Source organism: Palaemon carinicauda, chromosome 35 (genome assembly GCF_036898095.1).
Source record: "Palaemon carinicauda isolate YSFRI2023 chromosome 35, ASM3689809v2, whole genome shotgun sequence".
Lineage (NCBI taxonomy): Eukaryota > Metazoa > Arthropoda > Malacostraca > Decapoda > Palaemonidae > Palaemon > Palaemon carinicauda.
In genome coordinates this window covers 76,449,668-76,521,756 of record NC_090759.1, presented here as the reverse complement: position 1 = coordinate 76,521,756, position 72,089 = coordinate 76,449,668, and the positions used below count along the sequence as shown (strand labels likewise).

Sequence of the window (72,089 nt, the reverse complement as noted above, 5' to 3'; positions counted from 1 at the left end):
GAAATAAAGCACTGACTTTTGCATAAGCCAACAGGGAAGTCCTAGTCCAGGCGCAACCCATGGGTGATGTTCAAATTTATAAAGGTCAAAGGTCAAGGTCATATTGGTGCTACCAACACACAAACAGTCAAAAGTCCTTCAACCTCAGTGTCAGGTAACTGCCAAGGCCATTGAATGGTTAAGCTAAATTAAAGGTCAAACGTTACTTGAAAGTCGAAGTCACATCAATTCATGATTCTAGGACATATGGCGCTCTAGGTCACCTTGGCGGAGGTATGTCCTCTACGAGGACCATGTCCGCGTTCAGGACTTGCTCACTTGTTTTAATGATGTTACTCTTCTTAAAATATTTAATTTTTCCCTTTTTCCTTTCCTCACAGGGCTATTTTCCCTGTTGGAGCCCCTGGGCTTATAGCATCCTGCGTTTCCAACTAGGGTTGTAGCTTAGCATTTAATAATGATAATAATAATAATAATAATAATAAAAATGTAGCTCCTGAGGGTGGCTATAGTTTATTAATAGTAAATGGAGCGTATCTGTTTTCTGGCTTTGATTCTAAGCCGATCAAATGTTGGTTTGAGATATGCCTTACCCTGTGCAAGGGTTTTGGTGATTGCCGATCTACCGGACTGGGGTTCGAGTCTCTCTCAAACTCGATAGTTTCTTTAGTGTCTGCAACCTCACCATCCTTGTGAGGTAAGGATGGGGGTGGAGTTTGGGGAAGCCTTTAGTTCTACCTGTTGAGTCATCAGCAGCCTTTGCCTGGCCTTCCCTGGTCCTAGCTTGGGTGGAGAGGGACTTGGGCACTGATCATATGTATATATGGTCACTCTCTATGGCATTGTCCTGCTTGATAGGGTAATGTCACTGCCCCTTGCCTTTGCCATTCATGAGCGGCCTTTAAACCTTAAAACCTTTAAGGGTTGTGGTGACTGGCGATCTACCGGACTGGGGTTCGAGTCTCTCTCAAACTCGATGGTTTCTTTAGTGTCTGCAACCTTACCATCCTTGTGAGGTAAGGATGGGGGTGGAGTTTGGGGAAGCCTATAGTTCTACCTGTTGAGTCATCGGCAGCCTTTGTCTGGCCTTCCCTGGTCCTAGCATGGGTGGAGATGGAGTTTGAGCGCTGATCATATGTATATATGGTCACTCTCTAGGGCATTGTCCTGCTTGATAGGGTAATGTCACTGCCCCTTGCCTTTGCCATTCATGAGCGGCCTTTAAACCTTAAAACCTTTAAGGGTTGTGGTGACTAGCGATCTACCAGACTGGGGTTCGAGTCTCTCTCAAACTCGATGGTTTCTTTAGTGTCTGCAACCTTACCATCCTTGTGAGGTAAGGATGGGGGTGGAGTTTGGGGAAGCCTATAGTTCTACCTGTTGAGTCATCGGCAGCCTTTGTCTGGCCTTCCCTGGTCCTAGCATGGGTGGAGATGGAGTTTGAGCGCTGATCATATGTATATATGGTCACTCTCTAGGGCATTGTCCTGCTTGATAGGGTAATGTCACTGTCCCTTGCCTTTGCCATTCATGAGCGGCCTTTAAACCTTAAAACCTTTAAGGGTTGTGGTGACTGGCGATCTACCTGACTGGGGTTCGAGTCTCTCTCAAACTCGATAGTTTCTTTAGTGTCTGCAACCTTACCATCCTTGTGAGTTAAGGTTGGGGGGTTTGGGGGAGCCTATAGTTCTACCTGCTGAGTCATCAGCAGCCTTTGTCTGGCCTTCCCTGGACCTAGCTTGGGTGGAGAGGGACTTGGGCGCTGATCATATGTATATATGGTCACTTTCTAGGGCATTGTCCTGCTTGATAGGGTAATGTAACTGTCCCTTGCCTTTGCCATTCATGAACGGCCTTTAAACCTTAAAACCTTTAAGGGTTGTGGTGACTGGCGATCTACCTGACTGGGGTTCGAATCCCATTCAAACTCGATAGTTTCTTGTAGTGTCTGCAACCTCACCATCCTTATGAGGTAAGGATGAGGGTGGAGTTTGGGGAAGCCTATAGTTCTACCTGTTGAGTCATCAGCAGCCTTTGTCTGGCCTTCCCTGGTCCTAGCATGGGTGGAGATGGAGTTTGAGCGCTGATCATATGTATATATGGTCAAGGGTATTGTTCTGCTAGCAAGGGCATTGTCACTGTCCCTTGCCTCAAACATTCATGAGCGGCCTTTAAACCTTTAACGCAAGGACTATTGCTACATCAGCAACTCTTAGTCAAGCGTTGCTTAACTTCTCTGATAAAATGAACTCGTTATTGTTTGGCATTCGTTAGTTCTCCGATTCGAACTCAATGTTTATAAACTTTCATGATATAATATAAACGAGCTGTACAGCAAACACGTCACAATGTGTATATATTTACTTGACAGAACTAACTATCTTATTTGCGTAATGTTTACAGCTACGCATTTACAATATTTTGCGAATAGTGAAAAATTGCATTTTCTCTATATAACATATTGTTGATCATTTTAAAAGAAATATATAGTTGAGTGTGAAACGTTGTCTCTAAAATTTGTACAAATGCGCAATTCTGTTAAATGTGTTTTCGAAGGAAATGAAAATATGTAATTCGACCGGAAGCGGTAATTGAAAACCAAGCAAAAATACGCAATTGCTTTTCCTAATTCGTATAAAACGCAAATTCAACTCGAAATTCCATTTTGGAAGTGCGTAGAAATGCGTAACTCCATCGATATTTTTTAGCGAAGTCCATATATGAAACAAATTTACTCTCACATTTCAAATTACAAAACTGACAATAAAAATTGAAATCAACAGGAAATTGCGTTGTCCAAATATGTATGCCATTGCTGTTGAATGATAACCAAACCAATGAATAGTTAAATTAGTATTTAAATAGATAAATGATTAGGTAAAGGAAAATGTGTTTGAGAATAGTATACTCAAACCACGGAAGGTTTAAAGGACGCTCATGAATGGCAGAGGCAAGGGACAGTGACATTGCCCTATCGAGCAGGTCAATGCCGTAGGCTAGAGACTGACCATATATACATATGATCAACGCCCAAGCCCCTTCTCCATCCAAGTTAGGACCAAGGAGGGCCAGGCAATGGCTGCTGATGACTCAGCAGATAGATCTATAGGCTCCCTCAAACCCTCATCCTTACCTCACAAGAATGGTGAGGTTGCAGCGACCGAGAAAATAACGAGTTTGAGCGGGACTCGAGCCCCAGTCTGGCGTTCACCAGTCAGGGACGTTACCACATCGGCCACCACAACACGAAATTTATTGCTGACCATTTTTTGAGAACTGTATTATCTCTTGAAAGATCTCAGTATAACTTTTAATAAATCATAATATATTTTAAGATACACTATAGTTAACTTTTTTAACGAGGCAGGTTTGCACCGACTCGCAGCTGTGCCCTTTTAGCTCGGAAAAGTTTCCTGAGCGCTGATTGGTTAGAATTATCTTGCCCAACCAATCGGCGATCAGGAAACTTTTCCGAGCTAACAGGGCACCGCTGCGAGTCGGAGCAAATCTGCCTCACTAAGAAAAATTGACTATAGGTATCTTTAGAATGTATTATGATTTATTAAAAGTTAAATTGAGATCTTTCAAGAGCCTGTGCTGTTCTTAACGTCAGTATAAACCCTCTCTTGAATGTTCTATATAACTTTCGATATGTTAAAATTGTAAATTTTAAAGCGAGAATTTATTTCTCTTTATTACATCTTTTACATATCTTCATAAGCTACACTTAAAAAAAAGTATTTTTAATCAGAAATTGTCTGTGAAAATACTGTATACTGTTCTCAGCCGTATTTCAGTAAAATACAGGCGACCATATTTTTTACCCTACTTTATTATCATCTTTTACGGGTTGGTGACCATAATGTAGCTCTTTTACGTCAATATATCCATTTTTAAAACGGTAAATGCCTACCAACATTCAATCCAAGATTTTTACTGTTTTACGGCAAATTTCTAAGTGTATGTAACCAATGTTCATTATGAATAATAACTGTTAGATTTCTTTTTGCCCTGGCATAAAGGTACTCTGAAAACATATTCATTTGCCTACTACTTCATCATCTATTTATTGCTTCACATATCTATACATTCATTTGCTAGTTATAGTTTATATTTCGTTATTAGCATTCACACGTATATTGAAAAATTTTTTGTTTTCATTTAGTTTCATGCATTGTTATTTATTGATTCAAAGAATTTTTCATTTTTCATTATAAGCTCTGTGTTAATAATTTCTTTATTCCTATTTTTTCTATCAAAAGCTAAATATATAAATAAGAAATTTGTATCCAGATATGCTCCAAACGAACGTATACATATTATAATGATAATCAACAATAAATGCAGCCGTTTCTAGTTCACTGCAGGACAAAGGCCTCAGACATGCCAATGCACATTGTTAAAAATTTGCATTAGAAAAAAAAAACGGTAAAAGTCTGGCAACATTTAGTCCAGGATTTTTACCGTTTTAAAAACCGTTATATTGACGTAAAAGTGATATTACGGTCGCCAACCCGTAAAAGATAATAAATCAAGGTAGAATTACGGTCGCCTGTATTTTACTGAAATACGGCTGAGAACAGCCTATTTTTACGGAGAATTTCCTATAAAAATTACGGTTTTTTTTTTTTTATAACTGTGCAGGTCTGAAATTTGGCCAGTTTTGATCACCACGCTGACCAGTACGGATTGGTGATGGTGGAATTGCTCACAGCAAACCAACCTATTATGGGTTGCCTTGACAAGTACAGCATTGCTGATCACGGTGATACGCAAACCCTTTCACCACGTTAAGGTATCTACACTCAGAAAAGGATCACGATAATGAAGCTACATAAGCTTGAGATATGGTCCTATAAATCCTAGTTCAGGACACGTGCCATAGAGAAGTCCCATCCACCGAAAAATGTGGAAGCGAACATAATACACAGAGATTTTTAGCGAGTGTATGAAAGCGAGCGAGACCATGGCACGGAATATTACTCTTAATAACGAGATTTATGAAATAAAACAATGAAGTGAAAATAGCGTAAAACAATCTCGCTGTTGGCGACACAGAATCGAATGCGTTGCTATATCTTTTACGCTGCGAAAAATATAAATTGAAACTAAAAATGAAAATCTATTTTACCATCCATAATTTTTAAAATATTCTGCTATATTTCACGGACGGGCAGTTTAATGAAAAAATTGCGTTGAATAAGAAATAGGAACGAGCGAGATATAATAAAACTGTGTACAGTATATTGCATAAATTCCTTTGTGTGAATGTGTGTATTCTTTGTTTATCTGCGTTTAAAAAAGATGTATGAAGTTGCTAATGAAGTCAAAGATGATACGGAATCAGTTGAGATTATTTATTTTCTTATAATGTCACAAATCAAATGAAAATTCATAAACTCATGTGAGTATATATATATATATATATATATATATATATATATATATATATATATATATACATATTATTATTATTATTATTATTATTATTATTATTATCTAAGCTACAACCCTGGTTGGAAAATTAAGATGCCATAAGCCCAAGGACTCCAACAGGGATAAATAGCCCAGTGAGGAAAGGAAGTAAGAAAATAAATAAACGATATGAGAAATAATGAACAATTAAAATACAGTATTTAAAAAAACTTTAACATTAAAACAGATATTTCATATATAAACTATAAAAAGACTTATGTAAGCCTCTTCAGCATAAAAATTTTCGCTACAAGTTTGAACTTTTGAAGTTTTACCGATTCAACTACCCGATTAGGAAGATCATTCCACAATTTGGTCACAGCTGGAATAAAACTTCTAGAATACTGTGTAGTGTTAAGCCTCATGATGGAGAAGGCCTGACTATTAGAGTTAACTGCATGCCTAGTATTACGAACAGGATGGAATTGTCCGGGAAGATCTCTTGAGTGTAAAGGATGGTCAGAATTGTGAAAAATCTTCAACTTAAGTTGGCACGGGTCCTTGCCAATACGAAGGCCCGTAATTATTAATTTTTAATTTCATAAATGTTTTTATTTTGTGTTTCGATATTTGATTTTTTATATACTTTTATAGGATGCGTTTTGTGATCCAGGTGGTCCTATAGCTTGAAGTAATATGTATAAATAGTCACAATTACACCATCGATATCTGTATTACATTGGATATTTCTCTCTGGTTACGGTACATTTTCCCTTTGCCTACACAGACACCGAATAGTCTGGCCTATTCTTTACATATTCTCCTCTGTCCTCATACACCTAATAATACAGATTACAAAACAATTCTTCTTCACCTAAGGGGTTAACTACTGCACTGTAATTGATCAGTGGCTACTTTCCTCTTGGTAAAGGTAGAAGAGACTCTTTAGCTATGGTAAGCAGCTCTTCTTGGAGAAGGACACTCCAAAATTAAAACATTGTTCTCTATTCGTGGATAATGCCATAGCCTCTGTACCATGGTCTTTCAGTCTTGGGTTTGAGTTCTCTTGCTTGAGGGTACACTCGGGCACTATTTTATCTTTCTTATTTCTCTTCCTCGTGTTTTGTTAAAGTTTTTATAGTTTATTATAGGAGATTTTTATTTTAATGTTATTGTCCTTAGAATATTTTATTTTTCCTCGTTTCCTTTCCTCGCTGGGCTATTTTCCCTGTTGGAGCCCCTGGGCTTATAGCATCGTGCTTTTCAAGCTAGGGTTGTAGTTTAACAAGTGATAATAATAATAATATCCTTACTCTAATTTCGACCTCATTAACCCCACTGTTTAGCAAGGTTGGATGCTCGAATCATCTTTCTCCATCTATATCTATTCTTTGCATACCCCCCCCCCCCGAGTCCCGCCTCTCCCATATCCATTCTCACCACATCCATCCTTATGATCAGCTAAGGCCCCACACTCCCCCCCCCCCCCCATGACTGGCATCAAAGCATGTTCTTAGTTCTCTTGGTTGGTTCCACCTTCTCTCTTCTTATGGCATTGCCATAGCATCTCGGACGTCTTTTGCACTACATATACCGCACATTCTTCTTATATTTTGACTCCCCTTCTTTTCCAGTAGTGATATTCCAGAAAGCCATCTCACTATCCTCATCTTTTCTGTATTATTCTTGATGCTGTTTCTTACACTACTACTACTACTACTACTACTACTACTACTACTACTACCACTACTACTACTACTATAGGTAGTAGGTTGTCCAGAGCACCAGCCTCCCGTTTAGATACTACCGCTAGAGAGTTAGGGGTCCATTGACTGGCCAGACAGACAGTACTACATTGGATCCTTCTCTCTGGTTATGGTTAGTTTTCCCCTTGCCTACATATACACCGAATACTCTGGCATATTCTTTAAATATACTCCTCTGTCCTCATATACCTGACAACACTGAGATTACCAAACAAATTTTCTTCTCTCAAGGGGTTCACTATTGCACTGTAATTATTCAGTGGCTACTTTCCTCTTGGTAACTCTCAAACATGAGTTCTCTTGTTTGAGGGTACACTCGGGCACCCTATTCTATCTAATTTATCTTCCTCTTGTTTTGTTAAAGTTTATATAGTTTATATAGGAAATATTTATTTTGATGCTATTACAGTTCTTAAAATATATTTTTCCTTAGTCTCCTTTCTTCACTGGGCTATATATTCCCTGTTGGAGCCTCTGGACTTATAGCATCCTGCTTTTCCAACTAGGGTTGTAGCTTAGCAAATACTACTACTACTACTACTACTACTACTACTACTACTACTACTACTACTACTTCAAATAGCCTGCTTCTGCTGCTACTTTAAGTGGAATATTCCAAATTCTGAGTCCTTTTCTTATCGAAATGACTATAGCGGCATGTCACATTATTTTACAACAGTAAAGAAATCACAAATTCTAAATTCTTGATTCTTTCTTACCAAAGAGAGCAATCTGGACCTGCCTGCAAATTGAAGATCGTTGCTCCCTGTAACTTGGCATAAAATATGAATATTATAGTTTCTTATGAAACTCCTATTATTATTATTATTATTATTATTATTATTATTATTATTATTATTATTATTATTATTATTATTATTATTATTAGCTAAGCTACAACTCTAGTTGGAAAAGCAAGATGCTATAACCCCAAGGGCTCCAACAGGGAAAAATATCCCATTGAGGAAAGAAAATTAGGAAATAAATAAACGATATAAGAAGTAATAAGAATTAAAATAAGATACTTTAAAATCATTAACAACATTAAAATATATTCAATTTATAAACTATAAAAGGACTTATGCAAGCCTGTTCAACATGAAAAACATTTGCTGCGAGTTTGAACTTTTGAAGTTCTACTGATTCAACTGCCTGATTAGGAAGATCATTCCACAACTTGGTCACAGCTGGAATAAAACTTCTAGAGTACTGTGTTGTATTGAGCCTCGTGATGGAGAGGGCCTGGCTATTAGAATCAACTGCCTGCCTAGTATTGAACTTTTGAAGTTCTACTGATTCAACCACCCGATTAGGAAGATCCTTCCACAACTTGGTCACAGCTGGAATAAAACTTTTAGAGTACTCTATAGTATTGAGCCTCATGATGGAAAAGGCCTGACTATTAGAATTAACTGCATACCTAGTATTTACTGAATTATCTTGGAACTTGTTTTAAACAAGTATGAAATAAATCCATGCAGATGATAGATTGCAAATAAAACTGATAGTATCAGAAAGTTATGAAAGAGCAATGCAAGGGATATGAGTATGTAGGACTCAGTGGATGATATTAGTATAAATATCGTATCACTAATTGAGAACAGTATTTGATTTTACATTTCATATATGTTGAATGACTGCAATGTCAACGTTTTACTGTTTATGTATTTCGATCTAATATTTTATTTGTTTTAAGAGTAAATATGATACATTTAAGTAATTCATAACGGCGACCGTATCAGATTTAGAAATATATCAGTTACCCATATGTACTCTTTGCGCGTTTTCTGTTATTTCTCTTGCGCGTCTGACAAAGATATTTTGTGTATTAGCTTCTTCTTCTTCTTCTTTAGATTGCCCAGAGCTTCTCTCTGGACAGGGGCTTTTTGACGGTGCGTCTAGCCCCTAGGTGGTTGAAGTATTAGCTGTATTTGGATAGGTTAGATTCCAGTAATGAATGAAAAAAAAACAAGAAAAATGCTTTTCATATACATGTTTTATTGCATCGTTTTTTTTTTTTTTTTTTTGTTACTGATTTTATAACTATTGGATTTAGTTTCAGCATTTGCTCCTGCTCCTTGAAGTGCTTTTTAAATCATTGCAATATTACAAATAGTGGCACATGACTTATATGTTGTTACTCACAAAGTTAACTCTTTTCACATTTCAGATAATGTTCTAACAGATACTTCAAATAATCTTCATAAACATTACCTCCAGCTGGATGTATGTTTTTTAGAGTTAACTTGCACAACTCTTTCATTTTTTAAAAGTGAACAAATTCTGAAGAAAAAAGTTTTTATTCTGTTTTTTGCTGCCTGCATTACTATCCTTTCTTTTGGTCATTTGATTAATTTTTTATATCAAATCACATGTTTTTTCCCTTTTCATTGAGCACACAAATTCTCAGGACAATAGAATAGGAATCAAACTGGATATCATGCCACGAATATGTTTCTAAAAGACAAACTACCCAACAAGTTAAAATTCTGGTATCTTATCATTCAAAACAGAATCAAATTATACATAGTGTGTTCTTCAGTTTGGGCTCAAATACAACCTTTATTATTCATTGCTCATGATATTATTATTTCAAATGAGCTTTTGATATTTTCCTTGTCACGCATTATCTTCTTTTAGCCATACCACTATTATCCTTATGCTGTGTATTTTCCTTTAGTTTTAGCTCAAATATAACTTTTCTTATTCATTGCTTATGATAGTGTTTCAAATGGGCATTTGACATTTTACTTGTCACTTAATATCTTTATTTATCCTTACCAATATTATCCTGATGTATATTTTCTTGAAAACTCAAATTTCAGTTACATGCGTTTGTTGATCATCTGAAAATTTATATTATTATTATTATTATTATTATTATTATTATTATTATTATTATTATTATCATCATCATTATCATTATTATTATTATTACTTGCTAAGCTACAACCCTAGTTGGAAAAGCAAGATGCTATCAGCCCAGGGGCTCCAACTGGTAAAATAGCCCAGCGAAGAAAGGAAAAAAGGAAATAAGAGAATTAATTAACAATTAAAATCAAACATTTAAGAACAGTAACAACAATTAAAATAAATATTTCATAAATAAACTATAAAAACTTTAACGAAATAAGAGGAATAGAAATAAGATAGAATAGTGTGCCCGAGTGTACCCTTAAGCAAGAGAACTCTATACCGTAAGTTAAATGTTTGTTGAATTATTTTGACACATTTTTCAACTTACCTGGAAGTTCTAAACTTCCAAGAAGGCCGTTTTAGATTTAGAACTGGAACAGTTTGCTTTACATGGATCAATTTCGAGTGGGTAATATGCATGAGTCAGAACAGAGCTGAAATCGTGGAATAATGGATCAATATTGGTTGGGAAATCTAGATGAGTCAGGTCTAATATACAGTAAGTCATGAATTTCTCTCTCTCTCTCTCTCTCTCTCTCTCTCTCTCTCTCTCTCTCTCTCTCTCTCTCTCTCTCTCTCTCATTAACTATTTATCAATATATCATTTGGAATAATTTAAAATATAATGGCATAATGTATCTTACCAAACTAATGGTATAACTAAATTCAATATAATTTTTAGAAAGGAACGAAAATTAAGGGGAAAATGTAAAGAAACACGAGATTTTTGTCAAACTACTTCCGTATATATGAAAGTAATTTGAAAAAAAAAATCTCGTTTGTTTACATTTTCCCTTTAATTTTCGTTCTTTTCTAAAAAGTATATTGAATTTAGTTATACGATTAGTTCTGGTAATATAAATTATGCTAACATAATTTTTAGATTATTGCAAATGATATATTGATAAACAGTTAATAATATTTGCTATGGATAGGGTTAGACCAATGAATATTTTATATGCGAAATAAACGCATCCTTTAATAGTCTGATGTAGAGCCGATGAAAAGTTATAGATCATAAGGGACAATTATTAGTTAATTTAAGATCTTTACCCCTTATTCGATTTACCGAATGTAAGAAACAGAAAATTAAATGTATATTTGTATCTGTATAAAAGTGTAATAATTATTGTCAATAACTAACTAACTAACTAACTAACTAGCAAGGCTCGCGTATCTAAAGTAACACCCGAAAGAAGTCGACGCTGATTGGTTGATCTTCACCAGCGAGGTTTCCTATTGGACGATTTCCGTGTGACGTCACTAACAACAACAAATGTGACACATACCAAACTTGAAAAATGTTAAATCCAGTCAAACTAGTTAAAATGTGATTCTTTAAATTACCTGTTTTAAGGAAGGTCGGCCGAGGTGATGTATTGTTATGTGATTCTTTGTTTAATTTCATTCAAGCTATTTACTTGTCCAAACAAGTAAGTTAATCGTCTGTATTTCAATATTTTCATTAGGCCCATACAAGACTGTATTTAATTTCGAATTAAATTATTTCAGGTATTTTGAAGTGACCACTTTGAAATATTAACAGCTTACAAGAACAGATAAAGTGTGATATTTTGATATTTTTACTCTGGTTAAAAGTGTAGTACCTTAATAAAATACCTTGATCTTGAATGCTATGGTTGCCTAGGCCTATAGCCTGCCAAGCAGTTTAATGAATTGTTAGCCTACGGGTATACCGCAGCCCAAAGGATAAGACTCAGGGAAAATTATACATGCAATATAAGAGAAATTTAAACCTTCATTAACAAAACAAGTATTAGGAGCCTTTGTATAACGACGGACTGGACCTCCTGCGTGCATAGAATACTATCTAATTTAAACTTCCCCACCTAACCTAACCTAACCTACAAGCTGTGTCCTTACTTACCTGCTATCCCCCTAAAGGTATGTTTATGTTCTTGGCGCAATTATCAATATTATCACTCTATAATGATTGTTCAACGATTATCACTACACGATAGTTGTGGGTGTACCATTTTGCTTTCGAGTATTGGTGTCTGTGCTATTATCGACGAGACAGCATTGATGTGGCATAAGTATTTTAAAGAAGCTACAATGTCGTAAAAAAATAGCTTCGAGCAAACTGAGTAGAAAAATTTAGTTGTTAATTAAATATCTTCTAGCTGAAGAGATGGAAGATGAAGAACTTCTTTTTCAAATGTACAGGGAAAAATGGCTAAGATACATTTGCTGTTTTAATTGGTCCTTGTATTTGGGATACGAGGGCTGCCACAGCTAGGGATGTTTCATTTGCGACTGCGATTATATTCACCCCCTAACTGTGCTACTATTTTGAGCCAACGATGATCGTTCACGACTCTAGCTTTAGTCGCTCAGAGCAAAGTAGCCACATTCAAAAACAGTGAATTAGTGTTCTAGACAATCGTTTGACGATCACCGTTGAGCGATAATTGCACCGAGCAAAACGTACCTTTAGACTGCTGTATTCTTAACGATAGGGTTGAAAACAAACGAGTTATGGGGGATGGCCATCATCATACATACATCCCAAGTTTTATGTCATTTATAGCATTTGGTGTTAGGTCAGGATAGACTGGCATCCTAGTTTAGTTTAGGAATTAGCCCACATAAAAGAGGGTATAACTTTACTGGTGAGCTGTTCAGGGATCCTGGTTATACGTAGAGTAGGAACATCACATCCTAGGTATGTTTGGGAAAGTGGGAGACCACAAGAAGCATAGCCCCTAACGAGCAAGGCTCTGACCTAGATCTGGTAAGGGGAGAATAGGAGATTATTTGTTCAATATTGATGGTTTATGGGTAAATGTTTACCAAAAAAGATCCATTTTTTTCACTCATACATTGTTCTCAATTATTTGGCGTGTTTACTTGATAAAATCCAGTTAAGTGGTTAAATAATCTTATAGGCCTATTGAAAGAAATTAAGTACTTTATTGATGGATATTAATAAAAAATATTTAAGAATAATTTAGAATTTATCTTCTGACTTATTAAATGCAAGTGATGATAATAGAGACATTTATTGCATTGTATTGTTGAAAAATATAGTTTTGGGGAACCAAGCTGATTCAAATTGTCTTGTTAATACCTTTCAGAGTTCAGTTTCACCCCCTCGGGCAAATACTGTACTGTGATTGTTTAAGGCATTTCTGGTATCTTTGTTCTACATATATCTTATCCTACAAGTTCCTATTCTTTTCGTCAGCTTTTTAGTACTAGTGTGATAAACAGACAAAATTTTTATAGGGTTTTAGACTTCTTTCATTATAATAGAATGCCATTTTTAACTTTTTTTAACTCTCTACTTTGGTGCAAGTGGAAAGCGTATACAGTACCTTAGATTATGTATTAAGAAATGCATTATATATGTGATTTTTTCCAGACTGTGACTGGATAGCAAGAAGCAACATTGTGTAATGTGAATCAGTCATGGGCATCAATTGGGAATTTCTTCGAGGCATTACCACAGAGGCTGCAGAATGGGGGGAAGAAGAGCTAGAACAACTATATCAGGTGAGATTCAAACATAAGAGACTTGTTGTGATGACATCTGCTCCCCCCAGTATTACATAGCTTTGTTTCTCAGAACTGCAGGTGTTTAATATCTCAACTCATTGGACTCATTAAGTAAATACTTTATACAAGTTGTTTGCTTGTCTATGTATTTTTTTTTTTTTTTAGACAAAATTTATCATTCTGATTTTGTTTAGAGGATATATATAACCCAATTGACCCAGACGTACCACCTGTGATACTTGCGTTCAGCTTACCTGCTGATCCGCCTTATGTGCTATCTACCTATCAGGTTTGGGTTAAGTGTTAGGAAATTTATTACAGGATAAACCAAACCCCCTTTCTTCAGACAGTACTTAATTATAGATAAGTACCATTTTGGGACTACTGATGAAAACCTGCATAAAAATGTTGACAACTTTTTTGTCCTTAATCTTATACAAACGCTCGGTTTTTATCAGTGAAGTTGGAAATTCGGCTATTGAAATTTATATAAAGGTGTTGCTAGTTACTGCTGGATAGCGGGGAACCTTGGTTTCCTGCCAGCTCACTTTGACTTCAGCCACTAAGTCATTCAGACATCCTCTTTGTGTTCAAAACTAGACTTCTTAATTTTCTTTTTCCAGACTGATTGAATGTCATTTGCTGTTGCATGGTGAAACCATGGTCTTGCCCAAGTGTTTCAGGCCCTCGGTACAGACCCTTCAGAAGCAAGATGTCTGTGGAGTCCCATTCTCTGTGCCCTTCTTGCAGAGGTCATGACTGCACACAGACATCCCTCAGCAGGGAAAGGAAGACTTTTGTTGAGAAGCTCTTTGGCATTCCCCAGGAGTTAACACCTGTTTGTTTGGAACATCACTGGTCAGAGCTAGCCACAATGCCAATACTGTAGACAACTCGGATGCAAAAAAATCCGAACAGAGGAACTTGCTTTTCGCAATCCGCTCGACAAAGATCTTGCTCCCAGCTCTGTAGACAGAGACAGATCTATATCACTGAAGTCTCCACTTCTTTTCTTTTACTTTGCCAGTAGACACAGCCATCATAACCCTAACACTTGGTACGTCGTCAGAGAGACTCGGGATGCAATCGACCATCTTTTCGGCCTCGGAGTCTGCGAATATGGTGGTTAGTGTAATGGGTAGCCTTCAAGACTACTGGTCAGGAACAGTGGCTTTCTTTGCTTTTTCTCAGTACCAGTGTGACCCTGAGAAAAAAAACTTGTTTACGGACGTATTTCTGTCTAGGGTGAAGGTGGTCCCCTTCTTAGACCACCAGTCTACTAACTAGTGCACCAAGTAAGTCCTTAAGCAGATGGATAGAGTAGCTTACAAATTTGCCCAGTAAATTGGTCAGTGGGAGGCTTTGACTCTTGGTAACACTCTGAACAGCCCGATACCTATAAAGGTAGAAGGAACTTTGGAAAAGGGGAAGTCCAGCTAGGACTCCTTTCTTTCCAGCGAGCTGTCACGTTTAAAAACTCAGGGATATCTAGACCTTCACGGAAAACTAAAGCAGTAACAACTTTGAAGTCAACTCTAAGATATCCTCCAAGGCCACAAGAGTAAGGTCTTCTATTTCAACAGCTTCCACTTTGAGAAGATTGACAGATGCTGCCCAACCCTTTTGTTCATGTTTTGGTCAGCCCAGGAGATGAAGGGCCAGAAGGAACAGCTAGAACTCGCTAGAAAAGGCAGTCAACCCCTGCAATTTTCACAAGTAGGTAGGAGTATGTCTAACAAGCTGGTGGGAAAGGCAGCAGTATCACAGATCAGAGGACTGTACTGTGGAAGTCCTCCGACAAGATACTGCCTTCCATTCACGGGCCCTTATTCTGCCTTCACTCAAACACTGACAATGTTGTAATCCTACCGACTGAACTCCGAGAAATGCCTCATTCTTGGACTAGGGCATTCTATAAGTGGTCCTAGTCGAGTTTCCAGGTTTTTAACGTCCACTATTCTTCATCAAAAAGTTAACAGGGGGCTGGAGACTGGTAATCGACCTCTCCACCTTGAACGAGTTTGTTCAGTAAACTATTCAAGGTTGAAGACAGCAACCTGAGAGAAGCATACTTCCATATCCTGGTCCATCGGTCATCAATAAAGTTTCCTCGCTTCACCCTCGTGGGTGGGTGGAGGTCTGTCTAATGGCAGAAACCTAGCTTAATACCTGAAATTCAGGTCATTGAAGGTGAATTGGAGTCGACACTTTTGGTCCTCCTAAGGTCCGAGTGTTTTGATATCCCCGGATTTTAAGCCAGCCAGTTTTCTTATAGGGACTAACACCGTCCTAAGGGTAAGTATCCTATTAAGTGACGAGGGTTTTGTATACATGTAAGAATGTCATAAATTAAAGTAATTTGTATTTTTCCTAACTACAGGATATAAGCTTAAGTCCTTAAAGTTATAATTTCTGCCTCATCACACCTGAGTCCTAGTTGAAGGTAAAAGTGGCTAATCAGTGAGCTGGAAGGGGGCAGGAAGGGGCCTTGCCCTCCTACCTGCCACTAATTACTGACGCCTCGTTATGAATCTTAACAGCCGAGTTTCCAGCTTTCCTGAAATCATATGCATATAAAAGGACTCCGGTTTGTATAGTTAGGAAAAATACAGATTAGTGTTGTGTACAGTACTTTAAAAAGATCCTTTTATTAGTCCTCTCTTCCAGAACTACATTAGAAATGGCCCTTATGTAAGACAGAAAACCAAAAATGATGAAGGAAATAGTCATTCGTTAAAGTTTTTTATTACTATATACTATGCGCGAAAATATTTTGCGTATGAATGTTTATTGGAAAGAAGGAAATATTTTGTTCCAACTTTGTTTTTTTAGATTTTGTAAAACTGATTTTACGATTTATTGTGTGCCCATGTTCTAAACTTAATCCCTTCCATCTACCTTTTACAGACTTTAGCGGGAATTTCAAAACTTCGGTCACGGGACAAAACGGCAGAAAAGTTGGAGCTCTTGTTTACACTTACTCAAACTGTCATGATGTCCAAATATTCTCAGGTAATTACCATATGTTGTAAAGTATTTGTGTTGAATTGTTGCTAAATGCATTCTAAGTAAGGTCTCGGATTTTTTTTGTTTTGTGCAAGTTTCGTCAAATTCAAAAGGAATGGAAATAAGCAGAATGAAATTAGTTCTAATCAAGTTAGTACAATAATAAAGATGCAAGGGAAACAGTTCTTGTTTGAGACTACAGTATAGGGAATTTTAAGGAATTCCTATATTTCAAAGTAGCAGTGAAGGAAAGATCAGAAAACATTTATAAAAAAAATGGTTGATTTAGATGGGGGACATTTATGATTATTTTTTTGACCAAGAGGATTCTCATCACCAAATATCTGGTAAACTTTAACCCTTTTACCCCCAAAGGACGTACTGGTACGTTTCACAAAACCCATCCCTTTACCCCCATGGACGTACCGGTACGTCCTTGCAATAAAATGCTATTAGAAATTTTTTTTTCATATTTTTTATCATTTTTTGAGAAAATTCAGGCATTTTCCAAGAGAATGAGACCAACCTGACCTCTCTATGACAAAAGTTAAGGCTGTTAGAGCAATTTAAAAAAAATATACTGCAAAATGTGCTGGGAAAAAAATAACCCCCTGGGGGTTAAGGGTTGGAAATTTCCAAAGAGCCTGGGGGTAAAAGGGTTAATGTGCAATGCCAGTCCTTATTCAGTATACCCTTTCCTCAATCTGGTGTATAGAAAAATTTCTCATTTTTACTGCTTTATTTAGAGTTTCCGGCCATCCCTTTTTTGGTTCTAACAGGTCTTAGTTTATTACCTCTGGTTTTAAATCCACAAATTGTTTTGGATAGAAAGTCTCCTTAAATACCCAAATTACAGCAGCCATCCTTTCTGAAATAGATTTCTAATATCGTTACTTCCCAATCTTACTAGTCATTTGATGCCTTAACTAATATCAATACTTAGCTGACCTTAACTGGGCATTAGTTTGTGATAACAGAATTTATGGCCATAAGTCAGTTTGGTCTTAATATTGCTTTATATATAGTGTTATATTTTGAATTATCTGGTCTGTTTTACTTATCATCAGTAGATATAGCTATTAAAGCATTTTGCAGAACCTACCCTTTCAAACCACAATAGTCTAAAGGCTTGAAGGTTTAAAGGCCCCTCATGAATGGGAGAGGCAAGGGACAGTAACATTGCCCTATCAAGTAGGACAATGCCGCAGAGACTGATCATATATATATATATATATATATATATATATATATATATATATATATATATATATAGATATATAGATATATAGATATATATATATATATATATATATATATATATATATATATATATATATATATATATATATATATAGAGAGAGAGAGAGAGAGAGAGAGAGAGAGAGAGAGAGAGAGATAGATAGATAGATAGATAGATAGATAGATAGATAGATAGATATAGATATATATATAGATATATATATAGATATATATATATAGATATATATATAGATATATATATAGATATATATATATATATATATATATATATATATATATATATATATATATATATATAGATATATATATAGATATATATATAGATATATATATAGATATATATATATATATATATATATATATATATAGATATATATATAGATATATATATATATAGATATATATATAGATATTTATAGATATATATATATATATATATATATATATATATATATATATATATATATATATATATATATAGATATATATATATATAGATATATATATATAGATATATATATATAGATATATATATATAGATATATATATATATATATATATATATATATATATATATATATATATATATATATATATATATATGATCAGCACCCAAGCCCCCTCTTCACCCAAGCTAGGACCAAGGAGGGCCAGGCAATGGCTGCTGATGACTCTGCATAGACCTGTAGGCTCCCCCAAACCCCCCATTCTTAGTTCACAAGAATGGTAAGGTTGCAGTGATCAAAGAAACTAACGAGTTTGAGCGGGACTCGAACCCCAGTCTGGCAATCTCCAGTCAGGGACGTTTTACGGATTTAAATGCCTTAAGTTTTATACAGTATACTGTTCATTTGATATTAAACTGCTATAGCATACAGTAGTCATATTTTGTGCCAAGCTGTTTAATTTATGTTTAGAATGAAAAACTTTAATTGAACTAAACTATTATAACATTGTTCTATATTAGTGTTTAGTAATTATTTGTCTCAAAACAATTCTATTAATTATAAGAACTTTATGTTGGTATTTTATGAAGCTAGGCTTTTATCAGAAAAGCAGTAGATATTGAAGTACAGTAACAGGATTGAGACCTGTACGAAAGTTCAGAAATTCTGGGAAAAAGGGTATAGATAAAGACCGAGACTTGATAAAAAGATCATGCAGAGAAAGCCATGGACAAAAAGGTATAGAGACCTCGTTTCATACGTAAAACCACGAGGTGAAAACCTGATAAAAATATTTTATGATAACTTTTTAATGACATGTTATACTGTTGTTACCCAGGTCGTGTCATTGGAAGAAGAAATAGGTCGTCTAGCTGAAGCAGTTGGTAGAGGTGATGCCCACAGGGAGCAAGAACTTGAGGCCGAAGTTTCGAGACTCAAAACAATGGTTGCTAATGCACAGTCACAAGCTATGACTGAAGACGAAAACATTGCATATGTAAGAATTACTGTACTTAAGTATTTTTTATGCCAAAGTTTTCAGTACTCTCTAAAACAGATTCAAGTCATTAAGTTTTAAATATTTAACTTAGCCGGTGAATATATAATAGCTGAATATATAATAGCTGCAACTCTGCGGCTCGACAGACAACATACTTAAAAAACTCGCGAGCGATCGCTATGCAGGTTGCGGGTGTGCCCACCAGCGCCAACTGTCGGCCAGATACCACTCTCGGATGTAAACAAAACCTTCAATTCTTCTCTGTCGACGTTGGCGACAAGACGTACTTTTACTCGCTGTAGAACCTGGAGTTTTCCCATCATATTTGGTGAAGTACTTTAATTTGGTTTGAGCTTTCGCAGTACAGGTGTTTTTCTTCAAAATAAACCCTTGAACTCTTTTTTGAATCGGATTATTTGTTGATGACTTAGATCGTTTTTTGGAATTTTCCTGTGACTAATTCAAAATGGCTGACCCTTCTCAAGTTCCTAAGTTTCGAAAGTGTAATGCTAGGGACTGTAATAGGCGTCTTCCAAAGGCTTCTCTCGACCCTCACACTGTTTGTTCCAATTGTCGGGGTAAAACCTGCCAATTGGGAGATCGGTGTGAGGAATGCGTGGGCCTTTCGGAATTCGATTGGATCGAATTTGATAAATATACACGCAGACTAGAGAGAGATAGGGTAAGGAGAAGTTCTTCTAGGTCCGTAGATTTTCCTCTCCACATGCCCCTGAACCTAATCCTTCCCCTGTAATGGTTGTTCCTAACCCCCCTCCTAGCACTCAGGAACCGTCTATGCAAGACATGATGCGTGCTATCCATGCCTTGGGGGAGAGAGTTAAGGCTTTAGCAAGTGACCGTAACCAACTCATGGCAGACGTGAAGGAACTCAAGTGCCAAAGTGCTACGGCGGAAAGTGGGAAAGTGCCTAGTGTTACGCAAAGTGTTGTGAACAGTGTTGCGACCGAGGGTTCGTCTGTTCGTGCCTGTCGTCCACCTAGTCCGGGACCTCTTGCAAGCTCCCAAGCCCAGGGGAGAAGCAATGTTGTACGACTTATGGGTTCGAGAGGCCTTGATCAGCGAACAGACGTTCCCTCTTTGGTATCAGGCGTATCTCGTCAAGATCGCCCTTACCTTAAGACGAGAGAGCCCATTTTTACCTCGTCGTCCGAAGGCGTTTCACGTAAGAAACCTTGGACCCAGGTCTCTAGACCTTTAAAACGCAAGTCGGTCCCTTCAGGACAAGTCCAACGTCCCGGATGTAGCCACTGGGACAGTTCGGACCCGTTGCCGTCATCTGATGACTGCTCGCCGCCTAAGAGAGGCAAAGTTGTGCCGTCTCAGTCGCTAACCACGTCTGTTACCGCACCCGCTTCCGTAGACCCTAAATGGGTGTTACTGCAAGACATGCAGTCTAAGCTTGCGTCCCTTATGGAGGACTTCAACGCAGAGAAGGTTTCCGTTGAACCTACTGGCAGTCAGCCATCCAAGCGTTCTGTTGTGCGTCCTGTTGACGTTGATGTAGCTTTCTCGCGTCAGCCAGTTGGGGTTGTACCTCCCCCGATGCGATCCCGTGTGGATTTCCAGCCGCACGTTGACGTTAGGCAACTCACTGATGCGACTGGTGACGTTCAGGACGGTCACCAACCATCAAAGTTGACTTGTTTTGACGCGGTGCGTCTACCTCCGCAACCCAGTATGGTGTTGACTGCACAACCCAGACGGTCTAAACAGTCTCGGGTGGACGCTGTGCGTCCCCGTGCACCTGTTGTTGTTGACAGTTCCCAGACTGTTCAGCAGTTTCAGGACGCTGCGTCCTGCTCAGTCACGTATGCACCAGTGCGGCCGGACGCTGCGAGTCAAACGTTGCCCCCCCCCCTTTGCCGTTTTCTCATCAGTTATCAGATGAGGAACTGTCAGATGAGGACGTTGCTGAACCTCAGCCTGAGGATCAGCCTTCAGAATTAGATGAGCCTAAAGCAGTTCCACCATCTATGGACTTTAGAAAAGTCATGCTTGTGTTTAAAGAGTTGTTCCCTGAACACTTTATCTCTGTGGCTCCTCGTTCGCCGCCGTCTGAGTTCGCTTTAGGCGTTCCTGCTGCCATGCCAGCCTTTACGAAACTCGTTCTCTCTCGCTCATCCAAGAGAGCTTTACGGCTGTTAGGCGATTGGTTAGAAACCAAGAGGAGTTTAGGGAAGACGGCCTTTGCCTTCCCCCCATCTAAGCTCTCGTCTAGATCGAGCGTCTGGTATGCCACGGGAGAAGTTCTCGGCTTGGGAGTTCCTGCCTCTGCCCAGGGCGACTTCTCAAGTCTTGTAGACTCTCCCCGCCGCCTTGCCATGAGACGTGCGAAGACTAGTTGGTCATCCTCGGACCTGGACCACCTTCTTAAAGGCATCTTTAGGGCGTTTGAAGTTTTTAACTTCCTGGACTGGTGTTTGGGAGCCCTGAGTAGGAAAATCTCATCTGCCGATAGGGATGTTTCCTTGCTCATTATGTCCTGCATGGACAAGGCCGTCCGCGATGGATCCAACGAGCTTGCCGCTTCTTTCACGTCCGGAGTCCTAAAGAAACGAGACTCTCTGTGCTCTTTTCTTTCAGCAGGAGTGACGCCATGCCAAAGATCTGAGCTACTCTTTGCGCCCTTGTCTAAGTGCTTGTTTCCTGAAGTCTTAGTTAAGGAAATTGCCTTGTCTTTAGTGCAGAAGGACACCCACGATTTAGTTGCGTCCTCGGCTCGCAAAGCTCCCCCTTTGCCTGCCTTGTCTGCTAGACCTAGGATAGACACTCCAGCGTCCAGGTTTATTCCGCCCTTTCGTGGCAGAGCCCCCAGCAGGGGAGGTGCTCGTGCCGAAGGGAAGAGAGGAAAGAAGAAAGAAGAAAGGATCCAAGTCCTCGCGGGGCAGAGTCTGACTGCCCGCAACTTCAGACAGCAGTAGGTGCCAGACTCAAGAACTTCTGGCAAGCCTGGGAGAAGAGAGGCACAGATCAACAATCTGTGAGGTTGCTCAGAGAGGGGTACAAAATCCCTTTTGTACGCAGACCTCCTCTAGCGACGTCCCCCATCGATCTCTCTCCCAGGTACCGAGAGGAAGCAAAGAGACAAGCCCTGAAACTGGAAGTGTCTCTTTTGCTAGAGAAGGGAGCGGTGTTCAAAGTCTCGGACCTTCAATCACCGGGGTTTTACAACCGTCTCTTCCTAGTATCAAAGAAGACAGGAGGTTGGAGACCGGTGCTAGACGTCAGTGCTCTGAATGTCTTTGTCACAAAGACGAAATTCACCATGGAGACCACAAAGTCAGTCTTAGCAGCGGTCAGAAAGGGAGACTGGATGGTCTCTCTCGACCTAAGGGACGCTTACTTCCACATCCCCATTCACTCAGATTCCCAACCTTTTCTGAGATTCGTCTTCGACGATGTGGTGTACCAGTTTCGGGCCCTGTGCTTTGGCCTAAGCACGGCTCCTCTCGTGTTTACGAGGCTTATGAGGAATGTGGCAAAATTCCTCCACTTATCGGACATCCGAGCCTTCCTTTATTTGGACGACTGGCTTCTCAGAGCCTCTTCCAGTCATCGCTGTCTGAAGGATCTCAATTGGACTCTAGATCTGACCAAGGAATTGGGACTCCTAGTCAACTTGGAAAAGTCCCAACTGATCCCATCCCAAACTATTCTGTATTTAGGGATGGAGATTCACAGTCCAGTTTTTCGGGCTTTTCCGTCGGCCCCCAGAATAGATCAAGCCCTGCTCGTCATCCAGAAGATGTTGAAGAAAGAACGTTGCTCAGTCAGGAATTGGATGAGTCTGGTAGGAACGCTATCATCCCTGGAGCAATTTGTCTCGCTAGGAAGGGTACACCTCCGACCTCTACAATTCCATCTAGCTTTTCACTGGAAAAAGGACAAGACGCTAGAGGCGGTCTCGATCCCGATTTCCGAAAAGATAAAGACTTGTCTGACTTGGTGGAAAGACAATATCAGTCTACGAGAGGGTCTTCCCCTAGCAGTTCTGAAACCCAACCACGTTCTCTTCTCAGACGCATCGGACTTGGGCTGGGGCGCGACGCTGGACGGTCGGGAATGCTCAGGTCTGTGGAACTCGAGTCAGAGGAGCATGCATATCAACAGCAAGGAGCTTTTGGCGGTTCATCTGGCCTTGATAAGCTTCGAGAATCTCCTTCGAGGCAAGGTGGTGGAAGTCAACTCGGACAACACCACGGCCTTGGCGTACATTTCCAAACAGGGAGGTACCCTCTCACTGACTCTGTACGAGATCGCAAGGGACTTGCTCATCTGGTCAAAAGATCGAGGCATCTCCCTAGTTACGAGGTTCATCCAGGGCGACTTGAACGTCCTAGCAGATTGTCTCAGTCGGAAAGGGCAAGTAATTCCAACCGAATGGACCCTCCACAAGGATGTGTGCAAGAGACTTTGGGCGACTTGGGGCCAACCCACCATAGATCTCTTTGCAACCTCGCTGACCAAGAGGCTTCCAATCTATTGCTCTCCAGTCCCAGACCCAGCAGCAATACATATAGATGCCTTTCTCCTAGATTGATCACACCTAGATCTTTACGCATTCCCACCATTCAAGATTGTCAACAAGGTACTGCAGAAATTCGCCTCTCACGAAGGGACAAGGTTGACGTTAGTTGCTCCCCTCTGGCCCGCGAGAGAATGGTTCACCGAGGTACTTCGATGGCTGGTAGACTTTCCCAGAAGTCTTCCTCTAAGAGTAGACCTTTTACGTCAGCCTCACGTAAAGAAGGTACACCAAAGCCTCCACGCTCTTCGTCTGACTGCCTTCAGACTATCGAAAGACTCTCGAGAGCTAGAGGCTTTTCGAAGGAGGCAGCCAGTGCGATTGCTAGAGCGAGGAGAGCTTCTACCATTAGAGTTTACCAATCGAAGTGGGAAGTCTTCCGAGACTGGTGCAAGTCAGTTTCCGTATCCTCGTCCAGTACCTCTGTAGCCCAAATAGCTGATTTTCTCTTATACCTGAGAAAAGTTCGCTCCCTTTCAGCTCCTACGATCAAGGGCTACAGAAGCATGTTGGCCTCGGTCTTCCGGCATAGAGGCTTAGATCTTTCCAACAATAAAGATCTGCAAGACCTCCTTAAGTCTTTTGAGACCTCTAAGGAACGTCGTTTGGCTACTCCTGGGTGGAATTTAGACGTGGTCCTAAGATTCCTCATGTCAGACAGGTTTGAGCCTTTACATTCAGCCTCCCTGAAAGATCTCACTCTTAAGACTCTTTTCCTGGTATGCTTGGCCTCGGCTAAAAGAGTCAGTGAGCTTCATGCCTTCAGCAAGAACATCGGGTTTTCGTCAGAAAAAGCTACTTGTTCTCTGCAGCTTGGTTTCCTAGCCAAGAATGAGCTGCCTTCTCGTCCTTGGCCTAAATCTTTCGATATTCCTAGCTTATCGGAGATCGTAGGCAATGAACTAGAAAGAGTATTATGCCCTGACAGAGCTCTTAAGTTCTACCTAGCTCGTACTAAACCTTTACGAGGCAAATCTGAAGCGTTATGGTGTTCGGTTAAGAAACCATCCTTACCTATGTCAAAGAATGCTTTGTCATATTTTATCAGATTGTTAATACGAGAAGCTCATTCACACTTGAGTGAGGAAGACCGATCTTTGCTTAAGGTTAAGACGCACGAGGTTAGAGCTGTAGCAACTTCCGTGGCCTTTAAGCAAAATAGATCTCTGCAAAGTATCATGGACGCAACCTATTGGAGAAGCAAGTCAGTGTTCGCGTCATTTTACTTGAAAGATGTCCAGACTCTTTACGAGAACTGCTACACACTGGGACCATTCGTAGCAGCGAGTGCAGTAGTGGGTGAGGGCTCAACCACTACAATTCCCTAATTCCATATCCTTTTAATCTGTCTCTTGAAATGTTTTTTAATGTTGTTTTTATGGGTTGTCCGGAAGGCTAAGAAGCCTTTCGCATCCTGGTTGATTTAGCGGGTGGTCAAAGTCATTTCTTGAGAGCGCCCAGATTAGGGATTTGATGAGGTCCTGTTGTATGGGTAGCAGCCCTTGATACTTCAGCTCCTGGGAGTCTGTCAGCATCCTAAGAGGATCGCTGGGCTCCGTAAGGAAGACGTACTTACAAGGCAGAGTAATCGTCTAAGTCGACTTCCTTACCAGGTACCTATTTATTTTGGTTTTGTTATATTGATAACTGTCAAAATGAAAAAACTCTTAGCTTATACGATGTAAACATATTTAATTCTGGTCTCTACCCACCTCCTTGGGTGTGAATCAGCTATTATATATTCACCGGCTAAGTTAAATATTTAAAAATGATATTTTAATTATAAAATAAATTTTTTAATATACTTACCCGGTGAATATATAAATTAAACGACCCTCCCTTCCTCCCCAATAGAGACGCAGTGGGACGAGAAGAATTGAAGGTTTTGTTTACATCCGAGAGTGGTATCTGGCCGACAGTTGGCGCTGGTGGGCACACCCGCAACCTGCATAGCGATCGCTCGCAAGTTTTTTAAGTATGTTGTCTGTCGAGCCGCAGAGTTGCAGCTATTATATATTCAGCTATTATATATTCACCGGGTAAGTATATTCAAAAATTTATTTTATAATTAAAATATAATTTTTTATAGTTAATTACTGTAGTAGGGATTTTTCAAAACAACTGAAGGCCTTTATTATTTAGTGTTGTCATTGCTTTACAGTAGTAAGTAATTAAGGAACTGGTGGTGAATATGTACTAAATATTATGACAGTTAAGTATCAAGTGGATGTCTATATATTTCTATTTTCACATGAAGGACTGGTCTAGCGGATGGCGTCTGAAGAAGAAGGAAATGGAAGAAGCCATACAAAGAAAAAACAATGAGTTACAGCAGTTTATGGATGACCTACAGGTAATACTTTTCTTATTTTTATTTTACTGTTATTTTGAAGTTATTTTACTCCTAAGGCAGCCAGTTTTTATGAAAGGATAATATAAAAAAACTGCATAAGAAGAATATTTTACTACATTAATGTAATTATTCTGAAAACAGAATTGTGAAAGCGAACGTTCAGACCTCCGCATGGCTGTTGAGGAACTCCAGGAACGGCTGTCGGAAGCATCGCGGGATATCAATAGCATAACTTCCGATTACCTGAGCGCTAAGGAATCCCTGTCTCATGCACAAGGTTAGGGCTGTAGAATTTTTTTGCAAAATGTTGTTAGAGGAAATGGATAAATATTTTGCTAGTTTTAGTTTACAGCTGTATCTTGGTTTAAGAGTTTAATTTGTTCTCGGAATGAGCTCATGAACTAATATAATTTTTCCCCCTAAACACAAATAGACCAAAATTGACCGAACACTGAAGAAAGGAAGAAGCATCAAGTTGGTGAAGATAAATCTTGGAACAGGGTGCCAACATATGTTATTCTAATATATATACATATGATAAATATATATATATATATATATATATATATATATATATATATATATATATATATATATATATATATATATATATATATATATGTATATATATATATACAGTATATAATATATATATATATATATATATATATATATATATATATATATATATATATATATATATATATATATATATATATATATATATATATATATATATATATATATATATAATTCTCCTGGTGTGTTCCTCATGTCCAAAAGCACACATACTGTACAGTGTATATGCTTATTTTAATTATTGAACAATTTATAATTCCTAACGTCAGAAATGAATACAAACTAATAATTCACAATAAACTCTGGAAATATTGACAAATAAACTCACTCACCATTGAGGAGAATCGTGACTGGTGTAAAGGAGATGAGAGAGGAGGAGGAAGGTGTTACTGCTTTGAAGGCAAATCTCCCTCTAGAATTGCTCTTCAGATGAAATCTCTACAACCTCTTGTTGCTGCTTCTTATGGAACTCCATTAACTCCTTGGTCATGAGCTGATCTTTATTTTTCTCAAGATGATAGATGCTGTTGTCTTTGTCCACCTGCATCCTATTGTCGTTCCCAAGGACACAATTTCATCGTCGACTGCCCTCAAAATCAAGTTCAGCAACGCCTTAAGGCCACCGTTTTCTTCGCATAGAATTGAGCGGTCTGTTGGTGACTCCTTCCTAGGTTTTGTCAACCATTTTGAGGCAGCTGTCAATGTGGAAATGTTCTTTTCAAAACTTATGAAGGGTGAGGTTGGTGCTTTTGGTGACCTAAAAGCATTGCTGTAACATTGCTCATTGCTTTTGTGTACAGCCTCTTAAAGTTTGAAATCACTTGTTGATCCATGAATTGGATTTTGTAGTGGTGTTGGATGGCAGGAACTTGATCATAATGAATTTGATCTCTGTTATGTCGTCTTAAATGGATGAAAGATGAGTAGTAGCATTTTCCATAGGTAACAAGGCTTGGAGTGGGAGGTTTTACTCCATAAGGTACTATTTTGTATTAGGCCCAATGCATTAATATTATAAGAGTCAACTAAGCCTTCTTATTTGACCTCCAAATAATGTTCAGTGTCTCTTTGCACCTTGTACTTCTTAGAGGCCCTTAGACTCTAGATACACTAGGAGAAGTTTGATTTTACAGGCTCAGAACAGCAGGGTTAGGCAGTCTTTCATGAGCTTGTGACCAGGAATTGCCTCATGCTGTAATGTAGATCCTCCTGGTCATCTTCTTCCAAAAAAGATTGGTTTAGTTTTCAAAAGGTTAGCATACATTACTTTTGATTTTCCACAAATAATGTTTACAGTAATCTAATCTCCTAACTGCATTTCATTCATGCCGGTAAACAGCAACCTTTCACTGTTATTAAAAACGTGTGGCTGTTGTTTTGTCAATGACAGCCCCCTTTGCACAGCATTTATTGATTTGATCTCTTCCGGTTTTTTTCTTCAGAATTGTACAAATCATGGGTGTTATATGATTGTATAATTTTGACTTTTCTGCCCCACACACAATTCATTCTAGTGCCTCGATAAATCTTTTTACACTTTTATAGTAATCATCTCCTCCTTACCGTCTAAATAGATCATCTTGGAGAGCATTGTTATGATACTGTATTGTCAACATGACCATGTGAGCTAATATCTAAGAAAATGGCCTAGAAATTACATGAACATTGGTTTCTGCTCTTTACATGCTAGTCTCGTTGATAATTATCAACAATAAATACCCATACAAAGCAGTATTTGGTCACAGATTGATGCAATCCTCTTTATCTAATTTTTATTTTTATCCTATTAACCTGTTTTGCTCGTACAGTGTTCAAAATTACTCATAAACCAAGGTACTGTACAGTACCGCTCGTGATCCAACACAGCTGATTAGATTTCACTTAATCAATATAAGCTTTAAGGTCTAATTCACAAAATAATATTTTAATCCATTGGAAGATGCTTCAGGTTTAGAGAACTGCAGTACTGTATATGCAAAAACCTTAATGCCTAGGTTGATTATAGTGTCGTCTTATTACCATCGCCAAATTTGTTGCGGTTATGTTTTGAAAGGTGTGTATTTGTTTGTATGTCTGTTTGTGTATCTGCGAGTCGCATAACTCAAAAACCATTTTACCAAATCTCATGAAATTTGGTGAGATGATTGGCCTTGATCCAAGGACAATTTGATTAGATTTTGGAAGCGATTGGACCAAAGGTCAAGGTTAAGGTCATGAAAATATAAAAACATCATTTTGCTATATCATGGTAAATTTTTATCTGATTTGCATGAAACTAGTGCCAAAATGTGCATAATTTGATTGCCTATCTTATGATATACAACATGATATAGGAAAAGGTATGTGCTCTGCTAAGTGTCCATTCTAGTTAATTTTTTAATTTGGTAAGCAAAATAAATGTTTTATTTTTCTTCTTGACAGAAAGCCTTATGTTAGCACGTGAAGAGATTGATGGTTTGAAGAGCCATACGGAAGAATTGACAGCTAGTAAATCTCGCATACAGAAGAAATACGATGAATTAAGTACTGCTGTCGATGCTAAAGTCAATCAGCTAAAAGTAAGTTCTTTTGTACTTTTAAGACTTTATTGAGAGAACTGGGGGGAATTAAGATTTTATTGAGAGAACTGGGGGGAATTAAGATTTTATTGAGAGAACTGGGGGGAATTAAGATTTTATTGAGAGAACTGGGGGGAAAATATCTTTCATTTTTGTCTAGTCTTGAAAGCACCGTATAATTTTCAGTGGTACTGCATCTGTATTTTCATATATTTTGTTATATTTTCTTGAGATTATTGTGGATTTGATCGTTATATTTCTGTTATTAAATTTCCAAAATTTTTCAAAGAAAAACGCAATTGTCGGTTTTTACAAGTTATTTTGAAAAATTTTGTTGTTTAGTAAAATAAGGTAGGTTACGGCATTTGCATTAACGGAACTGAAAAAGGTTGAAGTACCATAATTTTCTTTGGTATTTCCCAGAAATGAAAAATAAAAGCCCATTAGCATTTGATGTTCAATGCTTATGTTTAAGGGATTTTTTAAAAATTTTATGCACTGTTGAATGACATGAGGTATAGTTTCTCTCTTGTATAGATACCTATTGTTAACCGAGAAGTGAAAGAGGGGGAATTAGTTCATATTTGATTCAATTTACCATTAATGAAAACTTTCCAGGTTGTTGTGACCCAGCGAGAAGCAGAGTTACAGCGGTTAAGACAACAGCTTCACCAGAGGTCTGTTGCAATGTCGGCAGCTGTACAACCAGTTCAGGGGGATCTCTCTCAAGTGATTCAATTAGAACAGGTACAATGCAATCTTTAATAGGAATGCATATTACCAATTTGGTATTGCTAATTATCCAATTATCCCTCAAATTTCAATGTGGCTAGAGGTAAGTCATTATATTCGATTAGATATAGACTGCATGAGGTGAAACACCGGTGAAAAATTGAAAGTTGTATAAATTTATGAATTCATATGTAAAAGCTCGAGAAGTGAAGGAAAACAACAACTTATTGGATAAGATATTAAACAACTGAATTTTGTTATCTTAGACAAAGATGTAAGTTTTATTTCTTTTGACGTGGGCAAACAAATAGTTTTTGACAAGTCAAACTGTGAATTTTACTACTTAAATGATATTCTCTTTATATGTATGAATGATGTTGACTGTTTTTCAATTCAACTTTGATTAGAATTCTAATTGTAAGAGTGTATCGGATGGAGAGCAGAATTAGATCTTGCATTATTGCTAATAAATGATAATTTCCAATGTGACATATTACATCTGATTGCTCTAAACTGGAACTACAGATAAGCTAAAAGTTAGTATCTAAGCATGCAGCATTTCCTTCAATTAATAGTACGCAGGTACTTATTGCATAATAATTCTTATATCAGAAAAATTATAGCGATGTTAGATGGTTGAAATAACTCATAAGTTATATAAAGTCAATTAGAATACAGTAATAAAAATCATGAAACTTGACATTGAGAAATGTACAGACTTGAAATAAAAAAGTCACTAAAGGGCTGTGAAAATCACAATGTAATATACTGTACAGTACATCCGTAGAGGCTATCTATAAATATACTCATCCTAAAGTTTAATATGGCTTTAATATAAGAATTTTGTATATAGTTGTAGACAAAATTGGGGTTACTTTATTAATGCAGTTATTAACTAGAGTGACACAGTCAAGACCAAATTTGAACACTTATGTAGTGTACAATACCGTAATGATTATCTGAAAATTTATTAATTGATTAGTGACCATATTGAGGAAGTCAAAATTTGATTAGTATTCATTTGATAAGGTTTCATCATTTGGAGGGGTATATTAATAATCTAGAATATTTTACAGGAATTGAAAGAGAGAGATTTGGAAATAGCACGTCTTCAAGAGAAATTGACCGAAGCATCAAGTGAGATTGAATCTAGTGCACTTCTTATTTCCAAGCTCAAGAAAAGCAAATTGTAAGTAAAAATTATATTTATGTATCCAAGAATATTTTAAGAACTTTATAGAATTTAGCCGTTAAAGGTGTTACTCGATATCTACCACTTGCTTTTCTAATTTAGAATTTAGTTTCGTGTATGTGTCTTTCATCTATGTCTGCCATTAATACAGTATTAGTAAATATTACACATTACATTGTAAAAAGTATAAATATGAAAGAAATATTGTTTTCCTAGTTTTTTGAAGTGTAAGGCTGTACTCAGATTGTCAATATGTTATTTTATTGATGGTCCAGCACTTTGCTGCAGTAGAGGGGCTTGAGTGTCTCAATGATGGGGTGGGCAATGGCGGTGGGGTAGTTTATCCACCCTGGCAGGCTCAACCATACTGCTAAGGCCAGTTCTGAGAGACCAGACCAAGACTGGACTCCCCTATAGGCCTTCTCCTTTATTTAAGATAGGCAAAGGCTAGGAGAAGGAAAACTCCAAAATCAAACCAAACAAGACCCCAACGGCGGAGCTTCCCAGCGTCGGCGGAAGAGGGCAATGCCTGTCGGGCAGGCAACAAGGCGGGCCTTGACATAACAAGAGCCCGGCAGCCCGATGCAACCAACATCGTAGAAGCCGCCTGTCTCATATGTCATGAGCCGCGGTGAAAACGGTGTGGGCCAAGTGTGTGCGCGTGGCCGTTGCAAAGCCACGATCACCCAAAACAATATACCCAGCTACTGGCATTCTGTTGTTTCCTCCACCCCTCTTCATCTCTAGATAGGAGGCTGATGGCTAACGAAAGACCCAATACTCGGACACGAGTGGGCGCCGACGACGACGACTGTAGACTTATTCCTCAAAGAAATTTACTGAGCTGCTACTTTAGTAATGGATATGCTTTTATTGATAATTTGTTCATTGAAGCCTAACTTTACATTGAGTAGTAGTTGCTATTCTATGCTGATTTTAGTGCTATATCTTAGATCTATCAACAAAGTTATTTTAATTAAAGCTCATTATTTTACGAAAATCTTTCTAGTTGAATTTCCAATTGTCTAAAGAAGTAACTTTATGGGCGAGAATGTGTTAATTTTGTTTTGGCTTAAAAGCCAAGAGAATATAAATAACCTCAAATGCTGTCTTGCTATGGTAAACTGTGTGCTTCGATACCCATAAATTTGTTTAGTGTTTCTTTGCTTTTGATGTTATGATTGGCTATCTATGATCAACTTTAAGCTGCTAATCTTCTTCCACTGTGGTGCAATGCGGATGAACAATTCTTCTTCGATTTATTAAGCCTTCTCCTTTATTATATCTTCTCACCCATCTTTAATGGTTGCCTTGTTTATTTTAAGTTGATAAGCAACATCTTTCTTGGAAACTTTGGATTGATGGAATACTGTACAATTACCTGTATGGCAATTCTGGTTGGTGCTGAGGTGTTTTCTTGCCTATGTTCCATCATTTGAAAGAACATGCCAATCAGCTGGTAATGTCTCACAGTCATCTGTCCTCCTCCTCATTTTATAAGGCCATGCCCATTAGCTTATTTTGAAGGCTGCTTACAATTGTTTGCTGATCTTTTTAGGAATTTTTAAGCCACTGAACAACAATTACTTTCAAGCATTATTGTTTATGGTACAGTATTTGTGCAGCTTGGTCACCCTAACAGATCAAATGGGTGTAATTGGCTTTATTTTAGATCAATTACCATCACACTGAGGCATTTAGTGAGGTTGCCTAAGCAAGAGCTACGGTGACCGGTAGGTGCCTTAACTGTCTAGTCCCTCTGTAGATGGAACCACCTCCCATAGTTGAAAGACAGATTAAGACACACAAAAAGTGGAGCCATTCTAGCTTTTGTTCAGGGAGATTTAGGTGCTCCTTATAACTAAACCTCTTGTTTCCATTAATTTTTAAAATAACTAAACTTTTCTTCTTCTTCTTCTTCTTCTTCTTCTTCTTCTTCTTCTTCTTCTTCTTCTTCTTCTTCTTCTTCTTCTTCTTCTTCTTCTTCTTCTTCTTCTTCTTCTTCTTCTTCTTCTTCTTCTTCTTCTTCTTCTTCTTCTTCTTCTTCTTCTTCTTCTTCTTCTTCTTCTTCTTCTTCTTCTTCTTCTTCTTCTTCTTCTTCTTCTTCTTCTTCTTCTTCTTCTTCTTCTTCTTCTTCTTCTTCTTCTTCTTCTTCTTCTTCTTCTTCTTCTTCTTCTTCTTCTTCTTCTTCTTCTTCTTCTTCTTTATGGGGAGTCTTCTTCTTTTTTATGGGGAGTTGTGTAGCCCATGACTAAATGGTCTACCACTATTTATTGGACCTACACCCCAATCGCGAAGCTTTACTTGTACACCTGTATGTGGGTGACCTGGAGGTAGCAAAACGTTTGCAGTTGGAAATTATTTATCCTCTTATCCTGGATATCATGAGCAATAATGCTTCATGGAGTAATTCAAACTTTGAATAAGGACATAATATAACACTAATCCTTTAGAAAGTCTTTTTAGACAGTATGCATGGGTGTCTGATATTTTTTATGTTCTTAAATGCTTTCAATATTACAGATCAGCTGTTGAAGGAGAAGCTGCTGTTATAAGCCAGCTACGATCAGAACTCCATGAATCTCAGGAGCACATGCAAAGAATGCGAACCCAGCTTTTAGCCGCTGAAGAAGATGCTCAGCTTCATGCCCAAGATGTATGTTTATAAAAAAAAATTTCACATAAAGGCCTTCTTAATTTGGATTAAATTTATATGATATAATTTTAATTTGTTTTGTTCTGTGGTAATGAAGAGAACAAAAAAGTGAAAGAAAATCTTTCTTTTCAGCTTAAGATTTTCAAGTTTAGATTTTTATATTCAGTACTTTGTCCCTTTCAAATTTTTTCCACTGTTACTTAATTGCTTCACTAGTGTGAACATTTTATTTCTTCTTTTGGATGTGTTTAAATTTTAGCTATTTCCATATTTTTCTTTATTGGCTACTTGACTTTTACCCTCCCTCCTCTTGTAATTTCTTCTATATCAATCCTCTACCAGCACTTAGAGACTCTCTTCTCTTAAATTCCCCTTATTGACCTTGATTCCAGTGCCATGTCTTTCTATATGTATATACTGTATATATGCCATTGCAAATTTCACACTATATAATTTGTTTAAGGCTTTTCTCAGTGGTTTCCACCTTTTACATTTTAATGCTTTATCTGTTAACTCATGTTCATGTTAGTTCTTTCTATTTAAGTGTTGTAAAGAATGTTTATAGTTTATATTATAGTTACTGATAGTATATGCAGTAATATACAGACTTTTTTTTTAAAGAAAAGTATGATAAGTGAATTCCATTATTGGGAGATAGCATGAATAACGATGATAAGCTTTAATTGCAGCTATGTAAAATTGGTTAGTAGTCTTGACAAAGTATTCAAGTTTAATTTTTTTTATCATTAATGTAAATATTTGAATGGAAAGTTGAATCATCTCATCTGAATAATGTTTCAGTCTTACATTTTACCAATTGGTGACATTTACTCCTTAACAGTTGTCTGTAGTCATTGGAGAACTACAGTCTTACATGGCGGGTGAATTTTCTTTGGCCGATGCCGTCAGAGAACTGAAAGAAGCTCGGAATCAAGTTCGTGTGAGGGACAGTCAGATAACGCAGCTTACGGGATTGGTCAATTCTCTCCAGATAAACATCAACGACCTCATTGAGGAAAATGGAGAATTGAGGTAGGAGGTTCAGTTTAGGTACAGATGAAGGAAAATATCTTATATTAACCTCCAGTCTTATAGACCACTTTTTTGAGTGAAGTGATTTGATAAGTCAAGACTATAATTGTTTCACTTGTGAGAGATTTACTGTACAGCGGCACATATTGTATACTATTTTTATTACTCTAAAGTATCACTTCTAAGTTACTCCGAGATATAATTTGCCTTAAAAATTTAATGAATGGCTGTTTTATCAAGCTTTGATGTCTGCATTTTGCGACTCACTTGCCCCTATTCTCTCTTTTGCTACTTGGTATCGATTTTGCAAATGCTTAATCTATTTTTTCTTATTTTTGTGATGCAGTAATAGAAAACTTTCTTTTTGGAAAAAAAATTAATTTTTTATGGTAGAGGAAGTACTTAACTTTTAGAAGGTAATATTCTGAGAATGTGAAAATAAAGGTTACTATTTAAAAAGATATGACTGGGTCAGTCATATGAAGAGAATAAGAAGAAGTTTTGGAAAGAAGTGAAGAGAGTAAGGAAGGCCGGCGCAAGAATTGAAGAGACAGTGAAAGATGGAAATGGAAGGTTGTTAAAAGGAGAGGAGGCAAGGAAAAGGTGGGCGGAATATTTTGAAAGTTTGCTGAATGTTGAGGATGATAGGGAGGCAGATATAATTGCTGTTCCAGGTGTTGAGGTGCCAGTGATGGGAGATGAGAATGAGAGAGAGATTACAATAGAGGAAGTGAGGAGAGCACTAGATGAAACGAGAGTAGGAAAAGCATCTGGTATGGATGGTGTGAAAGCTGAGATGTTGAAGGAAGGGGGTGTGACTGTACTTGAATGGTTGGTGAGATTGTTTAATGTGTGTTTTGTGTTGTCAATGGTACCAGTAGATTGGGTCTGTGCATGTATTGTACCACTATATAAGGGTAAGGGAGATGTGCATGAGTGTTGTAATTCAAGAGGTATTAGTTTGTTGAGTGTAGTTGGAAAAGTGTATGGTAGAGTACTGATTAATAGGATTAAGGATAAAACAGAAAATGCAATCTTGGAAGTACAGGGTGGTTTTAGAAGAGGTAGGGGTTGTATGAATCAGATTTTTACAGTTAGGCAGATATGCGAGAAATATTTAGCAAAAGGTAAGGAGGTGTATGTTGCGTTTATGGATCTGGAGAAAGCATATGATAGAGTTGATAGGGAAGCAATGTGGAATGTGATGAGGTTATATGGAGTTGGTGGAAGGTTGTTGCAAGCAGTGAAAAGTTTCTACAAAGGTAGTAAAGCATGTGTTAGAATAGGAAATGAAGTGAGCGATTGGTTTCCGGTGAGAGTGGGGCTGAGACAGGGATGTGTGATGTCGCCGTGGTTGTTTAACTTGTATGTTGATGGAGTGGTGAGAGAGGTGAATGCTCGAGTGCTTGGACGAGGATTAAAACTGGTAGGCGAGAATGACCATGAATGGGAGGTAAATCAGTTGTTGTTTGCGGATGATACGGTACTGGTAGCAGACACAGAAGAGAAGCTTGACCGACTAGTGACAGAATTTGGAAGGGTGTGTGAGAGAAGGAAGTTGAGAGTTAATGTGGGTAAGAGTAAGGTTATGAGATGTACGAGAAGTGAAGGTGGTGCAAGGTTGAATGTCATGTTGAATGGAGAGTTACTTGAGGAGGTGGATCAGTTTAAGTACTTGGGGTCTGTTGTTGCAGCAAATGGTGGAGTGGAAGCAGATGTACGTCAGAGAGTCAATGAAGGTTGCAAAGTGTTGGGGGCAGTTAAGGGAGTAGTAAAAAATAGAGGGTTGGGCATGAATGTAAAGAGAGTTCTATATGAGAAAGTGATTGTACCAACTGTGATGTATGGATCGGAGTTGTGGGGAATGAAAGTGATGGAGAGACAGAAATTGAATGTGTTTGAGATGAAGTGTCTAAGGAGTATGGCTGGTATATCCCGAGTTGATAGGGTTAGGAACGAAGTGGTGAGGGAGAGAACGGGTGTAAGAAATGAGTTAGCGGCTAGAGTGGATATGAATGTGTTGAGGTGGTTTGGCCATGTTGAGAGAATGGAAAATGGCTGTCTGCTAAAGAAGGTGATGAATGCAAGAGTTGATGGGAGAAGTACAAGAGGAAGGCCAAGGTTTGGGTGGATGGATGGTGTGAAGAAAGCTCTGGGTGATAGGAGGATAGATGTGAGAGAGGCAAGAGAGCGTGCTAGAAATAGGAATGAATGGCGAGCGATTGTGACGCAGTTCCGGTAGGCCCTGCTGCTTCCTCCGGTGCCTTAGATGACCGCGGAGGTAGCAGCAGTAGGGGACTCAGCAGTATGAAGCTTCATCTGTGGTGGAAATGTGGGAGTTTGGGCTGTGGCACCCTAGCAGTACCAGCTGAACTCGGCTGAGTCCCTGGTTAGGCTGGAGGAACGTAGAGAGTAGAGGTCCCCTTTTTTGTTTTTGTTTCTTGTTGATGTCGGCTACCCCCCAAAATTGGGGAAGTGCCTTTGGTATATGTATGTATGTATTTAAAAAGATGCTTGCAGAACTTGCTTCCCCAAGAAATGGAGGATAAATTTGTTAGTACTGAGTACGTGCTGATCGATATTCCCGAGAGTAAATAAACATCAAGGCAAAATCATTTGAATGCCAATTCCCACAGCTAGATCTAAATTTGGTGATAATGTACAGTATTAGCATCACAAAGTAATGCTAATCAAACATTTTACCTTTAACCCTATGTCTACAGGAAGATTTGATTAAATTTATGTATGTGGAGTATCCTCCTATCCTAGTTTGATTAGAAGATGAGAAATAGCATAAATTTGAGGATCTGTAAGACTTTGAGTAAGGATGGTGCCCTCCTAAATACTGAACACCATTGAATTTTTTTTATCTATAAATGGAAGATTATATAACAGGCAGTATAACAGGAGACATATGTTGCTTATAAAACAAATGAGATATTTCTGTATTGGACTGTTATAAAGACACTTTCCTAGTTCTGATTTGGCTGAGCAGTTGCAGTGAAGAAATACCTTTTCATCTAAGTCTTGAATGCTATCTTTTACAGTAGGGTGCTTAGAACAAACATACTTAATTATAGATAATGTAGATTAGATGTGATTGAAGTACATTTATTATTTGAAGTAGCTATTTTGTACCATATTAATATGGGAATTATTGAAATTGTTGTTTGCTCTTCTAAAATGGATTACCATTAGGCATGACATGTGGTATACTTTGTACGAAAGTTGCTTTCATTGATAGAATAACAATATCTCTACTTAATGCTGTAGAAGGATCATTCCAGTTGTTTAAGACTTATTACCCTCTGCAGGGAACAGTTAAAGCTGGAGCCTCGAGAGGATATCGACCTACCTGGTGTAAACAAAACAAATTGGCAGGACAGCAAGAAGATTATTGAGCGCCTTACAAACCAAGTTAACAAACTTCAAGATGAGAAAGTTTCTTTGAAAACAAAGGTACAGTGCTGTATTATCTTATTATCTACTGTATTTAGTTTTATCCCCTACAGCTTAATAGGAGTGTAACAGGGTTATGGTCTTTTTTTATGCCTGGAATACAGTATTAATCCGTTTTAAATCAATTTTTGAGCAACATTCCATATGTTTAATTGATTATCCCTTTAGCTTGACAGTTTTTAGACAAGTGTTATATCACTTAGGTATTTTAGTCTTTCCTACACTACTGTGCAGATATTGACTCCTTTTTAATGGATCATATGCCAGAATTATAATTAATTTGCAAAACAAATTTTTTGCAACATTTCATACTGTTTACTAATATTATTGAGTAATGCTACAACATACGCCAGGCTTTTAAATTTTTTAATTTCTAGGAAATTGTGTCATCAGAGAAGCACTTTTACATTTTAATCATCAGCCTTTTCATGACTTAAATTTAATATTTCATAATCATCATTCAGCTTTTTCCTTCTGGGTCTAAGACACCTGATAATTTTTCTCCACTCTCCTTCACTGGTACTGTATCTGGTTTTAACAAATCGCTTGTAATTGTTTATGGTTCTGGAGCCTCAAAATTTGTCCACCCTTTTAAGTTATTCTAAATTTGTTGAATGTCACATTCCTTATTGGTGAATTTTCTGTTATATCAAGATCTTTCTGCTCACATTGATTCCCATTGTGTAGCTGTATCTGGTGTTGTTTCCAATTTTTCACTCTAAAAATATAAAATTCCAAGCATCTTGATTCTCTATACCATGTGAAGATTGTGATCCCAGTCCACTAATATCTTTCTCTTTGCCTTGTGATTTGCTCCATTTCTTCTTTGTACCTCTGTTGTTTTCAAAGCTTGTCCTAAGCTAGATTTAGAATGGTATTTATTTTTTATATTTCCTCAGAACTTTGTCGTCCCACCAAAATTGCACTTTTTTCCTAATTCTAATTATTCCTGGTGCTCATAAAAATCAATTAGGGATGGAGGAAATACTGCAATTATTTTTAAGGTTCTTGCTTCTGTAGTTGAAGTAAAAACTAACATTATCTAACATTATTATATGTTGACAAAATATTGGGTTATATTATTGTGCCACTAAAATTTCCAGGTTTATGAACTAACAAGGGAAGTATCCAACACTAGAGGCTCTTTACAGTTAACCACCCTTGAGATTCCTAAAGGTTTGTCGTCTGGTGAGTTGAGCATTATGTCACTAAATTTTATTCTAACTATTTATTAAATTAGTCACGTTGAGGTGATGATACTTTAGATTTTTTTCATATTCATATGTATGAAATGGAACTAAAGCATATTAAGAATTTGGTGTGTAACTGAAATTAACAGCATGAAATATGTATTCATTTCTAAATTGTGTAATACTCTACAGTCTTATTCATTTACGACTAATCTATATACTGTGGTATTGATTTAATTTACCATAACGAATAAATGTTCATTACTGTACTTAAATTTATAAATCTTTCATTCTTCAGGCCATACCTTGGCAATTGACACACAGCCATTTGAAGAACAGCTGAGTAACCTAAGTGCCGCAGTTACCCAATTAGTTCAGGAGAAACACAAGTATTCAAGTGATGATTATCAGCAACAGTTAGAAGACCTCAAAGAAAAGTGTCACAGGTAAGTTAGTACATGGAGTCATTTTGTCAGTTAAGTTTTTTGTAATTGAGGAAATCCTAATATTATAATAGGAGTACAGACCTGTCTTTCCTGATTAAAGGCAAAATCTTGTAATTACTAGAAAGGAAAAAAACAGACATTTTAGGTCATGCTTGTTTTTCATTGGACTTCTATATACGGAGTTCCAGGTACTCTGGATTTTGTCAAAATTAATTTTTATTAACTAGATAGCAATATATGGACCAATATTGAAAAGAATACCCAACCATATGTTACTAATAAGATAATTTGTATACTGTATTTATCCATGAACTGGTGTTTTTCAATGAAATTGATTGTGCCAGTCTGTATTTATGTAAAATTTTGTTATTCAATACAACCCATTCATTTTAAGTTGGCTTAACTTCTCTGAAACAGCGCCATTCACATCTTAATATGTCAATACAAACACTCATCACCCAACTACCTTAACTGATAGATTAAATCCCTGTACCTCTTCTGTTGTGGGACTCCGTGAAGTTAACAACTGGGTTTATCAACCATTTATAGTACTCCAAAGTTTCTTTTCCTCCCTGTATTCCTCCTTTCTCTCTATGGGTGCAATCTTTCGTTGAAAGTGTTCATTTTATTAGAAGTTTATCTTGGCGTAAACCTTCAGAGACCTTTGTTTATATCATTGAAGTATTTCTCGTGGATATTATCAGATTTACAAGTAATTCTAAGATAGCCACTAAGAGTTCATGCTATGTATTTAAATTTTATGGACAGTACAGTAATCTTAGAAAATTTCCATCCTTTTCATTTTAAGATTCTTAATGCTAGCCTGTTGAAGATTTCCCATTAGCGAAGGTTAGCCGAGTAGGGGCTACAAATTTATACCAACTCACTTTGTCCTTATTTACAATATTTGTATTCATACCACAATCTTGACTTTAAAAATGTCTCTTTTAATTTGACTTCTAGAGAGACTTTGACATTCATGTGAGGGCCTAATGACCAAGTTATATTTTTCCTTTCCAGTTTTAGTCAATGTCCTACATCTGTCATGCATAAAAGTTATTGTAACTAAAATAATACTTGCAGTATTTGGGAAATATGAAATTTCAAAGTGATTGAAATTTTCACTCCTTAGTACAGTGTACTTGTAACTGGCTAGCTTTCGATATCCTTTCCCAAGTGTGTTTTAATAAGTCTGCTGTTGCACTCATTAACCCAACACTTTTCAATGATTTATCCTCCAAATCAGGATAGCATTTTCTAAGAGTCAGGGAGGCACCAGCCATATGGCTTCTACTACCCAAATGTGATGACTTGTATGAAGTCTTATTTTCCTCATGCACCAAGAAGAGGGATTCATGCCTCTTCTGCCTCGGGAATACAGCTGTCAATTTTGCTGATTAACCCTTTACCACTTCTGCTGCTGGCTTCTGTCTTTTCCTTACTGAGCTGGTTTATTTTGATTTCTTCCCATGCACTGATTGGTATAATTTTCAAAGTGCTATAATTCAGGAAATTAAAATTTCTGTCGTGCAACACTTTCCCTCTCCTGCCAGAAAGTCCAGGAATGCACTTACCATTTTTAGATCCTAGACATCTATGTTACTGTTTAAAAGATCTTCAAAGTTAGGAACTGGCAGACCCAGGCAATAACTGAATGATTCAGCAGGTAGACCTATAGCCTCTCTCAAAATGCCCCCTCCCTAGCTCACAAGGAAGATAACCTACATTCATCAATGTATATACAGTAGTACTTTCAAAGTATTCAGAAATTTAGTTTGTTGTATGGCTCGACTATAATTTTTCCTACAAGTGTTTTGCTTCTGTTCCTGTCAGCTTTCACAAGCCTCATGTTTGATTCTCCAGTTACCTTAGTACCTACTTTTACAGAGGAGCACTATTCTGCAACACGCTATATCGCCATCAGAATTTCTTTAGGGGCAGGCCATCTTAGCACTTCTAGGAAAGGTAAAAGGATTGAACATTCCTTTCCATAGCATGCACAACAATCTTTTTACACTCAAAGGAGAATTTATAAATACTAAACGCTCGGAGATCTAAGATTATTTTTGTAATTCGTGGCTCATGGATGGACAGCTCATTGCTGTGTCATGGACGTTGGCAGTCAGTCACCTCCAGGCTCACCACAATACTGTCCATATACCTTGTCCTCAGCCTCCCGTTTGATCTCCTCCCCTCTATCCTCCCAGTGAGGCATTAGTGATCTATCTTCTCTCCTTATGACCTGCCCAACAAAACTTGATTGTCTCTTTATTTTCTTTACCACGTATTGCTTGATTTTGTGTATGTTTACCCTCCCGGCTCACCACAATACTGTCCATATACCTTGTCCTCAGCTTCCCATTTGATATCCTCCCCTCTTATCCTCCCAGTGAGGCATTAGTGATCTATCTTCTCTCTTTATGAGTTGCCTAACAAAACTTTATTGTCTTTATTTTCTTTACCATTGCTCTCTGCACTCAAGGTCTTACCATTACATCCTCATTAGTGACTCTGTTCCTCCAAGATATTCTGAGCATCCTCCTGTAAAACTACATCTCTGCTGCATTTAGCTTGTTTCTCAGCTCCTGTTATTGTTCAGCTTTCCGAACCATACATAAGGGGGATCATACATATGTTCTTAAAGTTTTATTATTTATCTATTACTTTTCTGTAGATTTTTCATTTTTATAAAGGCATTTTTGGCTATCATGATTCTTCCTTATTTCTTACATAATACTTGCCTTAAATAAAATTGAATTTTATGTAGTTGAATGAAAAAAAAATTATGGTTAATTTGCAAGATTTAATCCCTTTTCATAGATTAGAAGGAGAAAAATCATCTTTAGAAAGAATTATAGCCGAGGATAGAGCAAAAAAGAAGGTGACCCGAGAATGTGAAACCTCATACGAGGAAATGTTTTGCGATGAGAAGAAACCAGTGGAAACAAAATCAGAATCAACTGCCAAGTCACCAATGGCTGCACTAGATGAACTTATAGCGGCTCTGGGAAGTCTTCCACCATCTACGGAAGAGGTTATAGCCAAACTAAAAAACCAGGTTAATTACCTTATCCAGGTAAGTTCCATTTGAGTTACGGTAGTATTTTCCAACTATACCAAAATAGCAATAGGTTGAAATCCTTTGTAGTCTTTGAATTGCTGTGGAAAAGTTCTTATTAATATACTGAATAATATTAAGAGTAATTATTGGCGGCAGTATATGTTAGTTATCAGGATGCCAGAAAACTGAAAATCAATTAATCATTTTTTAAGGTGGCTTTCATTAATAAATTAATCATTATAATTTTGTATTTCATTGTTACTATCACTTCTCATAGATAAGAAAGAAAGACAGACCATGTATTATATAAATAAATAGGTATTTTTATGTGATATTAGGAATGCAACAAAAGAGAGGAAGAAATCAGCCAGAGAGAGACAACAGCTGCCATTTATACTAATCAATTCGACAGTCTTCATGAGGAAGTTTCTGGCTTGAATAAACAGGTGAGTGATGATATGTAAGCGTAATTCAGTTGAAGATGAATTTGTTATATCTTTTGTTATAAGTGTAGATTTTAACAGTTTAATATTGGAGTAATCATAACAACAATTTCTGGATTTACATTGACCTGAGGAACCAGTGACCTGAGATTCTTTCCTCATTCTCTTGGTAATATCTTTGTCGTGTAAGGTATTGTAATTTTTTTATGCAAGTTGTGAATATTCGTTTGATACGGTATTTTTTTTTTTTTCAAACTTTTATGCCAAGGTCGGTTTTTGCAAAACTAAAGCTCATTTGGTATAATTAAATCCTCTTACAGTTCATTTCTGAAAAAGATAAATGGGCATCAGAACGACAGACACAGGCGAAAGAGATAGAAGCATTAACGGATGAAATTATTGCTCAGAAGGCGCGTGTAGAAGAAATGAGAACCACTATTGATGTCATCACCAGTGGCCAGGAGGGAGTGGATGGGAAGGTATTGAAAGTCTATTTCACATTTAATTCTTTTCTCCACGAAGGTATTATTATAGTTATATTGTCATCAATGTTTCAGAAGTATAATCTTTGTTTATATCTTATCTTAAGAAACTTGTGCATGATTTCATTTACATTAGCTAAAATTTCATTTTATTTCTGCCTCCAGTGAATGTCTTTGTACATCTCTCTTTAAGCAATGATTCTGTGGTTTCACATTATACCTTGATACTGGACCACTTCTAGCTTATATTTTGTGTCAGTATGACATGTATTCTCTTTAGGTTTTAGTATTTATTTGATTATTTTCTAGCTTTTATTTATAGTAGATTCTGAATCTGTTATTTAGTTTTCAACATTGGAATTTATTTTCATAATGTACTCGATGTACTAAGGGGAATTTTTTTTTCCCTATGCATACACAAGCTTGTTAATATTTACTGTTATATGACTAGCCCAATTTTCATTGCTCGTGGTAAAAATAGAAAGGAGGCTTCAAAAGATTGGAACATGTAAAAACTACAAAGCCATTTAGTAAGGGTGTTTGAAGTTCCTATGGGGGTTTACTTTTTATTTTAAGCTTTTGTTACAAGAGTTAGGTTAATGTTAGGGGTTGTATGTATTTAGGTGAATAGAGCTAAAATCTAGAGGCAAAGTATCTGGCTAAGTATGGATACTAATACACCATCTTTAAGCTTAAAGTTTGAAACATTACTGATCAGGTAGAAGCTATAAAAAGTAATCATTCCTTCTTGCTAGCTACAGGGATTTTAAGTGGCCATTTGTTTATTTCTTTGCACACTTAAAAGTACTCTCTAAGTTGCACTAATAGCAAATTTATTTATAATATAAAGTAGAAACATTAGGGTAGGATATAAGCAATATAGTACATATACAAAACATTGTAGTTGAGCTAAAGACCAAAAGAACCCTGTATTTGTTTTGACTAAATTTGTATTAGGCAGTTTCCTGCATACGTGGATGTGTTTTGAAGATTTTTGATAGCTACTAATTGATTGAAAATAATAATGTCTCATGTATCATTAAATAAAATTTATTTTTTTCTTAATGTTTTCCTTCTGACAGCTATATGATTTGTGTGAATAGGATAACTTTTAAACACATGGTATTTAATCTTTCTTTGTATATGGATAATTGAAATATGTTTTTAGTAAATCTTGTTGCTAAATGGGAAGTTTGAGGATAAAATTTCTTTATATTGCAGATTGCTAATCGACTAGCAGAACTTAGATATGATCTTGAAGTTTCAAAGCGTAAAAATAATAGCCAGGGAAGAGAAATTGCAGATCTTAACCAGAACTTGAAAGAAAAGCTTCAAGAACTACAGTCAAGGAGTAATCAAGAAATGCAGGTATAGTGAAGCATTAAAGAGCCTTTACTTTGATATTTTTAGTTCTTTGGGTTTCATTATTAAGCCGTTATTGCGTTCTATTTAATTAGATAAGAATTTCTTAAACAACCTCATATTGATTGATACTGTACTTCTAGAACAAAGATATAATTTTTAGTTTTATGGCTTTACTAATGTGTTTCAATTTCTACTGGTAAAAGTCATATACTGTAGCAGTATAGTACTGACATTTCTACTTAAGTATACATTTATCATTGATAGAACAACTTTTTCTTTGCTGGATGATGTTAGATTAAATATGCAAGAATTTTGATAAATTTATGGTACATTTCAATAGAAACTTTGAACATACTTGGACTACTATCTGATATACAAGAGAAGCATGACTTGTTTTCATGGAATTGAATTGTTTTCATTTCCATTTGTTTGTCCCCAAAATTCTTAAAAGTTTAGCAAGACTGATTTTCAATTACAAAACTGATTTTCTGTGTACACTGTATTAGGGGTAATTGAACTTTTAACCTGAAAAAATGTAACAAATTCATCTTGAATTTTTAAAATGCCAAAGGGTCATTGAAATCATGAATATAAGATCAATGTACAATATCTCACTAAAAACATGGTGCACTAAGCATAGAAAACCGTACACATAAATTAAGAAAAATTAAGTTTGATGTGTCGCTTGTAACTTTCAGATAAGGAATGAAAGTGAACAAGAAAAAGAACTCCTTAAGCACCGCATCAGCAGACTTGAAGAAGAGTTGAGTCAAAGCGTGCCAAGAACCATGGCTGATCAAACTGCAGCGCAAATGGCTAACATCACTGCAAAATATCGATCTCTGTTACAAGATCAGGCTCTTATGGTATGTAAACCTCTTAAATCTTTTATTTACTCTATAATATGTTTATGCCTAAGTGGATATTATCAGAGAAGCCTTTGTTTTAACAAGAAGGAAAGGATAAGGGAGAAAAAATAAGGTAGGTAGTAAAGAGAATATGTAGATTTAGAGTTACATTATTAATATATGGAAGTGATCTGGAACTGGAAAGAATCTGAGTTTCACTATGAAGCTGTTAGAGGTTGAAATGTGATGTGTATTATTATTAGCAAAGCTGCAACCCTAGCTTTAAAAGCAAAATGGTGATAGGCCAAGGGGCCCATTTGGGAAAGCCACCCATTACAGAAAGTAAAGAGAGTACTTCCCAGTATAAATATTATTATTATTACTCTTTGAAATATATTATTATTATTACTAGCTAAACTACAACCCTATAGCTCAAACAGGGAAAATAGCCCAGTGAGGAAAGGACATAAGGAAATAAATAAATTTATATGGAAGGGATGAAAGTTTTTTGAGCAATGACCTTGCAGTACTAAATTTCATTGCTTGAGTAAAACAAAAACATCATATTAAAAATAAGTAAACTATAATTGGTATCCATAGGGTGAAAAGAAAGCTCTGAATGTTTTAGCTTGTGATAAGGGTGGACGAGAAGTTAGTTTTTGAAAAGTAGAGATTAGGAAGCTTAGTAGGTGGGCTCAGAAACCTTGGAATGGGGGCGTATATGAAGACCTAGACCTGATGGAATTTTTGCAGAAAATCCACCAGAGAGAAACTAATTGAGAGATATTTCACATCTAACCTATAAAGGGAAAGTCTGTTGTAAAAGCAAAATCATTGATAATGCAAAGTATTGGTTATTTTCAATATTAAATTTACCCGATAATCATGTAGCTGTCAACTCCGTTGCCCGACAGAATTCTATGGAGGGATACGCCAGCTATCACAATACTAGAAGGGGGTGTACTTACCAGCACCACCTGTGGCCAGGTACTCAAGTACTTCTTGTTGACACCTCCTCAATTATTCCTCTGTCGTGCTTCCGGTTAAGACGTTCTGGGATACGCTTATGTTCTTGGAGTATTTTCACGACTTTGGTGAAGTATTTCTCTTTGATTTCGGCTGTCGCTTTACTGGAAACTTCTATATTAGCTTAGTTAGCTTTTGGACTTAATTTGATTAATTATGGTGACGAAGAGAGTATGAACTCTCGTTCACCTTTCAATGGCCGACCCTTCCCTTAGACGGAAGTGTTGGTGTCTAAGAGAGTATAGACTCTCTTTCTTAATTTTGCTTAACAAAAGTTATAGATTTATTTTATATCTCTCCGCCTCTTATAGGCCTCTTCGATTAACTTCCTTTTATTATAAACTTATTAAAATTAATTTTTATATTTGTTTATATTCGACCTTCCTAATAGTAGGCGGTCTTTTCTTGGTACCGAAGTTAATTAACATTGAGCCCGTCATTTCGGTTTTACCTGTTAACATATTATGCTATTTCCGCCACAGAGTTTGAAAGAATTTCTTTGATAGTCTCGTACTGTTTTCAAAGTTGAACTAACGTTTTGTTTTGTCTCTGCAGTTGTTGACGTTCAGAACGTTCAACTTGCACTCTATCGTTACGATAGAGAAAGAATGTTCACGGTTTCACGTTGCAGTAAGAGTAACCGTGTCTAGCGTTTTGTTCATTCTTTCTTAACTTAATGGTTTTGATCCTAATAAAGGAACTTTTCATTTTGGGGAAATATTTCAGTTTTTTCCTTTAACAATAATATGTTTTAACGATATATATGATTGGGCTCTTCTCTCAGGTTCTAAGTCAAGAGAGAGAGAGAGAGAGAGATAGAGACGGAGGGAGAAAGAGGATAAACGGTTCACTCAAGCCTGCCAGGCGTACGAGTAACGTCGTTATCGTTTTTGCTCTTCTCCCTAGTCTCTTTAGGGGAAGAAACTAAACGTTTCTAGAGTGATCTAGTGTTTAGTCTTTCCAGCCACTGAATTATCTTTCATTAGATTTTTCTGTTACATTGTAATTCTGTTTTCGCAATTACTAACTTTTGAGAAAGGATAGAATTGCGTGTTTCAGGTACAAACCACTTAAAGTTTCGAGTTCAGTGAAATAAGTGCAAACAGAAATCAAAGTGATAAGTGATTAGCGTGAGGGTACTTTTGTGCGCGCCAGTCGTCCTCCCAGTCCGGGACCTCTTGCAAGCTCCCAAGCCCAGGGGAGAAGCAATGTCGAAGGACAAAAGGGTTCGGCAGGCCTTGATCGGCGCACAGAAGTATCCTCGGTGGTTGTGGGCGTGTCTTACCGAGACCGTCACTCCCACCCGCAGACGATTGAGCCCTTATTTTGCTCGTCTGCGGAAGAGATTTAGGGGAGAAAATAAAGGCAGAATAACGCTGGCTCAGGTCTCAAGACCTCTTAAACGTAAAGTCCAGACCTATGCCAGACGTACGAAGTTAAAGTTCAACAACCCGGATGCAGTCATTGGGTTAGCTCTGACTCTCCTCAGTCATCAGTTGAATACACTCCGCCTAAGAGGAGTAAGGTTCTGCCGCAGCAGATCTCTGCTGTTAAGGCTTTACCTCAGCAGACCTTAGTGTCTGCCGACCCCAAGTTGACTCTACTGCAGTCCATGCAGTCACAACTTTCGGTCTTGATGCGTGAGTGTCGGGCTGAGAGTGTTGCGCCTCCGCCTACACTCCCCCCGCCTATGCTCGCTCCGCCTGATCGCAGTACCACCTGCCAGGCATACGATGTTGTGGACTCTACTACAGTCCATGCAAGCACAGCTTTCGGACTTGATGCGTGAGTGTCGGGCTGAGAGTGTTGCTCCTCCGCCTCCGCCTACACTCGCTCCGCCTGATCGCAGTACCACCTGCCAGGCGTACGATGTTGTGGACTCTACTACAGTCCATGCAAGCACAGCTTTCGGACTTGATGCGTGAGTGTCGGGCTGAGAGTGTTGCTCCTCCGCCTCCGCCTACACTCGCTCCGCCTGATCGCAGTACCACCTGCCAGGCGTACGATGTTGTGGACTCTACTACAGTCCATGCAAGCACAGCTTTCGGACTTGATGCGTGAGTGTCGGGCTGAGAGTGTTGCTCCTCCGCCTCCGCCTACACTCGCTCCGCCTGATCGCAGTACCACCTGCCAGGCGTACGATGTTGTGGACTCTACTACAGTCCATGCAAGCACAGCTTTCGGACTTGATGCGTGAGTGTCGGGCTGAGAGTGTTGCTCCTCCGCCTCCGCCTACACTCCCTCCGCCTACGCTCGCTCCGCCTGATCGCACTACCACCTGCCAGGCGTACGATGTTGAGCCACGTGCTGAGTTTGCTGTTCCCTGTGGTGTTCAGCCTCCGCCTTCCTTTAGGCAACCTTTACAATGGGATCAGGAGGATTATACCTCTCTTCCTCCGCCTCCACTTGCTGCTCCACCAGTGATGCAACACTCGGTTGAGGTACAACAACCTCTCCCGTCCATGAGTCAGTCTCCTCAGCTCTCGCTGCAGCGAGCTCAACCCTCCACAAGGCAAGCACCACAACACCTTAGCCTTGCGCCTCAGGAGCCTCAGCTTGCGAGACATTTACCTTGTTCTGCGCAGCCTCTTCCTCATCGCGCTCCGCTCACACCACAGGAACTGGAACTTGCTACTCCGCTTCCGCCAACCGCTCAGCAAGCGCAACCCTTGGGTTCAACCACTCATGCTAGGAGTCAGCCTCCTCCACCCATGCGCCTTCCTTCTGCTTGTCTTTTATTCAGCCTTTGCAGACTGAGCCTCAGGTGTTCCCTCAACAGAGTCTTGAAGAGGAAACCACAACTATTGTTGTTCCAGCTCGTTCTGACTCTGCTGTTCAGCATACCTTATCTCCATTTTCAAACCATGGCAAAAATATGAATCATGAGTTATGAATGTAAGGTAAACATTATGTTGATTTTTAAACCCCATGCAAGCATGCATAAAGCACTCTAGCACTGGTCATGGAATTTCTGAGAAATGTTAAACGCCATGCACACGCTCTGCTTTCCTTACAGCAGGCTCTGCTTACAGCAGGCTCTGCTTACTACATGCTCTGCATACAGCATGCTCTGCATACAGCATGCTCTGCATTCAGCATGCTCTGCATACAACATGCTCTGCATACAGCATGCTCTGCATTCAGCATGCTCTGCATACAACATGCTCTACATACAGCATGCTCTGCATACAACATGCTCTACATACAGCATGCTCTGCATACAGCATACTCTGCATACATCATGGCATACCTTACCGCATGCTTCTCAGTCACACATCTTGGGTTGTTGCCAACTCACTAGACTGTCAAGCAGTTTCATTACGTTGCCTTCTAGTCTGCTGCTTTTGCACCAGTGAACCCTCACTCAGAGAACTTAGCTTTTCTAGGATAAGGTCCCTGTAGATGAGAAAGTTCTTTTCTCCCTCCTTCTGATATTCCCTTGAGGACTCTGTCATTTGGAGGGAGCCTTTAGCTGCATAACCTCTTATGGACTTTTATTTAAGCATAACATGCTTCCAGGGAAGGTAATGGTTCCACTTCAGTCGCTAATCCCGTCTGTTACCACACCTGCTCCCATAGACCTTGAGCTGTGTTGCATGACATGCAGTCCAAGCTTAGTCCTTGTTAGAGGATTTTTTGTTTACGGAGTCAATGTGTCACGGGGAAGACGTTCAACAACCAACAGAAGTGACTTGTTGTGACGCAGTGCGGCAACCTCAGCAACCCGTTAAGGAATTGTCTGTACGACCCAGACAGTCTAGACAGATTCGGGTTGTCACTGTACTTCCTCGCTTGCCCATGATTGACAGTTCACAGACTGTGCAGCAGTATCATGATCTTGTGTCCGGCTCCGTCAGACGACTGGCTTTTAAGAGCTCCCACAAGTCGTCGCTGTCTGGAGATTTTCAAATGGACTATGGATCTGACCAAGGACCTGGGCCTCCTGGTCAATTTTGAGGAGTCTCAGCTCGTTCCATCCCAGACCATTGTCTCCTTGGGTATGGATCTTCAGAGTCGAGCTTTTCGGACTTTTCCGTCGGCCCCAAGGATCTTCCAAGCCCTAGAATGCATCCAGAGCATGCTGAGAAGGAACCGATGCTCAGTCAGGTAGTGGATGAGTCTAACAGGGACACTTTCATCTCTGGCCCTGTTCATCGTGTTAGGGAGACTCCACCTTCCCCCCCTTCAGTATCATCTAGCTGCTCACTGGATAAAGGACATGACGCTAGAGACGGTCTCAGTTCCTGTTTCCGAAGAGAGGAGGTCTTCTCTCGCGTGGTGTAAGAACAGCTTTCTTCTCAAGGAAGTCTACCTTTGGCTGTTCAGAAACACGACCGCCGTCTCCTCTCGGACGCATCAGACATGGGCTGGGGTGCGACTTTGGACGGACAAGAATGCTCGGGAACATGGAATCAGGAGCAAAGGACACTTCACATCATTTGCAAGAAGTTGTTGGCGGTTATTCTGGCCTTGATAAACTTCAAGTCCCTCCAGCTTAACAAAGTGGTGGAGGTAGACTCTGACAACACCACAGCCCTGGCTTACATCTTCAAGCAGGGAGGGACTCTTTCGTGGAAGTTGTTCTAGATCGCAAGGGACCTACTTCTGGTCTTAAGATCGAAAGCTAACTGGTAACGAGGTTCATTCAGGGCGGTATGAATGTCATGGCAGATCACCTCAGACGGAAGGGTCAGGTCATCCCCACAGAGTGGACCCTTCTCAAGAATGTTTGCAACAGACTTTGGGCCCTGTGGGGTCAGCCAACCATAGATCTGTTCACTACCTCGATAACCTAGAGACTCCTGTTGTATTGTTCTCCGATTCCAGACCCAGCAGCAGTTCACGTGGATGCTTTTCTGCTGGATTGGTTCCACCTCGACCTGTATGCATTCCCGCCGTTCAAGATTGTCAACAGGGTACTTCAGAAGTTCTCCTCTCACAAAGGGACACGGCTGACGTTGGTTGGCTCCGCTCTGGTCCGCGAGAGAACGGTTCTTAGAGGTACTGCATGGCTGGTCGACATTCCCAGGACTCTTCCTCTAGGAGTGAACCTTCTAAGTCTACCTCACGTAAAGAAGGTACACCCAATCCTCCACGCTCTTCGTCTGACTGCCTTCAGACTTTCGAAACACTCTCAAGAGCTAGGGGCTTTTCGAAGGAGGCAGCCAGAGCGATTGCCAAAGCAAGGAGAACATCCACTCTCAGAATGTATCAGTCTCAAGGGGAAGTCTTCCGTAGCTGGTACAAGACCAATGCAGTTTCCTCAACCAGTACCACTGTAACCCAGATTGCTGACTTCCTGTTATATCTAAGGAAAGTAAGATCCCTTTCAGCTCCTACGATCAAGGGTTACAGAAGTATGTTGGCAGCGGTTTTCCGCCACAGAGGCTTGGATCTTTCCACCAACAAAGATCTACAGGACCTCCCTAGGTCTTTTGAGACCTCAAAGGAACGTCGGTTGTCCACTCCAGGCTGGAATCTAGACGTGGTCCTAAGGTTCCTTATGTCATCAAGATTTGAACCTCTCCAATCAGCCTCTTTTTAGGACCTCACATTAAAAACTCTTTTCCTCGTGTGCTTGACAACAGCTAAAAGAGTAAGTGAGATCCACGCCTTCAGCAGGATCATTGTTTTCACATCTGAAACGGCTACATGTTCCTTGCAGCTCGGTTTTTGCTAAACGAGCTTCCTTCACGTCCTTGGCCTAAGTCGTTCGAGATCCGAAGCCTGTCCAACTTGGTGGGGAATGATCTGAAGAGAGTACTTTGCCCAGTTAGAGCTCTTAGGTACTTTCCTAAAAGGTCTTAACCTTTACAAGGACAATCAGAAGCCTTATAGTGTGCTATCAAGAAACCTTCTTTTCCAAGTTCTAAGAACTCAGTTTCTTACTATTCAGGCTTCTGATTAGAGAAACACATTCTCATCTGAAGGAAGAAGACCTTGCTTTGCTGAAGGTAAGGACACATGAAGTGGGAGCTGTGGCTACTTCAGTGGCCTTCAAACAGAACCATTCTCTGCAGAGTGTTATGGATGCAACCTATTGGAGAAGCAAGTCAGTGTTCGCATCATTCTATCTCAAAGATGTCCAGTCTCTTTACGAGTACTGCTACACCCTGGGATCATTCGTAGCAACGAATGCAGTAGTAGGCGAGGGCTCAGCCACTACATTCCCATAATCCCATAACCTTTTAACCTTTCTCTTGAATACTTTTTATGGGTTGTACGGTCGGCTAAGAAGCCTTCCACATCCTTGTTGATTTGGCGGGTGGTCAATTCTTTCTTGAGAAGCGCCGAGGTTAAAGGTTGTGATGAGGTCCTTTAGTATGGGTTGCAGCCCTGTATACTTTAGCACCTTTGGGTTGATTCAGCCTCCAAGAGGAACGCTGCGCTCAGTAAGGAAGACGAACTTAAAAAAGAGGCAGAGTAACGGTTCAATTCGACTTCCTTACCAGGTACTTATTATTTCATTGTTATTTGAGATAACTGTTATATGGAATATGGGATACTTAGCTATCCTTTAATCTTGTACACTGGTTTTCACCCACCCCCGTGGGTGTGAATCAGCTACATGATTATCGGGTAAGTTTAATATTGAAAAATGTTATTTTCATTAGTAAAATAAATTTTTGAATATACTTACCCGATAATCATGATTTAATTGACCCTCCCTTCCTCCCCATAGAGAACCAGTGGGACCGAGGAATAATTGAGGAGGTGTCAACAAGAAGTACTTGAGTACCTGGCCACAGGTGGCGCTGGTAAGTACACCCCCTTCTAGTATTGTGATAGCTGGCGTATCCCTCCATAGAATTCTGTCGGGCAACGGAGTTGACAGCTACATGATTATCGGGTAAGTATATTCAAAAATTTATTTTACTAATGAAAATAACATTTTTATGCTTTCATAATCTTAAAACTGTATTATGTAAGTTTATTTATTTTAAAGAATATTTACAATGGGCAAAAAAAGTGATTTAATAAAAAAATTTAATTGTTTGCAAACAATTATTTTAAGGAATGATTGTTATATATATGAATGGGAAAATTAATGATCATTTAATTTTAGGCACAGAAGAAAGAAGGTGAGCATGCAAAAGACTTGCAGATAAGGCAACTGACTGAGGAACGTGAACAACTTAGCCAACTGTTGGAAAGTGCAAGAGAAAAAGTGCATTCACTACAAGCTTCCTTGAATCTCGTTGGCTCTAACACTTCTCATATACAGGTGAGATGGTTCAGCATTGTTGTTATTACATTATTTTATGGTAAGAATTTGCATATATGTTTCATGATAATAAAGAATTTCTTCACATACCCATTAATCATATAATATCCTTCTTCCATGTAAAGGAATCTCAGTTGTAACATGTACAGATCAGGATTGAGTAGTCATTACTTTGCATCTTAACGTACTTGAAGGGTATAATAACTTTTCAATCTTTCATTCTTGCATATTTTTTAGTTTGGGCACTCATGAGTTTATACAAGAATATAAATATTTGATTCAAAACAAACCCATTAATGGTATGCCAGTATATTCAATATCTGCCATTTCACTAATATGTAGGTAATCAAATGGATACCAGTGTAGAAAATTATATAAAAAAAAAAAAAAAGTAGATTGAAAAAATTCATATTATCCATGTTCCACAGCCCTAAGACCAGAATTTAAAGACAAGAGGAAATTATCCTCTAATGAATTGTAAATAGCAAGTAGAGTTTCACATATCTGATGCTATAATTTTATATCGTTAAAGAGCTTTTTAAAACGAAAAATGGAATTGTTAGTAATGTAGTTGGTTAATGGACTGATGACGCGAGGGGGATACCCTGGTAAAGCCGGCTGTTACAGTATAGCCATTTTGTCGTTAGCTGCAACAAGTATGGACGTACTGTTGCACTGCTTTTTCCATTGTTGTATCTTTTCTTAATGTAATTTCTAATTTGTTTTTTTTTTTAGGGCTCTTGCCTACAACAGCAGATGCACAGTGAATTGATTTTTGCTCTTTTGAGGATAAAAACTTTGGATCCATTTGTGATATGTACCTTTCTGAAGGGGTGACTGTAAGCAGACTCGCCTTAGGTATGTCCCATCCGGACCAATCTCAGCACCGTACACTAGGTCAATGGGTGTATCATTCATGCTACCACCTTGTGTTAATACAGAGCTTAGTTATTGACTGATACCTTAGGTGTCATTTAGTTATCGTGAGTCTGGTGTGACAGTCCTAGCTATTTTATCAGTTGCAGGTGAATTTTCTTACCCAGACTGATCTCAAACACATTGAAACAAGTCAATAGGGCTACCTCATGCTGATACAGACCTAGTGTATTGACCTGTACCTTTGGTGTCGGTTAGCAATCCTGTGTCTAGTGTGACAGCTACCTTTGTTTCATCAGTTGCAGGTGAATGGTTCTACCTGGACTAATCTCCAACACTGTACCATAAGCCGGTAGGGATAGCTTTCTTGCTAACTCCTCGTGAGGTTTAGGAGTTTAGCCGACACGAACTGACACACTTACAGTAATGGGTACTGTTGTTCACCTTTCAGCCACTTCAGAGTTTCCTGAATGACCAATTCCATAACAGTGCGATAGTGACTGCTGTTTGCACTGCCAGCACCAAAAACCAACTCCTACATGATTGAGGGTAAGGATACACTGTAGTGTGAAGCAGTCCTCATCATTTGCTTCACCTTCTGATTATTCTTGTCAGAAGATGTCGGTCTAGGAAGGCCAATCACAAGTCCCGCAGGACCTAGAGTGATTTCTCCTTTCTTATGAGAGACGATTCTTTCCCTATATCAAACCCTGTGTGGATCAGTGCAACAGTCCAAGAGTCCAGCAGATCCTTTACAGGGCCAATCGTCTGTCCCGACAGCGAGTCGACAAACGTTAGCGCCCCATCTCCTCACCTTTTACCTGGGTGGTGGTGTACCAGTTTCTTTTCTTTCCTGTGGTACTGAACTAAAGAGGAAATAACAGTGCTTGGTACCAGCTCTAAGCACTAGCACGCCACGGACTGTGTCAAGATGGTGCGTGCTATGGACTGTGTCAAGATGGTAAGTTAGCAGTCCCCAATGGATTTTGAGCACTGAGCTTGCCCTAGCACTTTACCACCTGTTTTTCACCAGATAGGATACACTGTACTGCTCATGCTCTCTGGTTCCAGCAATTATTTCCCAGACATGGAATCAGACCAGTCACTAGCCAATTCATTGTTTCTCCCAATTATATGTTCCCAGAGGGAACCACTCCCGGAACGGTTTAAGAAGCACAGGGTTGCTAGCCTTGAAATACCATCAAACGACTGATGCTCAGTCAAACTAGTACAGATCTTTTGGCACACAACACCTATCCAGATCTGTAGAATAATTAGGTTGATTCCATGTCTACCTCTTCCTCTGATGACATTGAAGCAGCAGTGGAAGGGGATGCTCTTCATCAGAACTCCTTCATCTATTATGTCATTTCTCTCAAGGGCTCTGTCTTTTGAGGGAAACCACTGCCAAGCCTTCACAGTTAGCCCGGGTTTGAGGAAAGTCCAGGCCTTCTCCAAATGCCAATAATGACCACTAGCAGCAACTTCTTCCAGAAGTGGGTTGGACCCTGCTCTGCCAGTTCTTACACCTCCTCAGCTCAGTCCAAGAGGTAAGTTAGGAGGAAGAAGGAAGGGAGTGACATATAGATGTCTCTTATCAGTAGGGAGATGTACACCCTTACACATTCCCTCTCCTATCTTTTATCTGAATCAGTTCGACCTACATTCCAGGTTTCACCTCAGGCCATGCAACTGACTTGGAATTACCTCTGTAGAGAATAGGGTTCCCCTGCTCTATAGAACCAGAAACACAGCCCTTAAAGTAAAGTAAGTATTACTCATTCATTATTAAGATATGAGGATTGTGATGGAAGAGAGTCTGATCTCACACCCAAGCAAAGGATGAAATGTCAGGGAATGCCGTTCGACTGGGAATTTTTCTTGTACTCTTTATCAGCTAACTTAGAGACGTAGCGAGCCATCCCTGATCAGTAGGAGCTGTTGAATTCATTGGGGTAGCAAGGAAAAATGGTTGGTAATTCTCTTCTTAGTACAATTCTTCTCTGAAGGAAGATTAAGTAGTAAGACAAGCAGGAGGTCCTTGGGATGTCTAGTACAGTATGTGCTCTTCTCCCTCGGGAGGGAGTGACAAACCTCGCCTGCTAACCTGTTACCATAGAGTTTGGACAGGGGTCCAACGGCCAGTTAAGGGTGAAGCTTTCTCTTTTCATAATTATTCCTGGTACAATACAGGAGGTGACGTTCTTGGTTGTAGAGCCACTCTCCTCCATCAGGAGAATGTAATGGAGTTCACTCACAGATCGATTCCTATAGAGGTCTGTGAAGCAGACAGCTACCACTGTGTCACTGATTACTAGTAAGTGCTGCTACATGCACTATCGGGTATATAAGGGTAGGGTATACTTTGCTTTTGGAGCCATCCTCCACCTTTTGGAAGAAGTGATGGAACTCGCCCAGTGACTCTTCCGTAGGTTGGAACATGTTCGTTGACACTGGGAGAGCCTTGTGTCTAGTGGTATCCACTTCTGCTAGCTCCCAGGTAGGAACCAAGAGAGAAAGAGACTACAATGGGGGCAGTAAAGAATGTGTCTTTTCAGCAGATCACGGACCTTTTCACCTACCTCTGCTGAAGAAGCTCCTTAGTAGAGTTTGGTGCCCTAATTGTGGGATGGTCCATGTGTGAAGGCAGCTTAGAGCAGTCTTGTCTACCCTGGGACTTGGATCCAATGTGAAGAGTGGTCTTCATCCTCAGGGTGCAGGTGTACACGCTACTCCTAACCTGAATATTCCTATCAAGACTGTCTCTCTTCTTTGCTTCAGGAAGAGAATAGGAGGAGGCTCCTCAATAGTGTGGGTCTCTCCTTCACAGAAGGTAAGTCCAAGCTCCAAGGGAGCTTTGAACAGACTTGCCTACCCCCAGGGCACTGGCACTTACACATTCTGCTAACCTGATGAGGATACCTGGGTATCTTTCCTTCAGGACTTCTTTGCATCAGAAAGTGAATAGTCATTTTTCAGACACTTCTTGATGTCAACCTTTGAGGGATGGGGATTCTGTCTCCTTCATTATCTCGCAGACTACATGACGAAGATTCAGTACCAATTCGGGATCTTCTCAATCCTGTTTCTCACATAACTTAACACGATGGTCAGACATCTCATACTGGTAAGTTACGCGACAACATACCTATCTTGCAGCTGTAAGTAATTTCTCCATCCTCCTGGCAAGGGTGATGTAATGTTGTGGTTCACCTATTGCTCACTCGGTACATCGTGGGTTTCTGAGGGCAGTTAAGATTTTCATGCCTTATATTTTGTTATAAATAGTCAATTTTAGGTTTAAAAATGAGTAAAGTAGTAATCCCACATATAACACCTATGATCGATCATTAACAGTGTGTAATTGAACTTTTTTTTTTTTTTTTTGCAATACAATTAATCAGCAAAATTACTGTGTAAAGAGAGCCTACACCACGAGTGTTACACATAGGTATTTGCAAATGCTGCCGAGGATGGTCATAAAATCTTGAAAACCTTGTTTTTATCTGCCTTGTCACCAAAGTACACATCAAATGAATACTGGGGAAGATTAATTTAAATGATTAAAAAGTGCAAAGAATTAAATTCCAAACCTTTATTATCACAGTACATAAACAAAATTACAATGTAATCAAAGAACCTGCAGTAATTGATCATAGTAAGTGTAAATTGAAAGTGGACTATATTAACTAACCTAGCAAGGAGAATGACACCGCTACACTTGAATCCCTATCATGGCATAAAAAAGGAAACAAAACAGGAGGCTTCAGTTATGACAAGAATCTCTCCTAAAAAGTGTCAAAACAAAAGGCAAATCACCAGTACTTGAATAAAACTAGATAAATGAAAAATCACCTGATCGATGGAATGAATAATGAAACGTACAAAAGCAACTTGAAACGTGTGAGAATTGTGAAAAATATTGGGATCAAACTTTATATCAAAGAATGATGAGTTGTAAGGCATCATAAGTTGGTCAACAAATTGTCGACAGGTACCTGCTGATGCAGCTGTGATTCTGTTGCAAAGGAGGAAATACATGCATACGTAATGAGTGTGGTTTGAACTATAGCATTTAAGATATGTGTAGACCTTCCATGTGTGTGTGTTTTTTTTTTTTTTTTTTTTTGGGGGGGGGGGGGGGTTAGACTGTATTAAAATAATTTGTAAAGAATTTTTCTTGACCTGTTCTCCAGGTTGAAGTTCTGTCCAAACAACTAGCTGCTGTTGAACTGCGGGAACTGAGGGAAAAACAGAAGTGTGAACATTCAACTATTATGTACCAGAACATTAAAAGTAAGAAAGCTTTGTTATTTTCAATTTTTTTTTTTTTAAGTTCAATCTTTTTGGTAAAAATTTTTAATTACAGTATGTACAGTAAATGTTAGGTATGGGAAGATTTTTTTTCAACCACCTGTTGTACTTTACATACAATAAATACGATTAAATTGTATATATTTTTTTGTGCCTTGACTACCATTGTTAGAATAAATCTATATAAACTTCTTACCCTATTTTTTTCTATTATTTTTATGCATCTTATAAAACAGACCTGGTACAAATCTAACTTCCGTTTAAAACCTGCAAATAAACCTTGCTTATACATCACATTTTATATTTACACATACAATTCAGAAGTAATTGGCTTTTTATTGAAGTATCTTACCAAATTGTGAAAACATGGTTTTACTCTTGGTGTTCTCATGTTACAAGGGGAATGTGAAGAACTGCAGCAGCGTGTCACCCAGCTGGAGAGCACGGTTGACAGCACTGCTAAAATGAATCTTGCCTTGCAAACTACTGAAATGGATTTACGACAAAAGTTGCAAGGCATCATAAATGAAGAGGAACATCAGCGTGTCTTGAAAGAGCTTCACCAACTGAAAGAGGAAAAAGTAAGTTTTTTTATTAACTTTAATAAATACCTGGTATATGTTTTGCATATTCCCAAGTACCGCATGTACAGTATACTGTACATATATGGATTAAAAAGGCAATGTAAGTAGAGAAATTAGCTTTGCTCAAGGGTGCTTTGTTAAATTATAATTGTTCCAAAAATATATATAATTTCTTTAATTCATTTCCTTCTTAATTGCCAATATATATATTTTTAATTCATTTCCTTAATTGCCAATATACATATTTTGCAGCTAATTAAGATTACCCATAATGAGGGTTAACTACCCTCAAAATGTTTATGGTACATATTAATGGTGTAGTTCTAAAAATATTTCCAGGGATTTTATCACTTTTTATGAATAAAAAGATTTCCAGTGTGTTGGGTTCTGTAGGATTTTACTAATACTAACTATTATGTAGTGTATGCAGTATTCAACAATTTCATTAAAACAATATTTAAATTTTGCAGGTACAGCTGTCTTCTGACATTCAGAGATTGCAGAATTTGACTGAAGTTGCAGATTTGCAAATGAAGCAGAAACAGTTCATGGAAACCTTGGATAATTTAGAAATGGAGCAACTAAGGCAAAAGGCACATGATTTGGCTGCAACAAGTAATGAACGGACAAAGATTGGTAAGATACTGTAAAACAGAAAATGTTAATATTTCGATAATCATAAGGGGCACCTATTACCTTGGTAGAATAGTAATTAAAATTCTGTTCCATTTCCTAGAATCTCTCTCAGAATTTCAAGCTTATCAGTTTCAGTGATGTTGCCTTATTTTAGTAGATGAGGAAATTCTAATCACATGGCCAGTACTAAACAATCTTTATTCTTATTTGTTCCTACACAAATACAAACCATCATTCTTTACTATAGAAGGATAACAGCAGTTAAAACCAGTAGGGTTTTATTTTTTTAAAGCTCTCTGTAACCTCAATTGCATTTCAGCGGTCAGAGAGTACACTTGTTCCTCTGCTGGAAAAGCAGTTTGTTCCATCACTAACTACAAACCAACGCTATTTAAAGGGGATATTACTTTCCGAAAAGTTGAAAGACATGCCATTAGATTTTTAGCATGGGATAACAACCCCCCTGCTAGTTAGCAGGCCGGTACCCTGCTCACTCACACACCTGGGTTGAGAACCCACTTTCCTTTTGGCTTCGTTGGAAAATGGACATTACCGCTTGTTCCCTTCACCATTGTTGACTTGTTATTACTCTCTAATCTTTTGTTTTGCTTTTCCTTTGCACTGTGCGTGTGTTCTTTTCTTGGCCATCTTCATGCAGACATGAGGGCTGCTCCTTCGAGACCTTTATGCCGTCCACGGATATGGATCCACATCAGTTATGTCCCGCTTGTAGAGGGTGGTGGTCTGATCAGGACAGCACTTTCCTTGAATGCAGAGAGTGGTCTATCTCCTAGTGGGAGAAGTTTGGGAGGCGGCCGGCGTTAGTCTAAAAAATATTCTTCACCTTCGGGGTCTTCCTCAAAGTCGAAGAAAACTAAGGCTTCTTCTTCCACTCCCCGAAGGACCAGTTCAGTAGGTTTTCCCTGGGGAAGTGTCGAACAGAAGTGTAGACAGTTTAACCCTGGGTCCACCTAGGTCTTTGAGGGACGGTGCAGCTTGCTTCCCTTAGCAAAGCGTCTGAGGGAGACCTGTTCTCTTTCTAATGTGTCTCACGCGTGACCGTCCCTTGGCTTGACCGGCTCCTTGAGCTTGGTGCGGAGGGGAAACTATCGTCGTCTTCCTCCAAAGGTGGATCCCTCATCTCTACTGAGTGAGCTTCCATGATCCTGAGGTGTCATCTGTGGTGTCTGCCAACTATTCCCGACCTGCCTCTTCCACTGTTGCTGGAGAGCACTTCCCTCATGCTGAGCCAACTCTTCCTTCAGGGGTAAAGCAAAGTCCGAGGCAAGTCTCTCCTGTGGTGGGCATCTCTCGTCCTAGATTGAGATCCCCCCTGGAGACCCTGTTCGTGAAATCTTCCTGCTGAGCAGTCCTCCCCTGCGGCAGATTGTCACCATCATCAGCGAGCTCATAGAGTTTGTGGTCCTCTTTATTGCCTCAGACACTCTCCTCACCTCTGGCTAAGAGACGTCGTCTCTTTGGCTCTCCTCATTCATGTGCCAGACAATCCCCTTCAGAAGATAGTCAATCACCAGGATATCGTTGCTTGCCCAACCCTCGTCACTAGCTCTCTCCTAGGGAATGTCAGCCTGACGAGTCTCGTCAGCCTCGCTGACAGCCTGCTGGCTCCCGACCCTCGCCTTTCTTATTGGACTCTCCGACCTCTCGCCGCCGAACAGCTGTTCGTGGTTCCCCAGCTGCCATAGGAACGCCAGAAACTTTGACAGTTCGCAGTCCTCCAGCCTCTCGTCACGCACCTGTGACTCGTCAACTACAGGCTGTACTTCATTCTCTGGCTTCTTGCCGACGGCCAACAGTTTGCCGTTCGCCAATTTCCCATCAATTGGCAGCTGCTCGTCATTCTCAGGCCGTTCGTCATTCACCAATGACTTGCTGATCACCTATGAAGAAGCGTTTGGTAATTACCCGGCATTCTACTTCTGCTTGCTGTTCGCCAGCTACATGCTGATCACTGGCAGCTCATCAATCGACAGCTGCTTGTCCTCTCCATCCTTGCATAGTTCTCGTGTGCCTCGCCACTCACCAGTTCCTAACCGTTCTCCAACCAGCCATCGTTTGGTAGTTCATAAGTGGTCGTCAACCAGCCATCGTTTGCCAGGATGTCGTTCAACAGAACAGTGTCGTTCACTGGACGGGAGCCACTATCCTTCACGAGCTTCTTGTCACTCACAGGGGCGACGGCACTCGCTATGCGACTAAGTTTCCTAGAGGTTCTTCCTTGAGCTCTCCGGCCCGCAAGCTCCAATTGTCACGTTCTCCCAGGAGAAAATCTTGCAGGAAGTACGGCTCCCCATGGTCGTCTTTTCCAGAAGACCCTACCATTATGGAACCCAAGGAAAATGGGAGAGGATCCTGGAGCCCAGTCCCAAGGTTGCTTTGCATGGTTTTGTGAGAGGTGTAGCATCTACAGGTACTAGTGGTCACTCCTACCCAGGGACGTTCCCTGGATGCTTCGAGATCTCGGCTATCTCCTCTTGGAGAACTAGGTCGATAACGACTTTGACCACCATCTCCCCATGCGGTCCTTCTCAGCTACAGTTCCAGGCTTCACCTTTAGGTGATCCTTCTCCAGAGCACTTCTACCCCTCAGAGCATGCTCTCAAGGTTGCATGTTTTCCTTGCTCTATCTTTCATCTTAGGAAGAAGATCTTTGAAGTTCCTAGCTTCCTTCATTCTGATCTTCGGGGACCTTCTAGATCCAGCAAGCAACTTCAAGGACTATTTTCATCTGAAAGTCCAGCCATATTTTTGGGTGTCCTCCTCCACATCCGTCCTCTTTGGAGGAGGATCTCTGTCGCCTTTGCCGTCCATCCTGACCTCGCATCTGGTCATCTAGAACTTCTCCGCCTGGATTTTATCTTCTTCCTCCGAGGGTCCCAGGTCCATTGGAAGAGATCTCCTTGGATTAGAAGGAAAGACAATAAAATCTCCTCAGCCTATGGCCGATCAGAGAACAGTTCACCTAATCCCGAACCTGGATCCTGTAGTTATAGAGGGAAAATTTTTAACCCTTCTCCTCTCACTCTGAGAGCTCAGTATCTGTCTGGAAGTCAGACTAGGTTAATATTGGTCAGACCTCCAGCTGCTAGGTATGACCTAATGCATCACAAGTCTTCTTGATCTCTCTCACTAATAGCGTTTAGACATCGCGTCTTTCTTTCACGATGAGAAATGTGAATTTGAGATGATCCTCCCTGCAAAGTCTCTTGTTTCCATAACTAGTGTTCTTTTCTGTTTTCTTCTTCACTTTGTCCTCGTTCACTTCTTTCTAAATCATATAGGTGAGCTTCCTTTAAAGATTCATGAGGTGAAACATATCTACTCCTCTTGCTGGGGTAGGAAGGCAGAACTATATCCAAGGCAGCGAAAAATGGTGCCACAACTCGAAAGGTCACTGGCCCACCCTCCAGTCCCTCCCCCTTTCTCTCTCTCGAACCTCCTCCTCTGATTTATCACCCTTTCTCTGCTTATCCTTTCTAACACTCCCTCCACTAGGATACTAGGATAGATTATCTTGTCCTCCATGTTCCACTGGGACTAGATAGTAAGGGGGATAAGCAACCAGGACACTAAAGGCACCACTGGTGCAATTGCTGCTGGTGGAGACACCTGTGAAGGAAAAGCTTCTCCAACAATGAAATTTATCTCAAAAGACATTGGCACTATTGAGCTGGAACAACTTTTGTTTCAGAAAATGTTGCACTGCTTTCCCTGAGACTCACTGCTGCTATCTGTATTATCATAGCTAGGTACTCCATCCTCTCCTAGATGGCAGTTCACGTGGTGTTCGATCGCACTGTGATGAAGCACTTTTGAGATCAATCTTCTGAAGAGGCAGGTAACAAAGGGGTCACTGAATAAATGATTTTTTATCATCTTCATGATGACATTGCTCGAGTGAGGAAAGAACTCATTAATCGTACAGTCGAAGAGATTGATCATAGTTTCCACTTAACCACTGTTGACCTTCTTCAAACCTATAAGAGAAGGGAAAAAATGCAGCACCTTTCATCCTGACTGACAAACGTGTATGCTCGCTCCCGTAGGAGATTGAGCACCGGTCATTCAACTGTATCTCGTACAAATACACCTTCTTTGGCTGGGTCAGTGCTCAGTACCACACTGCCTCTCATGCGTAGGTAATGATAAGTCAGTTGAAGTCGCATGAGACTTCGGCCGAATAGTCTTTGTGGTTGGTAACTACCACTTCTTTGGTGCAGGAGTCGCATCAGAAGGTTCAGCAGCAGAGTGCGAGGTCAAAGATACAGGAGTGCTGGGGGGGGAGGAGAAAGCATTTTTCCTCTCCCTCACACCAGACTTTGGAGTTCTAGAGAATTTGGAGGGGAGGCAATACCAGCAACGCTTTAGGAAGGTCTAAAGTTCTGTAGGTTAGTAAGTCCTTGCTCTCATTGTCATCATTCGGCACAACATAGGGCCAATTTCTAGGGAGAAGCAAAGGAGTATTGTCTGCACTTAGAGGGAAGCGATAATTTTGCTTTACATGAAGAAAGACTAGAGCACAAGCTGGTGTCTCAATCCTCCTTTGGAACTCCTCCAGAGACCCAGTCCTAGAGGAACTTAGAGGTCACATGTCGTACATGTCGAGAAGCAGGAGAGATGAAGGAGCTAAACAGTTTCTTCAGCAACAACTTAGGCATTGCCACCTCCAAGGCCAAAGAATTTCTCTTTGCTTTCTTCTTCTTCTTGCCGAATGCCACCCACTGCAGAGGCGGCTGTGACCTACACTTGTTCCTAGGGGATGACTGTGAACTAATACCCCACGCAAACAGCATAAATATGAAGATCTATAGTTAGTTTAGACACAAACCCGCAACATTCTTGCCTTGGTTACTGGAGCATACTTGCATTGGTGCATGTGGAGGCTCCATATGTAAATACACACTGGAAAAAAAAGCAAACAATTAAAACATCCAGACAAGGCAACAAAGAAGTATACCTGTATAGCTTATGCGAAGTGGGAGCTTCGCTAACTGTGGGGTGGGGCGGAGCTTACCCTTTTAACTGCCAACAACTACAATCACTAAATTAAAAGTTTGAATGGCCGTTCAGGCTTTGCTGATATACTCCTATTAAAGGACCATGGTTTGTATTTATTTAGGAATAAAGAAATTTAATAAAATTAATGATACTGTATTTACCTGGAAGACATGAAGTTGAATGTTTATTCATCCAAACACCTAATGCTGGATTCTTGAAGATAACCATTTTTCTTCTCAAAAGACTAGGATACAGTATAGGTGGACATATGGACTGGAAGATAAAATTTTTATAATTATGGCCATAATATGTTTGAATAACTTGAAAGAAAAAGTAAATAGTTTTCTGCCATTATTTCAGTATTATTGTTTGTGCTTTAAATCCTTTTTCAATTAGGTGTTTTAGTTTATATCAGAAACAGCAAATTATTACTTACTTTTTAAAGTTATTTTACATTTAAAGCAGAAAAATGCTAATAACTACTATATATCCATTTCACAGGAGAATTACATCAAGATATTATTCTGCTTAAAGTGAAAAATTTTGAGTTGTTATCAGAGTTAGACGAAACTAAAGCCATAAATGAAAAGCAAGGTATGAAGATTATACGGTTGAGCCATCAATTACGGGATCGTGAGAGACTCCTTGAAACGGCAACAGATTCAAGTAGAGGTCGTGCCTTAAGGTTATATGCCATAGTTAAGGATCTAAGGTTTGTTACTTTTAAAGTTTATTTAATTAAATTGTACATTTTTTTAAATGCAAATGTGTTAAGATATTAAACTGATTGACAATAGTTTTATTTAGTACATGTTTGTAGAAAAAAATCAATCTATTTCAAAGTGCAAATCAATTCATTTATAATTATCTATACCAACTTTTAAATGGAATTTTCTTTGTTAACAGGCAACAATATGCAGGTGCTGTACCCCTCTCACAACAGGAACGCCTGGTAGACCTTCTAGAAACAATGAAACAAGACAGAAACAAAATTTTGATTGCCCTTCAAAGTGCTCAACATGATAAAATGGAAGCAAAAGTTGCTCTACGTCAGTTAAAGGTCAAACAAGAAGCTCTTGACGAGCTGAAGAGTGCTCTTACATCTCCAAATGTAACAAAGCAAGTTTCAAGCTGGTGCAGTAAACTTGAAGAGGTAAAACTACGTAATGTTGAATTGGATGAAAAGCTTCAAAGTCTTGAAGAAGAAAAATCTTTGTATGAAGCCCGGATCGAGGGAAAAGACAGACGTCTAGGAGAGCTGCAAGCACAATTGTCCAATATGGAAAAGACTTGGATGGATGAACAGCTGTTATGGGATGAACGTGAAACAGAATTGAGAAAGGCTCTTGAAGAACATGACTCGAGGCACCAGAAAGCAGTACTGGAACTGAAAACACTGGAGCAACAAGACTTTCCAGATCAGTCTCAACCTTTAGCCAAGCAATTGGAGAAAGCCTTAGATACATTAAGGAATAAAAGTGCCCTTTTAGAAAAGCTTGAAAAGGAGGTTGAATTATTGAAAAATGAAGTCCATGATTCAAGGAAAGAACTTAGGGAAAAGGATATTGCTATCATTGCAAGAGACCAGGTCATCAATGAACTTCGTATTAAAGGAAGTAACCTTAAAAGTCAAATGCATTTCACTGATGTAACTAAAGATGGTATTGCAAATGAGGTTACTGTTCCTGAAGATGAAGGCATTGCAGTCATTATTAATGGTTTGAAAGAGAGGCTTCAATTAAGTCAAGAAGCTGTCAGTCATTACCAAGATCTTCTTTCAAAATCCCATACACAGCATCAGAATATAATTTCTAAAAACAAAGATGAATTATTACGTATAGAAAAAGAACGGGAAGAAGCTATGTCGAAAGTTCGTGAGCTTCAGTTACAGTTAAATAACATCCCCACTCGTGACCCTGGAATGTCTGCCATGAGTGAAGCTCAAATTGCTCAGATTCACAATTTAGAAGACACAATTAAAAGACTAGATGCTCAACTTGAAGAAACTAGAAATGGCAAACTAATTGCAGAGGGTAAAGTTGCACAACTTGAACGGGAATTAACTGTCACTCGACGCGAATATTCAGAAGAGAAAGAACACATGGAAGTGTCAAGTCAAGTGCGTTCTCAGCAACACCAAAGAGAGACAGATAGACTCTCTGGAGAAATAAAGAACATTCGAAATGAAAGAGATGACCTTCGCAAAGAGATAACACTTCTAAAAGAGTCTGCTAATCGTACACCTTCTGCTATTCTACGCACACTTGTAGAGAAGTTACGCGATCAATTAATTGAGAAAGAAAAACAGGTTGCAAAACTAAGCTATGCTGTACAAGAAATGAAGGAGAAAGTTTCAAATAGCACTGCCAAAGATGAATTTAAAGAAGATGCAGATATTGATAAGGAAGTGACAGAGTCAATGAGTAGAGTGGTAGAATCTCTTAAAACAGAACTTGAAGTAGTCTCAAAGACAAAAGCCGATTTAGAATCTAAGTTGAAAGAGCAGTCTGATTCATTTACTGCAAAAAATGAGCAGAGTAATGAAGAAATAGAGCATCTGAAACAAGAACTCAAGAACCTTAAAAGTCAGAATTTAAAAACTGAGAAACAAATGCTTCAGCTGAAAAGAAACAATAATAGCACAAAGCAAAAACTTGAGGATTTGGAAGGAAAGTCTCCTGCAGCCATAGTTAGAACAATACAGAGCTTAAAAGAAAAACTTGAGAAAATGGATGCAACTCAGGAAATAGAAGATAGTGAAAACCGCAGAGCGAGAAGCCAAGAACAAATAGTAAGATGGGAGGAGAGGAAGAAATCCAAGGGTATGATAGACAAACTAAAAGCAAGAGTAAAAGAACTGGAAGACTCATTAGAGGTAAATAAGAAAAAATTAGAAACTAGTCAAGAACTATTGAGCAGAGTTGAAAAAGAAAAATTGTCAATACAGTTCAAACTCAACAATATAAACAAAGTGTCCACTGATAAGATGTGTGGAGTATGTCTGAAAGCTCTAAATCCATTAGAATTGGGTAACAGTTCTCTTGTCCAGGAAGAGCCCTCCCCACCCCACACAAGTAGATCCCAAGGGAAAACTTTCAGGCATGTGTATAATAGCCCTTCCCCAGATAGACCTCAAGCTAGAAGGGAGACAATATCAAGAGCTACCAGCCCTGTTATGGTTAAAAAAGTTACAAATGAAATGGATGATGCTGAAATGAAATTTAGAGCACAGCTTAAAAAATCTTTAGAAGATAAACAAAGGCTTGAAACCAAACTTAAAGGTGCAGTGGAGGAGGTAGCAGCTCTTAGGAAAAATCTACAACAGAAAGAGGAAGAAGAAGACAGAAGAATACATGAGTATCGGAGCATGGCATCAAAACGAAGGAGTGGCGCAGCAGTCATTTTGGAATATGAATCTCGAATATTGTCTTTAGAAGAGGAAGTCAGGCAGAAATCTCGGTTACTTGCACATGTAAAACAAGTAGTGCGTGAAGCAGCTGCTAGAGAAGAATCATTATTGAGAGATAAGGAGTCTCTCTTTAAGAGAGTTACTCTTTTAGAAAGTGTATCGGAGGATACTCCTGCAGCGCATTTAATCTATGAACTAAGACGAGCAAAACTCACTGTCACTAGACTTCAACGGCATATTGATGAACTTCAGGGTCGCTAAGTTTTCAAGTGCCAAACTAATTACTGAAGTTGCTCCATTTTTTTTTTCTTTTTTTTTTTTTTAAATAAAGTAACATTCCGTTTCATACTGACCTCGCTTATTTTTATTAGTGTCCCCCCGCAGATTCAAGATAATGAGCAAACTCTTTTCAAGTGCAAATATGGTTTATGCAAAGTTTAGCATGATGTATCTGTATTTCATATATTGCTTTTATGTTGAAACTTAGCCCAATAATGAAAAGAAAACCCTACCTCAAGATACACAGTTTATATACCAGACATGCACAAGTCAAACAGAGTAGACATTCAGTGAGAATTTCAAAAAACTCATTTTCATATCAACACAATTACATATAAAAAAAAAATCAAAGAATGAATGGAATGATGAACTTTGCCCCTAAAATTATCATAATTAACTTTCTTAATCCCCAAGACTAATTGCACATCCAGGGATTTTTACTCCCCTAGCTTAAATGACATTTTACATCCAGAAATTTCCATTAATTTTCTTTTCCTTTACTATTTACATGATTGTAATTATTTTTTAGTTTAAAAATATATGTCACTGGAAAAGTAATTTATTCAGTTATAAGATTTATTTCAACTCTTACGCTAATATTGTAGTTGTAAAAAAGGTCCTGGTCTTGCCTAATTGATAAATTTCTTTGTGCACTGGAAGGATTGAAAGGATTCAGCAACATTAACAAAACTGACATATAGGTATGAAGCCTTTTGAATTAAGTGTAATAAAGTATGAGTATTGTTAGAATTTTTCAGTCCAAAATTATTACATGAAATTCTATAAGGGATCAGGGAAAGAGGAAGTTTTACAGTTGGAGATTCAAACAAGGAAATCTTTAAATGTAATAGTTGAGAAAACATACAAGTGTAAGAATGAATGAATAAAAAATTCTGAAACGCTTAGGAAGAGATTAAGAAATATAGTACAAAATTCAATGTTATACTTCCACAGTATTAATATTACTTTTAATTGCACCAGTCATGACTTACCTGATAGTGATTTCACGTGAGTAGATGGCAGACAAAACTAATTGCACATGTGTAGAGAGCTCTTAAATCTTTTGCTAGAAAGTAGTGCAGATGAAAAACTTTAGTGAATAAGCCTTTGCTATGGAAAACTTGGGTTAAAGAGATTGCTTCTTTTTATAGTTCAGTTGCAAAAATACTGTTATATTTATAGATTACTTTTTGTAATAATCGGCCAACCTCTGTTGTACATGGCGATATCCTCCTGTTTTCAATTACTGCCCATTAAACCTGGGCATTCCTGTGCCAAATGATACTGCCGTCACCAATGGCCCACCTACCACTGCAAATGCACCCTCAGAATATTGTCTATGGATGGTGACTGAAGTCAACACTCATCTATTATTTCATGTAGGTGCGCCAACTGGATTCCATGCAACTGATCCCAAATTTCACCATGGCATAACCTGTCAAGTACTGTACATCTTTCCTTCAATTATGTTAATTTTCCTTCAATGCACGCAGTAATTTTTCATGTTGAATTCATTGCTTATCACGTTGATGAATATGTAAAATACTCTTGTATCATTCCAACATGCAGATCTGAAAGTTAAGAACAATGTTATATACGTTATTTGAAAAATAAGCCTATGTACATTGGTATTACAATAAATCACAAACAAAACTAAAAAAAATTTTCAAATTGTAAAATTTAATATACTAATATTTTAAATTGTAAAATCAAAAATTCTTAGAAACAAGCTAAAGGAGGATATAAGTAAAGGCAATTATTACATTGGAAATGAATAACAAAAAGTTCATTATAAATAAAGGTTGCACATTCAAATCCTACCACATCAAATAAAAAAAAAAAAAAACTTTGGTACTTCAATATGTAATGTAGAAAGCCTTAAACTGAAGAAGGCACTAATAATGTATACATTAAATACCATTATGGAGCATAGTTCTAAATGTAAATTTACTAACGTAATACTGTAGTTAGAAATTCCTGAAAAACAAATTTATATAATAACTGTGCCAAGTTTTTTTTACTGTTTATAATGACTACAGGAATACAAATATACATATAAAATCTTCGATAAAGCTGGGTAGTGTTTTACATGGTATCTGTTTTTCTAATTTGTGATGTGGCTATGCTTTCTTCTTAAAGCAAGCGAGTACATGGAAGTTTATACCAGAAGCTACATTCCGTCCATTGTGTGATATATCTCTAGTCTAATTCATGCCATACTGATTATTACTACTTGCTTTTGCTTTTATTAATAATTTTTGTTTTTTTTATTTGATGTTATTAAGCTGTGTTGCAAAAGAAAAAAAAAGGAAATAAATAAATTTCATTTCATCAAGTTTCTTATTTGTTACCTTCGAATAGTGATTAAGCTTAAACTAAGGTTGGAAATAGAACATAAAATGATTAAAAGACTCTAATTAATCTTTTCGTGCCTATTTTGAGTTACTGAGG

At 38.6% G+C, this 72,089-nt stretch overlaps 1 protein-coding gene and 1 long non-coding RNA gene across 2 annotated transcripts; one reads left to right on the top strand and one right to left on the bottom strand.

The window, feature by feature from the left end:
- The first annotated feature begins 13,480 nt into the window (after positions 1 to 13,480).
- Positions 13,481 to 69,661, top strand: LOC137627894 (centrosomal protein of 290 kDa-like). Its single transcript, XM_068359337.1, has 24 exons — positions 13,481 to 13,613; positions 16,524 to 16,628; positions 19,167 to 19,325; positions 26,132 to 26,227; positions 26,369 to 26,504; positions 29,228 to 29,364; positions 29,983 to 30,111; positions 31,173 to 31,285; positions 33,812 to 33,944; positions 34,786 to 34,976; positions 38,291 to 38,435; positions 39,539 to 39,623; positions 39,924 to 40,071; positions 42,892 to 43,147; positions 43,471 to 43,578; positions 43,896 to 44,054; positions 45,279 to 45,425; positions 46,121 to 46,288; positions 54,363 to 54,521; positions 59,594 to 59,693; positions 60,111 to 60,292; positions 60,766 to 60,931; positions 66,452 to 66,662; positions 66,857 to 69,661. Exons 1-24 carry the CDS (start codon positions 13,530 to 13,532, stop codon positions 69,618 to 69,620), a joined length of 6,081 nt encoding a protein of 2,026 aa, XP_068215438.1. The 5' UTR covers positions 13,481 to 13,529; the 3' UTR covers positions 69,621 to 69,661.
- On the bottom strand, positions 59,561 to 71,076 carry LOC137627895 (uncharacterized). The gene is made up of 4 exons (XR_011041241.1): positions 70,631 to 71,076; positions 66,112 to 66,223; positions 60,064 to 60,277; positions 59,561 to 59,638 (listed from the first exon to the last, which is right to left on the bottom strand). It is a non-coding gene; the product is annotated as an uncharacterized lncRNA (long non-coding RNA).
- Between the last annotated feature and the right edge of the window lie 1,013 nt (positions 71,077 to 72,089).

Excerpts from the sequence above, each read along its gene's own strand:
- LOC137627894 (XM_068359337.1), top strand. The coding sequence starts at position 13,530 with ATGGGCATCAATTGGGAATTTCTTCGAGGCATTACCACAGAGGCTGCA. Across the intron at positions 19,326-26,131 it reads AAGACGAAAACATTGCATAT|GACTGGTCTAGCGGATGGCG; the intron begins GTAAGAATTACT and ends TTTCACATGAAG. Across the intron at positions 54,522-59,593 it reads CTAACACTTCTCATATACAG|GTTGAAGTTCTGTCCAAACA; the intron begins GTGAGATGGTTC and ends CCTGTTCTCCAG.